At 48.9% G+C, this 69,244-nt stretch overlaps 4 protein-coding genes across 4 annotated transcripts; 2 read left to right on the top strand and 2 right to left on the bottom strand.

The window, feature by feature from the left end:
- Positions 1–3,510: 3,510 nt before the first annotated feature.
- On the bottom strand, positions 3,511–4,837 carry LOC142358871 (cygnin). Its single transcript, XM_075411215.1, has 2 exons — positions 4,780–4,837; positions 3,511–3,647 (listed from the first exon to the last, which is right to left on the bottom strand). Exons 1-2 carry the CDS (start codon positions 4,835–4,837, stop codon positions 3,511–3,513), a joined length of 195 nt encoding a protein of 64 aa, XP_075267330.1.
- A 4,448-nt stretch (positions 4,838–9,285) lies between these two features.
- Positions 9,286–9,957, top strand: LOC142358869 (small basic protein 1-like). Its single transcript, XM_075411203.1, has 2 exons — positions 9,286–9,343; positions 9,827–9,957. Exons 1-2 carry the CDS (start codon positions 9,286–9,288, stop codon positions 9,955–9,957), a joined length of 189 nt encoding a protein of 62 aa, XP_075267318.1.
- Positions 9,958–18,421: 8,464 nt separating this feature from the next.
- Positions 18,422–19,864, bottom strand: LOC142358868 (cygnin-like). The gene is made up of 2 exons (XM_075411194.1): positions 19,807–19,864; positions 18,422–18,555 (listed from the first exon to the last, which is right to left on the bottom strand). Exons 1-2 carry the CDS (start codon positions 19,862–19,864, stop codon positions 18,422–18,424), a joined length of 192 nt encoding a protein of 63 aa, XP_075267309.1.
- Positions 19,865–40,736: 20,872 nt separating this feature from the next.
- MTMR9 (myotubularin related protein 9) lies at positions 40,737–68,709 on the top strand. Its single transcript, XM_075415032.1, has 10 exons — positions 40,737–41,329; positions 44,614–44,722; positions 45,426–45,551; positions 52,373–52,546; positions 54,565–54,782; positions 57,824–57,985; positions 60,328–60,469; positions 61,623–61,843; positions 63,927–64,078; positions 64,785–68,709. The coding sequence occupies exons 1-10, from the start codon at positions 41,145–41,147 to the stop codon at positions 64,946–64,948; spliced, it is 1,653 nt and encodes a 550-aa protein (XP_075271147.1). The 5' UTR covers positions 40,737–41,144; the 3' UTR covers positions 64,949–68,709.
- The last annotated feature ends 535 nt before the right edge of the window (positions 68,710–69,244 follow it).

Raw genomic sequence — 69,244 nt, 5'->3', positions numbered from 1 at the left:
AGTCTCCTTCACCACAAGATGGGAAGAAGTCCTAGCATTGGTCAGGTTGCCCAGAGAGGTGATAGATGCCCCATCCCTGGAAATATTCAAAGCCAGGTTGCACAGGGCTCTGAGCAACCTGATCTGGTTGAAGATGTCCCTGCACATGGCAGGACTAGATGATCTTTAAAGGTCCCTTCCAACCCAAACCATTCTACGAGTCTATGGTTCTATGATTTACATTTATATCAGATTGTTATTGATGTGTTTCTTCCCTCATTTCCTTCTCTCTTGTGGAGAAACGAAAGAAATACCAGAGCTCCTCCAGTCCAAGAAGAGACCGAACGGAAGCAGACACACTGTAGGTCGTGTTCCCTGGCAATAAGTGAATGTTTGAGACTGAACAATATGTACATTTCATTACACCATTCCCCCAGAACTGCCTGAGAGCAGGCTGGGGCTACCTGCCCTGGAGAGTAAAAATTGAAGAAGCACTCACTCCAAGTCTCTCCACTTTGAGTAGGATTAATTCAGAGATGAATACACCTGTATTTTGATTTCTCATGTGGGTGTCTCCTTTCATTCTGGGTGTCTACACTCCTTTGATAGTCAATGCAGATCTACTCAATATAATCCATGGAGCTGCGGGAGTCTTTTGGTTTGCTGGCCCGGAGGTTTTAATCCAGGGTGAGTTGAACCATGCTCTGAACTCTCTCAACATGATTGACTGGACTGATGATTCCCAGTGACTCAGATATCTCAGGTGCGTATTTGAGATGCCCCACCTGGTCTCCAGCTATGTCTCTAGAGGGTAATGGTCTCCCATAGCTCTCATGTCATATCTGCCAGCCACATACAGATGTCCTAGGCACTCACTGGCACCTTAAATGACACTAGACATCTTCATGTAGGCGATTCAATCAACGACTAGCATATCTGTAAATCCTTCCATGTAAACACCTCAGTTTAGTTCTCCCTAATTTCCATTTTAATCTTACACAGAGAGTGCCAGGTGGACAAAGACACGAAAGGACTTGGACCAACGGGTCTTTCCCACTCTGTCCTTCCCGCCCAACTTGGACAGCACACTTCTAAAATGCTGAGCAGATCCCAGTCCCTGTGTTCCATTTGGAGTCGTTCTGCACCAAGTGTGTCCATTGCATTGCAAGGTAAGAAAGCAGGAGAGAAGCAGAGGAAAAGATAAGGCAGAAGAAGGATTAAACTGCCCCAGATTTTCCCAGTGCATCCCTTTAGCTGGCTTCTCTTTCGAGGGAAACTGATCACTGCAGCTCTTCGGGTCCTTGACTCTTCTACAAATAACAACAGCCACTGTGTCCATTAGATAGTTCAGTGATGCTTGCCATGTGCTCAGAACAAATTCCTTCTGGAAAAATACCACCCAGCAAACCTGCAAACGGCCATTGGTGATGGGTAATGTCATATAGAACCCCCCTCAGACAAGTGAGAGCAGAGCTGGTTGTAGCAGCTTTTCCTTGCAGAAGCTGTTTCACAGTTGGACTCCGTATTGGGTTTTGTTAGTGGAGGAGGCTACAGGGGCAGCTTCTATGAGGAGATGCCAGAAACTTCCCCTCTGTCCGAAAGAACGAATGCCAGCTGGCTCCAAGATGGACCTACTGCTGGCCAAGGCCAAGCGAATCAGCGACGGTAGTAGCACCTCTGTGATAACATATTTAAGAAGGGGAAAAAACTGCTACACGACAGCAGGTGGAGAGAGGAGCGAGACTATGTGAGAGAAACAACTCTGCAGAGCCCACGGTCAGTGCAGAAGGAGGGGGAGGAGGTGCTCCAGGTGCCAGAGCAGATGTTCCTCTGCAGCCCATGGAGCAGACCATGGTGAGGCAGGCTATCCCTCTGCAGTTCAAGGAGACACCATGTTGGAGCACGGGGATGCCCGAAGGAGGCTGTCACCCCGTGGGAAGCCCACGCTGGAGCAGGCTCCTGGCTGGACCTGGTGACCCGTGGAGAGAGGAGCACATGCTGGAGCAGGTTTGCTGGCAGGGCTTTTGACCCCATGAGAACCCACGCTGGAGCAGCCTGTTCCTGAAGGACTGCACCCCATGGGGGGGACCCAGGCTGGGGCAGTTCATGAAGAGCTGCGGCTGGTAGGAAGGACTCACATTGGAGCAGTTTGTGGAGAACTGTCTCCCATGGGAGGGACCCCACTCTGGAGCAGGGCAGAGTGTGAGGAGTCCTCCCCTGAGGAGGAAGGAGCGGCAGAGACAACATGTGATGAACTGACCATAACTCCCATTCCCCATCCCCTGTGCCACTCGGGGGGAGGAGGTGGAGAATTTGGGAGTAAAGTTAAGCCCAGGAAGAAGGAGGTGGGAGGGAGTCAGTTTAAGATTTGTTTTCTCACTATCCCACCCTGACTTTGATTTGCAATAAATTAAACTAATTTCCCCAAGTTGAGTCTGTTTTGCCCATGACAGTAGCTGCTGGGTGATCTCTCCCTGTCCTTATCTTGGCCCACGAGCCTTTCGTCGTATTTTCTCTGCTCTGCCAAGTTGAGGAGGGAGAGTGGCAGAGCGGCTTGGTGGGCACCTGGCATCCAGCCAGAGTCAACCCACCACAGACTCTCATCCCCTGCTTACATCCATATACCCATACTGTACCTGCACCTTCAGACCTATAGCTGTGTGCTAGGAAGAATTAAATTTCTTGCTGAGAAGCCTAAAAACTGTGTTGCCTCCTCTAGACTGCTGTAAAAGTGTGAGACCACCAGTCCAGTGGTGAGAGTCTCTAAACACTGTGTGTATGCAGAGTTGCATGACTACTCCTCCTACAGAGCTTCCACACACCTCTGATCGCCTTCGTGGCTCTCCTCCGTAGCTTTTTCTGCTCCAGCACACCCAGTTTGAGCTTGGGAGAGCAGAAACTAAACGCTAAGTACAATATTGATCTGCAGATAAGAGAGAAGCACTGACTGAGCTGTCTCGGGACTTTGGCACAAACGGGACATAAAATCCATTCCACCAGGTCTGTGATGGCCTGTTTGTTTCTCTGTTGCCCACCTCTGGGGGTCTGCTGAAATTTTCATGGAAAGAGGGCTGTCTTATGCTTAGAGGAGACATTGCTGAACTACCCACATTTTTAAAGACATCTGCAGATAACCTGTAGCCTGAAAAAGCAGTAAGGAACTGAAAGATTCTCTCTTGTCTCCAGAGGGCTGTGTTCAGGGCCGTAGAGAAGGCAAGAGGGAAAATCATACCTTCTTCGCAAATCCCTCCCCCAGAAGACCACTGGCAGCTCTGCAGCCGTGTCACAGTGGCTGTTCAGGATTTTTGGTGCTGATGAGCCTTTGGGCTGGGTTTGGAGAACCTGTCGTAATGCTTTATGTGGGATCATGGGGACACAAGTTACCACTCCACACACACCAGAGTTACATCTCCTTTTTTTTCTCTTTTTAATTGTTGAGAGGAGGGGATGACAAGTGGGTTAGACAGTTGAGAAGCCGCTCCCAAAGCCACCACGGTGCCTCCTCTTCCCCAGGTGCTTCCTCTTCTGCTCCTATTTCCCCTTCCAGCTGGGTGGGAGGCAGCAGTAGTACTTGCAGTCGGCGGAGAAGGACCACACATCTGCCTTGCTGCACTTGCTGGAGCAGTACCCCACCTTGGGGCAGTGCTTCCTTATCTTCTGCCCGTAGCCTGCAAGGGAGAAATAGAGGAGAGTGCTTGGGTCAGGACGGGTGCCCCTGTGCCCCTCTCTCATGCCCTCCCATCACCTCCAGGCAGAAGCATGGCAATGGCCACCAGGATGAGACCTTGCTTGTAGGGAGGTCCTGCTCCATCCTTCCACACATCCATGCTCCTGCTCAGTCCCAGCCCCAAAGCAGGAAGGGCCCCTGAAGGGCACAAGCCTAGGAAAGTCCTTGTGCATCCCTCTCCCCCCAGCTGGTGACTACGGGGCCAGCTGATGACACAGGTGCAGTTTGGGAAAGAGATGCTCCCACATTCATTCCCTTCATGAGAAACAGCCCAAAAGCGAAGTTCATAAAGATGTTATCTCTGTCTTGAACCTCTTCTTAAGGGGCAGGATCAGTGTTCTCAGAGCAAAACAGCAAAAGCCACATCCAGCTTATTTCAAAACTTAGCTGTCCACTCAGGTCTCTGTACATATATCATGCTTTTAAAAGTTGCCCTCTTACTCAGAAATGGCTGAGAGGATGCTGCAAATGTCTTGAAATTGGCCCCACAGCACCCTTGCACCAAATATTCACCGTGGTGGTTAAGGGTGGGCCAAGTGAAAGACTTGGCCCAGATGGATGGGAATTGATATCTGAAGGGGGTTTCTAATGCCTCTCTGGGAGACCTCAGCCCAGAATCCCCTTTTGACTCCTGTAGAGGGACCAGAAGCCTTAGAGTCTCAGAAGCAGGCATTAGCAGCAATAGCTACATCACATCAGTAAATCAAATGTACCCCGGACTGAGAGAGAAATTGAGGTGCACAGAAGAGTGCTCTCTGGTACTATGAAACTCTCTGAGTCCCCAAGAGAAGTGACCACATCCAGACTCTTGTCTGGCAATTGTCCGGCCTGGGCTCGCTCCCAGACTGGGTACTGAAGTTTTAACCTCAGTTATTGCTATACAAATCTCTCTGGGGTAGTCCTTATTTCAGTATCCCTTGAAAGAAGTCATTAAAGTACCTGGCCAGGTTATAGCAGTCACCTCAGTTGTTAATAACTATATTTTCAAGAGCTAAAGTTACTTTAAAATAATCCTGGGTAGTATCAGCTAGTATCAGTACAAGCTAGTATCAGTTCATCTCTCTCTGTCTTACCTGGGGTGGCCAGGGAGACCAGCAGGAAGACAGCAAATACAAGGTAGAGGAACCTCATGGCTGGAGATGCGCTGGGATCTCTGCAAGTCTGGAGAGGAGAGTCGAGAGAGCTCGAAGGGAGGAGGTGGTATACAGGGAGGCTGCGGCTGCCGGTTTTTATAGAGCGAAGGATGCTGGGGAGATGTGAATTCGTCCAAGTCGGGCTCTTTGTGTCTGAATGTGCAGCTGTGGCACTTCCCACGTGCGCCCAAGTGTGCCAGCAGCCACCTCCTTCTGCCAGGTCTGGTTACTCAATATCAGATATGATTTCAGCACACTGGTTTTGATGAGAGCACAAATGAATAGGGGCTGTCAATAGCAGAGTTGTTAGGACAGTGATGATGGGTCAGAGGGACCTGATGGAGATCTGCAGGTACAATGATGAGGGGAGAACAAGATCAGTATCATGGGGTTTCAGGCCTTTCCCAACCTCTGGCACAGATGTGACTGCATGCAATATGGCTGAGTTGTGGCCACGATGCACCGATAACTCTCCCTCCATTGTTCAGACTGGTCACCATGTGGGGCTGTTGGCTTGGAAAGCACCCATGTTCCCATCTCCACTTGTGAAGGGAACCATGTCTGCGAAATCTCTCTGATAAATTTAGCAAACATCACGTTCAATGTAGTCTCTTTTGTTGTCCCCTCTGATGGATGGGCTGAGAGCTCCAAGGAGCCTGATGGGCCAACTGCTTGCAGACACTTTGATCATCACCCCTTCTTCACAAACCCTCCAGACAGACGTGGGGTTTCAAACATGAGCAGAGCTCTGCAAAGGAACTGTTCCAACCTCAGTTCATTGGTCTGTTTAATAGCTTCACCAACAGCCAGAAAAAGAGGCGACTGGTGAAGGGACAGAAGCTGCTGCAGCTGCTAAATTACTGAATACCACCAAACCTAAATCTGCAAAGGGCGGCAGAAGGGTCTTGCAACGCTGAGTAACAGGGCAGCAAAATGTCAAATGCTGATTCAATGTCAGTTAAAGGTTGTGAAACTTGAAAAATATATAATCTCTGTACAAATGGGCCAAGCTCTTTTCAGTGGTGCCCAGTGGACAGGACAAGGGGCAACGGGCACAAACTGAAGCACAGGAAGTTCCGTCTGAACATGAGGAAGAACTTCTTCCCTCTGATGGTGATGGAGCACTGGAACAGGCTGCCCAGGGAGGTTGTGGAGTCTCCTTCTCTGGAGATATTCAAGACCCACCTGGACACAGTCCTGTGCAGCCTGCTGTAGGTGACCCTGCTTCAGCAGGGGGTTGGACTAGATGACCCACAGAGGTCCCTTCCAACCCCTACTATTCTGTGATTCTGTGATTCTGTGAAATGATGGGTCTAATTTACCTAAAGCCATTTAGGAAGGAGGGCTGGGAGCCCCTCAAGAAAGTGGTCTGAAAACAGCAGATAAGAACTAAAAAATGGAAAATTGCACATTAAGAAATGTTAAGAAAGCTATTAAGACGAAAGAAAATGTTGTCTCACTGCATCAATCTGTGGGTATCACGCTGTGGTGTGTGCACTGCTCATCTCCCCAGCCCTGGTGGGCTACAGCAGGGCAAGAAGAGGCTAAAAGAAAGGTGGCAGATCTAGGGACTTGCTTTCGTAAAATTAAACATACTGGCACTCATCAGCTCAGGGAAGAAACAGTTACTGAAGATGTATCACAAGGCTGTAAACATTTTAGAGGTCTAAGGAAGAGAGAACTGTGGTTCTCCAATTTTCATAACCCAAGAAACAGGTGAGATGAAATGATAAATCACGCATTTGTTGAAAAAGTGACAAAAAAAGTCCTCTTTCAAACTGAGCATAGAAGAAACCTGGAACTTGTTGCCTCAAGTTTTTCAAGGGGTCAAAATGACAAATGCATTGAAAAAGCAATTTATAAGCTAATGAAGCAAGTACAAAATAAAAGATTACATGTAAAACCTTCTTGAGGAAGTCAGCAAATTTCACGTTACTGGAGGGTGAGGAGTTTTACCGAATGAAAACACATGTTCTTGGACTCCTTCCCAGGCACTTGCTTCTGCCCGAACCACCCTCTGCGCTCCAACTTGCCTCAGCCTTAACGTTCCTCTCTGTGATCTTCTCTGAGTACAGAAACTGAGTAAAGTTAAGGGTGAGGGGACTGTGCACCTCGTCTGCATCATCACCGCTCTTTCTGAGTGTTGTTCTCATGAGTTTGTCCATTTTTTTGTTTAAGACCTCCAGCGATGGTGTTTCTCCACTCCCCCGTTCAATCCTTCCTGCTGCTGTACAATCCTGTCCTTTCAAAGGCTTTCCTAGATCTCAGGTGAGGACTTCTCATTGCAACCGGAGTCACTCAGTTCTCACCCTGGCCACCAAGAACAGACCTTTCCAATGCATTGTATTTTCTGTATTTTGGGACATTTGTCTTAGTCTCAGACTTAATTCCTGCATCAACATTATTCCACTTCCTTCAGTCTTCTCTTATAGGTCACGTGCTCTTGAGCTCCTGTCATTTTCTGAGCTCCCTCCAGCCCTGCCACTGCTTTCTCGAAGCACGGTGTACGAAACTGGATGGATGCACCTTTAAGGGGTGCACGGTGCCGTGGGTACGTCCTGTGTTTTACAAACTCAGCTTTTGTTTAAACTAGTAGGACAATTGGTGCTGGTTTCACAACACCGTGACACTGCTCATATGTGCCTACCTGTGATCTACTGCAACCCAGATTTTCCCTGCTGAACTGCATGCAGCCAGAAACACCTTGTTCTGCATTCTCCAGCTAATTTTTCTTGCTTGTATAGACAAGGTAGCTTTCCCTATTACTTAATTACTCTTTTTTCATTGTCTCTTTAGCATGAGAAGATCCACTGGAATACTAATCCTGACCTCTAAGGCTTTGCAGTCCCTTTAAACTTCTTATTTCTGAATTTAGTAAGCACACTTTTTAGACAGCCATGAAAATTATTAGCCAGGATAGCACTGGACTCACAACAGATCACATGTGGCATGGCAATTCATTACTTTACCTTAATTTGCATATTTGCCTACATCCCCTTTAATCAGCACCATAGTCCTTTTTGAAAGATTTCAGGCAAAATACTCAAATAGGTGTCGGGCCAAATGAATGTGATGAAAATCAGACCAAGTGCAAGGTCCTGCACCTGGGTCGTGGCAACCCCTGATATCAATACAGGCTGGAGATGAAGGGACGGAGAGCAGCCCCGAGGAGAAGGACTTGGGGGTACTGGGGGATGAGAAGCTGGACATGACCCAGCAGTGTGCACTCACAGACCAGAAAGTCAACCGTGCCCTGGGCTGCATCCCCAGCAGCGTGGGCACAGGGTGAGGGAGGGGATTCTGCCCCTCTACCCCACTCTGCTGAGACCCCCCCGGGAGTCCTGTGTCCAGCTCTGGCCCTCAGCACAGGACAGACCTGGACCTGGTGGAGCAGGTCCAGAGGAGGCCCCAGCAATAACCCGAGGGCTGGAACACTTCTGCTGGGAGGACAGGCTGGGAGAGCAGGGGCTGGTCAGCCTGGAGAAGAGAAGGTTGCGGGGAGACCTTAGAGCAGCCCCCCAGTACTTAAAGGGGACAGGATTTTCAGTAGGGCCTGTTGCGACAGGACAAGGGTTTTTAACTGAAAGTGGGTAGATTTAGAGTGGCTAGAAGGAAGACATATTTTACAGAGGGGGTGATGAAACCGTGGCCCAGATTGCCCATAGAGGTGGGAGATACCCCATCCCTGGGAACATTCAAGGTCAGATTGGATGGGACTCTGAGCAGCCTGATCTGGTTGAAGATGCTCACTGCAGGGTGGTTGGAGGAGATGACCTCTAAAAGTCCCTTCCAACCCAAAGCATTCTGTGATTCTATGATTATATGAAAATGTTGCAGAGTTTGCACATTTGAGGGAGAACCTTGATGAATCTCACTGCCAATGCATCGGTCGGGGATGGATGCACCCTGAAAACTGTCCCCCGTGATCGGTCTGATGCCCGAATGTTCTGCATTGCGTCCGTGCCATGCAGACAGTGTCCGGTGCTGGTGCCTCATCAGAAATGCACCCAGGCTTAATTCCTGCACCTCTGGGGAGCAGCTCTGCTGTTGGCAGCCTCAGCGGGCGCTGGGTCGAGCAGAGCTGTGCCCAGCAGCTCCGTGTGTGCTGGCAGCAGAGTCCTGGCAGCCGGATCTGGAGGAGGGGGAATTGTCCCCGCTTGTCCGGGTTGGTGAAAGTGGCCGGCAAGCAGTTAGGAGAATCCCACTGAAGCGTGGACCTGGCTGCCAGGTGCCTTTGTGAGTGGGACCAGCAGGTCGGGGTGACATTGCACACACCAGCAAACAAACAACTCGTCTTTGGAGATGGGTTTGCTCAAGTTTCTCCTCCCAAGGCTCGCTCATGGCTGAAGTCCCTCTATAAAACCCAGGGCCTCCAAAGTCCTCCACCGTGGCTATCTCAGACCCACTTTGCTCTTGGTGTGCTGAGATATCTGCTGGCCTCCAGGCATGAGGGTGCTCTGCGTGGTCTTTGCTGTGCTCCTGCTTTTCTCCTTGGCCACCCCAGGTAAGACGGAGGGGAGAAAGGGGGGCTGATCCCAGAGCCTGGGGGTAACGGGTGTCTGTGACCTCCCTGGCCTCTGTGCCTTGGGGTGGAGGGAGGTGGTTGGTCTCCCCCCACCTTGGCAGTGGAGCTCAGCTACCTGCAGCTGTCTCTGGCTGATGATTGACCCAACCTTGCTCACACAGCCGACTCGGGATGAGATGAACGCTACGCTGCAAATGCCTGTCTCTCATGCTCATGGAAAGGGATCTTCCCAGCAAGCTGCAGTACTGATACGTGTAGGGGATGACTTTTAAGAGTCCAGCCGTCCCTCAGCCCAATGGGGACAGAAGGCATGGGCCCTATCTTATATGTGTTTCAACCCAAAGTTACCCTGTGCATCAGTACCACCCTGGAGCCAGCGAGGAGATAACTTTTGTAGCTCTGCCCTCCTACAGTGTCTGATATTTTCTCTTATAACCCATCTCTCCCTCCCTCCGTTTGCAGGGTACGGTCAGTCTAAGGGCAGTTGTGACGGGTACTGTTCCTACATGTGTGCCAAGAGGGACGAGTGGACTTTCAGCCGGTCCTGTGGGAAGATGTACTGCTGCATCCCCCCACCCAAAAAGGGAAAATGATGGTGAAAGAGTCCAGCCGAGGAGGAAGAGCAGCACTTGCACCGGGGCTCCCAGCGCTGTATTCACTGTGTGACCGAGACCGTGTTCCTTGCTTTGAAGTAAAGATGGGCAGATATGATGTCTGTGTACCTTGTGGTTCATTCACCTCCCGAGAGGGCAGAGCCAGGAGAGGCTCTGCAGCCAGACCTCCCTCGGCTGTGATCACGACACACCTCTGACAGCCCCAGACATTTCTGACACCCCCAGACATGTGACACCAAAGTGACATATGGGAAGAGAAAAGGCTTTGGTATTTTCCCATTGCTTCAAAGCAGGGTGGTGGCAAAGGCTGGGAGAGGACTGACTGCCTAATATTGTACCTCCCTCCTCCACACATTAAATCCCAGTTTAATGTTAGAGAACACAGCAGCCCCCAATGCCCCATCAGTCCCGTTCAGCCTCTGCACTGGGAAACTCAGTCCCGTAATGGGGGTAGAGACCGGAGGCCGACAGCCACCACTTTCCCCTTGCACCCCTGAATTCCCCCTCCTGGGGTGCCTACAGAACATCCTCACCCCAGTGCAACCACTCAGGTTTCATGGTCCCGTGGCTGTCCTGGACATCCTTGCACAAAGCAGGTGACTTTTCAAAGGAGCCTGAGACCAGATTATTATATTAACTGTGACTCCTCGGGGATCACCATTAATGGCACGGAGGACAAGGAGAATTTCTTCAGTGTCCCCTTCCCTACCACCTCCACTGCGTGTTAAACCACCCACCCCAGGCTTTCTGCAGGGAGACAGGGAGAGATCTGGTGTTGGGTGGCTCAGAGCATCCTGGCAAAGGGCAGCCAGACAAGCCCCAGGAGCAATATCGGAGGGTGAGATGTCTGTGTCAAAAATGGTCAGCTCCCAGACCGGCTCGTGGGACAGAAAACAGCCCTGTTTCTCTGAAACCCTCCAGGAAAAAGAAGTTGTTTCCAACCATGGGGCCTTTCAAACCCAGAAAAAGGCTATTGCACTGGTATTTGTCAGACTGAAGGATGCTGCAAGAGAAGAGAGGAGATACAGACCTCTCCCTTACAAAGAGATTGCTTAATTTCTGCAAGGGGAAGGTTCATGTCTCCTCTCTTCTGCAGCATCCTCTGGGGTCAGCAGAGATCTTGGCACTACAACCAGTACACGGAGTTGGAAAAAGAGTAATTTCCTAGGGCTAATTTCAGTGTTTTTCCAAAAGTCCTCCGACTGACAGGGAAGTCTGAACACGCGGTGCCTGCAGACGTGTCTCTGCTGCCGACCGAGAGGTGAATCCAGCCTTCGTGTCTGTCTGTGCAACGCAAGATGCTCCAAAGGGCTCGCTGCCAGCCACGAGATCCAAACGACTGCGTGCCGGGCAATTTCGGGGCAAACAGAAATAACCTGGTTATCCTGTCCAGCCTTAGGATCATTTTTTAACCCTTAGACATACAACAAATATGAAATCTGGTAACTTTAAATCTTTATCAGTTTAAAGAGTGACCAGGGATACAGGAATCCTGATAAAGCCGTGGGATTTCTCATGATATTTTTCTTCATAAGTCTCTTTCCAAACTAGGTGCATACTGTGAGATACTGAGTGTGAGGGGTTAGAGTCTAGTCTACAGAGGCTGAGATCAAGGCAGGGATAATGCCCTGGTTTCAGCTGGGATAGAGTTAATTGTCCTCCCAGTAGCTGCTGTGTTTTGGATTTAGTACGAGAAGAAGTCATCTTTGAAGCAGTAATTTGTCAAGCTTCACCTGACCCCAGACAGCAGGATATGAAAGAAGGAAAATTCACCTAAACCAGCCATGTGCTGGTGAGAAGACTTCACAGACACATGAGGTTGAAAGTTTGACAAAATAATAAAAATTGCACAAGGAACCACTGAACAGTAAAAAACCCTCAAAACCTTTGCTGTTTCTTTCACTTTTTTCCCCAAGAAAAAAATAAGAATGGTGTGAGGAGAGTGAAAAGAAAAGCCACGTGAGAGTGAATGAACTGCAAAATGGATTTTTGAAGTCTTTTGATGTCTTTTGCTCCGCTGCATCTCCAGCTTTCAAAATGTTTTCTGCAACTAAAGAAAATTTCCGACACCAGTAGTTTATTTCGAATTTCTGCTGCTGGAGAATGACAGTTACCCGCTGTCACTGCCCCTATCACCTGCAGCTGTGTGACCTCCTGGGGCACCTCGTCACAGGCTCCCGGGGAGCAGAGGGACCCTCCAACCACACCGAATAACAGGACGGAAGGTGTGGGTCCTCTTCCCAGGGTTTCAGCCTGGAATTTGATGTGGGTGTAGTGCAAGGAGAGGGGGGAGACAGGCTTTCTTCATCTTCAGATCAGAGGGAGGTTCTCCTCCCCCTCTACACTGCCCTAGTGAGGCCCCATCTGCAGTACTGCATCCAGTGCTGGGCTCCCCAGTTCAAGAAAGATGAGGAGCTACTGGAGAGAGTCCGGCGGAGGGCTACGAGGATGAGGAGGGGACTGGAGCATCTCTCCTACGAGGAGAGGCTGAGGGAGCTGGGCTTGTTCAGCCTGGAGAAGAGAAGGCTACAAGGGGACCTTAGAAATGCCTATAAATGTCTCAAGGGTGGGTGTCAGGAGAATGGGGCCAGACTCTTTCCAGTGGTGCCCAGTGACAGGACAAGGGGCAATGGGCACAAACTGAAGCCTGGGAAGTTCCAGCTCAACACGAGGAAGAACTTCTTCCCTCTGAGGGTGATGGAGCCCTGGAACAGGCTGCCCAGAGGGGCTGTGGAGTCTCCTTCTCTGGAGATATTCCAGCCCCGCCTGGATGCGGTGCTGTGCAGCCTGCTCTGGGTGACCCTGCTTCGGCAGGGGGTTGGGCTGGATGACCCACAGAGATCCCTTCCAACCCCAAACATTCTGTGATTCTGTGATTCTGTGATCCCACCTCTGTTATTGGCAGAAGATTAGACCCGGGATCCCCCAGAGGAACCCAGCGCTCCCTGCAACAGAGAAGCCCTCAACACACAGAAATGTGGGGTTTTCCTGAAGAAGAGGCAGAAGGAAATGGCCTGGCCTCTTCTGCCTGGGTGCCCGGAATGGTAGCCCTGCATTTCCCAGCTGCAGAAGTTGCACATGTTGCAATTTAGGGGGTCACCCACTGCAGCTGGCTCTTCCCTCCACTGACCAGCGAAACAGGGACACACTTTGTGCTTATATTAAACATGTTTTCTTGCTTTTTCACCTCTTTTAAAACAGCAGTGCAGCCACCTAACTTTTCCCCAGTGAAAGACACTCGAAGGAAAAAGAAGCTGTGTTTGCCCTGTCCTGACAGCCAGGAAATGTCCAAAACCTCACTGGGTGACTCATCTCCTCTTGCGATGACAGAGGCCAAATGTATCCAGGTGTGAACAGACGTCCAAGAAAAACAGAAAACATATCTTCCCCAGTGTGGTCAGTCACCATTACTGCTAAAAATGTGGTCTCTTTTTCATTTGAGTCTGTTCACATTCTAAATTCTAGCTGCGCCAAGAAGCAGATTTACGTCCTGGAAAGCACCATTTATTGGAGAAGTAGCTGAATATTCATACTTTTGGAAGCCAGTACTGACAAATTACTGGATTACAGGGTTTTCCTGTGTTTACAGCGAGAAAACACCAGCTACGGGCTCACTGACCTAGCAGTAGGAGACAAAGACACAACAAGCGATTGCTCAGTGCTGCCTTTGGCACGCTAAATAACAGAGAAACAGCACTCAGCTCTGACTAACATACTGGGCTCGGTTTAAAGTTTTACCCTGGGAGAACCACTCTGCAGCACAGATCATACGGTACTTACACTCCACATCTTTGCAGGAGCAACAAGGGACGAAAGCCACTACTTTTGTGCTTAATTTCAATAAAAGAGATACATAAAAATGGGGAAATTGTTAAAAAGAAGACGAAAGGGACAGCTAAAAGAGTTAAATCCTTGCAAATAGATTTTTTGCGAGCACCGTGGGAGCTATTAAAGGCCTCTGTATCGGAGACTGAGAGAAAATGTATGACACCTATTAAAAAAAGCCCTGAGAAAGAGCAAAAAGGAAAAGGTCATAGCAGAACAGTGGGATGAAGAAGGTTGTTAGAAAGAAGAAGCTGAAATGGTGTCCAAATGCAGAAAACAGAATATATAATAAATTGTGCCTGACAAAGTGTAAAACACAATAAGGCAACTCAACAGAGAATCACAGGAAGAACTTGCAAAAGGCAAAGAATCCTTCTAACATAAACCCTTTTTTTCCCAAACACATCAGGAACAGGAAGCCTGATGAAGAGCGTGTAGGGCAGGAGATGGTCGGAGCAGTAAAGCTAATAAAAGCTCAGGCCACTCCATGGGAGATAAATGAAATATCTGCCGCCGCGTTCACCTCACAAGAAACAAGGGAGGTCTTCACGTTGAACTCTCCTTTGTGGAGACTCATCAAAGGACTTCTCTTAAATGTAAAGGACGTGGAAGAGAGGAAATAAGCAGCAACAAATCGCCAGCTTCCAGATCTTTTCCCCCCAAAATTCCTAAGGGAATTCAAGGATGAAATCGCTGCCCTCCCGACTGCAGCATGTGATCTATCTCTCAGTGAAGATTTACTGTGTGAAGGTGGGGTGATGCTAACGTTACGGGGGAAAAAAACCCCAAACCCTACTTAAAAGGTCCTAGAGGATTGCAAGCCAGGATTGTACCAGTTATAAATATAATAACATGGGAAAAAAATCAGGACAATCCTGTCCTACAAACTTGCTGGATCTCCCTGAAGGAGGCACTGGACTTGAGGACTAGAGAGACTGGGATGCAGGAGGCAGGGACTTTCGATACGGGGCTGAGCTGCAAGAGAGGGAGGTCATGGGCAGAGTTGAGGGGGCGTCACTGTTGGGGCTACCGTGGTGAATTTGATCATAAAAGATCTGAAAAAGGGGCTGAACAGAAAGGTGGAAAAATTTGCTCTTGGTGCTGCATTGTTCAGGGTAATCATCACAGGACAGAATCATGGAACGGTTTGGGTTGGAAGGGACCTTAAAGATCATCTGGTTCCAACCCCCCTGCCATGAGCAGGGACATCTTCCACCACACCAGGTTGCTCAGAGCTCCATCCAACCTGGCCTTGAACACTGCCAGGGAGGGAGCAGCCACAGCTTCTCTGGGCAACCCGTGCCAGGGTCTCACAACCCTCATGGTGAAGAATTTCTTCCTTGTATCTAATCTAAATCTGCCCTCTTTCAGCTTGAAGCCATCACCCCTTGTCCTGTCACTATATGCCCCTGCAAAAGGCCCCTCTCCAGCTTTCTTGCAGGCCCGTTTAAGTACTGGAAGGTCACGATAAGGTCTCCCTGGAGTCTGCTCTTCTCCAGGCTGCGCGAGGTGACGGCTGCGGAAGGACCCCGCTGGTCTGAGTGGCTGACTCGTAAACTGGATGATGAAATTCAGTGCAGATTTATGTAGAGTGATGCACACAGGAAAAATCAAATATTTTATATGTCAAATGAATGGCTCTATGCTGGTTATTTCATTGCCCAGTAGAGACCAGGAATGCGAGTAATTAGGAGAGGAAGAAAGATCAGGGAACAGCATCATTACACTGTATTGCTTGATAAATCTTGGGAATTTTAGCCAGAAATTTTGGCACCCTTTATTTGCTCTTTTTTTTGCTTTCCCTATTTCAGGGCGAAAGTTTTTACCTCCTTTAGATGACAGTTAATATCCTCGTGCGATAAGAGGGAAGAGTTGGAGGCACCGAGGTTTGTATGTGCCATTCAGAGAGCAAAATCTGAGATCTGGCGAACCTTCAGCCTCCCTCTTATTGGGGAGGCATCAACTAGAAAAAGCCCTGACGGGTCATCACTTTGCTATTTACACAAACCGCACTCAGCCAGGAAGGTCCACGTCCCAACGCAAAAAAGCCGGTGCAGACTCTGCCCCGATTGCTGCCTGCCACCATACGTAGGGACGAGTGACAGAGAAGCAGATGGGCGTATTAACACGAATCACTGGGCCAGACGTTTTCATTATGCCTGGCATTCCTCTTTCTTCCAGGGCAGATGTACTGACTGTCGCTACGAGAAATGAGAGATCTTTAAAATGTATAGCACCAGACAATATGGTAACTCCAGATTTGTGTGGAAAGTGTTTTTTGCTGCTTTATGCAGCTTGTTTCCTTTAAAATGTTTCTGCAGAAGTCATTATATTTCGTCGAAAATAAGATGTAGAGGAAAGCAGTGGGAAAAAATCCCATGTTACAACCAGGATCCAAGCTATTATCACTCTGCAGCTCCCAGAAGGAGGGCTCAGGAAAACACCCTGTCTTCTGGAGCTGCATTTTATGGTGCTCTTTTAATTGGCATTTACCATAATTTCTCAAGTTGCTCTAGCTGCCAGATATGAAAGACAAAGAGTTTTTTCCCAAAATACCTGTCCTTTCAAGACGTGGAACACCATGAAAGCTTCACATGAGAGGGGTGAATAAATGACTGCATTGAAGAGGTGTGGTTTTAGATGAAAGCCAGCAGCAATTCATGAGCAGTTCGTTATTCCACTTCTGCACATGTTCTGTTGTAGTCTATAAATATGAGGGTATCTCTGCTTTCTCACTGAACAATATGATTTCTTTTTCAGATTTGTCTGGACCCCCGTGAACCCCAAGTCTTAAGGCCCCTCACTTTTTTTGCTTTATTGTTAAATTCACTTGTCAAAGAAAACGTATTCGAAGGGAAATACAGATGATGACTGAAGAAGGATCCTCTGCTGAAATAGTGAGAATTTCCACAATGACTTCAAGCCACATGGGTGATTCAAGGCTTGTAAAATACTTGGGCTCACATACACCAAATCAAGTCCTGGATCAGTGGCACAGAGAACATCCTAGAAGGGATTATTAACAGTGGCCTAATTTTACAATATAGAGAACTATAGTTTCACCAGAGTTGGTGAGAAGGTATTTTGACAACACCAAAGTTCACTGGGAGGTCAGAGCTGATGCTGTCAGAGATGTCTTAGGCTACACAAACTGTTCATCTTCTGCGAATGACCGAGTGGGAAAACAAACCAGGCAGTTTGCAGCCCCTTTTCTGATCTGCTGCAGAGATTTTGCCTATGTGTTTCTCTTCACCTTTCCATTTATCCATTCCCTATCCAAGGTTCACAGAGGTCATCGGAAATGGTATTGGCTTTATTCAAGCTGGCTATGTATTTAATGGAAGAGAAGGAGGTGGAAGCTTGCCACAGGCCATTGTGGGTTTATCATGCTTGCAGGTAGCTCCATCAAGGCCTTCAGCAACTGCTGGTCATTACTGGCCCCCAGGACCCCAGTGAGCACCCCAGGACCCCAACAGAGCCCCCAGGATCCCAACAGAGCCCCCAGGACCCCAGCGAACCCCCCAGGACCGCAATGAAGCCTCCAGGACCCCAACAGAGCCCCCAGGACCCCAGCGAGTCTCTCAATGCTCACTTTTAGATCTCTCCATCTACATTTTTCATTTTCACCAATCCCTGCTTTGTTTCGTTGTGTTCCCTTGCAATGCTTGAGTTTCTCCAACCATGTGGCTCTTTCTCCCCACAGTCCAAGGACACCTTCAGATGCTACACGATTTCACTAGACCTGATCGTTACCAGCACTCGCAAAACCACAGCTGGGACACGGGAACATGAAATGGGACAGGATTGAAAAGACAATGACCCAGTTTTCTGTATGAAAGGTACCTATGGTGACTCCACAGGCTGAGATGGATGAGGATAGACACAGTCATCACAGCAGAAAAGGCTGCTGCAAATAGCCCCTGTACAGACCCTGCTAGGGCTGCTGTAGGCCCACAGCAGGCACCTGTGAATGACTCCAACAGATGCTCTTGTGGGTGGTCTCAGCAGAGAAGCCTTTGGGAACCAGGGGGAAGGAACGATGCTCTCCCAAAGATCCTTCTAGACAAGGTCTCTGGAAGTTGCCGAAGGGAGTGTGAAATACTGCACGCATCCTTTCCTGCTTGTTACCCAGCCATGGTAACAACATCTTGCCAGGATCTCAGATGGATGCTGACTTTTTCAGCTCCAGGACTAAACCAGGCTCCCTCAAGCACATGAGACCCACGAGTTTTGCTGTGAGGCTCAGTGAGGAAAGGGGCACCCAGGAGGGTATTCTTCCAAGCAGAACTTTTTCACCCACCGTTGACTGAATTCACTGTGGGAAACAGAGAGGAAAACTACGTATGTTTAGCACTTCTGTTACAAATTTTGTGAAAAATGACCAATGAGACAGGCTGCTAATGAGCCTTTTGAGCAGGGCCTGGACAACCTGTCCTAATGCTTTATGTGGGATCATGGGGATACAAGTTACCACTCCACATACACCAGAGTTACATCTCCTTTTTTTTCTCTTTTTAATTATTGAGAGGAGGGGATGACAAGTGGGTTAGACAGTTGAGAAGCCGCTCCCAAAGCCACCACGGTGCCTCCTCTTTCCCAGGTGCTTCCTCTTTTGCTCCTATTTCCCCTTCCAGCCGTGTGGGATGCAGCAGTAGAACTTGCAGTCAGCAGAGAAGGACCACAGGTCTGCCTTGCTGCACTTGCTGGAGCAGTACCCCACCTTGGGGCAGTTCTTCCTTATCTGCCCGTAGCCTGCAAGGGAAAGACAGAGGAGAGTGCTTGGGTCAGGATGGGTGCCTCTGTGCCCCGCTCTTATGCCCTCCCATCACCTCCAGGCAGAAGCATGGCAATGGTCAGCAGGATGAGACCTTGCTCGTAGGGAGGTCCTGCTCCATCCTCCCACATGTCCACGCTCCTGCTCAGTCCCAGCCCCAAAGCAGGAAGGGACCCTGAAGGGCACAAGCCTAGGAAAGTCCTTGTGCATCCCTCTCCACCCAGCTGGTGACTACGGGGCCAGCTGATGACACAGGTGCAGTTTGGGAAAGAGATGCTCCCCAGGAGAGCACATTCATTCCCTTCACGAGAGACAGCCCAAAAGCAAAGTTCATAAAGATGCTCATCTGTGCAAGACTGCAGAGACATCTTGCACCACTCTTAAAGGGGCAGGATCAGAGTGCTCAGAGCAAAACAGCAAAAGCAACACCAAAGTAGTTTTAAAAAAACTGAATTGCTGTTCCAAAAAATATGGAGAGTTTTTCATGTGGCAGTTCCTGTGATAACCTGAAATCTGACCTGAGCATGTTAAAAGAGGCTTAAGTGCAAAACCCTAGGCACCAGGGTGGGAGACTGTTGGCCTAAAATAGCTGGGAAGTGATGTCAAGTGTGAATAAATATTGGGCTGGGAACCCTTTTGAGCCCCAAATCTGCCTTTTGTTCACTGAAGAAGGTGCTGAGAACCAGAACTGGAGGGATATCTGTCAGCACTGCACATTAAAAATGTGAGGGAACTGGACCCTGAAGATGCACTCAGAACTGGTTTGACACAAAAGGTGGCACCATCTGAGCAAAGGAAACATCCAGGAGGCTGGTGTCTCTGAGAAAGACATCCAGCACTCACTTGGTGCTCCATGGCTAAAACAATTATACCAGGACCCAGCTTATCTTGAAGGCGTCAAAAACATCTAAAACGTCCTAAATGTGCCTCTTACTGTATTTTAAAGTGATTTTTTCTTTACAGACTCATTTTTCTGCACATGACTATAGAGTCCCATTTAAGATAACCTTGGTTAATGAAGTTATCTGTGCATTTGCAGGAGGCCAGCACCCATTTGTGTACTAAAATCACTAGACGCATTTATGTGGGCAACAAAATCACAGCCTTTAAAGCCAACAGAAACCATGTTTGCTCAAGCTGCCTATCAAGCATGGTCCACTCTGACCCTCATCCCTCTTGGTTCTCCCACCGTTGTCCAGCTCACCTTCCAACGCAATTCACCCTCTTACCTGGGGTGGCCAGGGAGACCAGCAGGAAGACAGCGAAGACAAGGTAGAGGAACCTCATGGCTGGAGTCGAGCTGGGATCTCAGCAAGGCTGGAGAGAGGAGGGTTGGAGAGAGCCTCAGCTGGACGCTGCTGAGTGGCAAGGCTGGGGATCCTCATATTTATAGTGCGTTTCTGAGCAGAGAGGAGGGTTGTGGGGGAGGTTCTGCTGCTCACGGGACCTCTCATGGTTCACCGCACAGCACAACCGCTGGCCCCTCCACCCTGCACCTGGGCATCTTGGCAAAACTCTGCTCTCCCCAGATCTGGTATCAATATCCAATTCAAATGAAAACCATTGAGTGTGACAGGAGCGAATGATAAGTAGATAGAACAGATCTGCTGGGGCAGAGGGACCTCATCGGAAGCGAGATCAATATCAAAGGGCTTCAGGCCTTTCTCAACCTTTGGCAGGGATGCAACTGCATGCAATAGGGCTGAGCCATGGCCACGATGCACTGATAACTCTCCCTCCATCATCTAGACCTGTCACCGTGAGGGGCTGGACAAGCTGAGAGGGGCCCTGGTGTGAGCAGCCTTGGGAAGGACCTGATGTCCATGTATCACCCTCTTGGGAACCACGATTGTAAAATCCCTCTGATGAAGTTATGAAGCACCATGTTCAGTGTAGCCTGTTCTATTGTCCCCTCTCAACCCCACTGATGGGGAGCAGCACTGGAGCTCCGAGCCTTTTCCCAGGAGCCTGGATGAGCCGACCACTTGCAGACACTTCAGTCAACACCTCTTCCTCACAAACCCTCCAGACAGCTCTGGGGTCTCAAGCGTGCTTGATTTCTGGGAGGGAGATTGCCTGATCCCTGCTGCCAGGGGAGCTCTGATGCAGACAGAAGGTTATTCAGAGCAGTGAAACAAAACCTGGCTGCGAGGACTCTGCAAGGCAGGAGGATCTCAGCACTGAGTGGCAGCGTAAGCAGATGGCAAACAAGACTCAGTGATGGCAAACTCACTTTCACCTTCCAGGAAAGAGGTGCTCCCAAAGAGCACTTCAGAAAAAAAACAGTCATCTCAGTGTCTGGAAGCATTCAGAAAGGAAAACTGAGTGTTAGGATTTGCTAGAATGGACACTGACAAAAATTGGTGTGTCCCTGTAACAGTTTCCAGGGTACTTCATGCTGCATACTGCGTATGTTGCTGCTGCATATGTAGAGTAGGACAAGAAGAGGTCCAAAGGAAGGTAGCAAGGATGGTGAAAGCTGGGGACTTATTTTCAGACAGTGAACTGTGAGATAGGAACTATACTTGGACTCTTCCACTCCAGGAGAAGACAAGTATGTAGGGATATGTGACAGCAGTGTCAAAACTGTAAGTGTCCTAACAAAGACAGAAATATGGTTATTTCTTACAACCAGAGAAGTATGAGATGACATGTAAAAGCATGATGCACTGAAGAAACTCTTCTTTCACACTGCATACAGAGGGATGCTGCCACTCATGGCCATGGATAATATGGGGGTAGAAACTGTAAATGTGTTCAGAAAGCAAGTAGGACAGTCAATCCAACTTTGAAGCTTGCTCTGCTCTGAACAGCTGGCTGGACCAGATGACCTCCAGAGCTCCCTTCCACCCTGCATTACTTCCATGAAATCCATAAAATCCATTGAGGGGCATTCAGCACAATGATATGGATCCATATCCAACTCAACCACCCTGAAACCTCGGACTGGTTGAATTGGATGGACTTACAAGCACATGCTACTGTGTGTCTGTCATCTTCTTCCACTCTTCTAAGCATCAGCTATTCGCCACTGTCAGGCGGAAGACACTTGGCTAGAGGGGTCCCTGCTGCACGGGGAGAAATGGAGCTTGAGAAGGGTCCAGAGCACAAGTCCTGTGAGGAGCGGCTGAGGGAAGTGGGGTTGTTTAGTCTAGAGAAAAGGGGGCTCAGGAGAGACCTCATCACTCTCTACAACTGTCTGAAAGGAGGTTGTAGTGAGGTGGGGGTCAGACTTGTGGGCTGCACAGGCAAAAGAAACAAAGTGATGCTGTTGCCCAGAAATAGCTTCTGCTTTTCAGCTAGAACATGGGGTGCCTCCCTTATGTAAGGAGTCCCAAGAGGTCATGCTCTGCAGGCGGTAGCATTGAAGCCCAGTGCTTCAGCTCATGGTGCTTCAAGGGCCAGGTGAGAGCAGATCACAGAATCACGGAATGGCTTGAATTGGAAGGGACCTTACAGATCATCTCATTCCAACCCCCCTGCCATGAGCAGGGACATCTTCCACCAGCCCAGGGTGCTCAGAGCCCCGTCCAACCTGGCCTTGAACACTGCCAGGGAGGGGGCAGTCACAGCTTCTCTGGGCAACCTGGGCCAGGGCCTCACCACCCTCACATCCTTAGATCTAATCTAAATCTCCCCTCTTTCAGCTCGAAGCCATCACCCCTTGTCCTATCTCTCCATGCCCTTGTAAAAAGCCCCTCTCCAGCTCTCTCGCAGCCCCTCCAGGCACTGGCAGCTGCTCTAACATCTCCCCGCAGCCTTCTCCTCCCCAGGCTGAGCAGCCCCAACTCTCCCAGCCTTTCCTCCCAGCAGAGGGGTTCCAGCCCTCGGATCATTGCTGGGGCCTCCTCTGGCCCCGCTCCCACAGCTCCAGCTCTGTCCTGTGCTGAGGGCTCCAGAGCTGGACGCAGGACTCCCGGGGGGGGTCTCAGCAGAGTGGGGCAGAGGGGCAGGATCCCCTCCCTCGCCCTGTGCCCACGCTGCTGGGGATGCAGCCCAGGGTACAGCTGGCCTTCTGGGCTGCCAGCGCACATTGGTGGGTCACACTGAGCTTCTAATCAGCGAGCATCCCCAAGTCCTTCTCCTCAGGGCTGCTTTCAAGATGACTGCGATGTGGTCATTCTGCTTTGAGTGAAAGAGTTCAATACTATGGATGTGGCCACGGTATGCCCACTGGGCTCAAGACCGTACAGTGGGCCCTGGCACTGTTCAGTTGACCAACAAAGATGCAATCATGATGATTTATTGTGTTTTGTTACCAACAATGCATGGAACTGCAGATGTCCTCAGAGCCACATTCCCCAGGCAGAGATCCTTACAACCCTAAATCATCCCTCTCAGAAAGGTGTCCAGCATCTTCGGGAGGGTGTGGAGTCTCCTTCTCTGGAGATATTCAAGACCTGCCTGGACAAGGTCCTGTGCAGCCTGCTCTGGGTGACCCTGCTTCGGCAGGAGGGTTGGACTAGATGACCCCCTTCCAACCCCTACCATTCTGTGATTCTGTGATTCTGTGAATGCCACCTATAGGCGAAATCTCCCTCATCTTTTCTCCCCCTTCAGGACACCATTCTCCATCCGACTAGAAATGCTGTCCTTCGTACAACACTGAACTGCCACCGCTGCAGTTTCAGCCCACTGTTTCTCATCTGGACCACTCTAGTCATGGGGAACATATTATTCCCTTCCCAGGTACTCTTTATTCGAGATTTGTGGGGCATCACGGCTCCCAATTTTTTTCTCCATCATCATGATCTGAATTTCGTTTTTTCTGTTATAAATCATACTTTCTTGGTCCCTGAGCCATCTCAGCTCTAGGCTGTCTCCCACTATTCCACCTCATCTTGGACCTGTTGGAACGGGTCCAGGGGAGGCCCCAGCAATGATCCGAGGGCTGGAGCACCTGCGCTATGAGGAAAGGCTGGGAGAGCTGGGGCTGTTCAGCCTGGAGAAGAGAAGGCTGCAGGGAGACCTCAGAGCAGCCTTCCAGTATTTAAAGGGGGCTTATAAGTAAGATGGGCACAGACTTTTTGCAAGGGCCTGTTGCAAGAGGACAAGGGGTAATGGCTTCAAGCTGAAAGAGGGGAGATTCAGATTAGATACAAGGAAGAAATTCACTGTGAGGGTGGTGAGGCCCTGGCCCAGGTTGCCCAGAGAAGCTGTGGCTGCCCCCTCCCTGGCAGTGTTCAAGGCCAGGTTGGATGGAGCTCTGTGCAACCTGGTTTAGTGGAAGATGTCCCTGCTCATGGCAGGGGGTTGGAACCAGATGATCTTCAAGGTCCCTTCCAACCCAAACCTTTCTGTGATTCTATGCTTGTGAACTGTGGTGCCCTAAGCTGTAAACAGCACACTACCTGAAAGTCTAGCAGTTTGGGGTGATAAATGGATTAATTCAAGTTCCTGACAAGTTATAACCCTGTTGTTTTTTTTTAAGAAAGAATGATTTTTGTCTATTCCGTAACAGTATGACTTTGTACTGTTATGTGCACCTTTTTGCCTGCTGCAGCCCCACACCGGCTCTGCAGAATTGCTGCATTGCCAGATATTGCTCATTCCACCTTCTCCACCAATTGTTCCTGTCTTCTGCAAAAAAAGTGTCAATCTCCAGCGTCCTCCAACATGCTGCAGTCCTTTTCAGCTTGCTATCTGCAAATTCAGTAAGCACAATCTTTATTCCGTTATGCAATTTGTTAATGAAGACCCTGGATAGTTCGAGACTCAGAACAGCCTTCTGAGATGTCCTCCTACCATCACCATGGTAACTGGAAATTTGTTAACTTCTGTTCATAAACCATTTTTCCTCCATTTCCTTTAGGCCATGATCAATATTGAAAAAAACCCCACAAACGTAAAATTGAGACAAAATACTCAGCCAAATGAATGTGATGAAAATGTTGTAGAGCACCATATTTAGAGGAGACTCTTGAGGAACCTCACTGCCGATGCACCGGTTGGGGATGAATGCACCCTGAAAACTATTCCCCATGATGGATCTGATGCCCCAGTATTGTCCATTGTGTCTGTGCCTTGCAGACAGTCTCCAGAGCTTATCAGAAAGGCACCCAGACTTAATTCTTGCACCTCTGGGGAGCATCTCTGCTGTTGGCGGCCTCAGCGGGCGCTGGGTTGAGCAGAGCTGTGCCCAGCAGCTCCGTGTGTGCTGGCGGCAGAGTCCTGGCAGCCGGATCTGGAGCAGGGGGAATTGCCCCCGCGTGTCCGGGTTGGTGAAAGCGGCTGGCGAGCAGCAAGAAGAACCCCACTGGAGCATGGACCTGGCTGCCAGGTGCCTTTGTGAGTGGGACCAGCAGGTCGGGGTGACATTGCACATGCCGGCAAGCAAATAACTCGTCTTTGGAGATGGGTTTGCTCAAGTTTCTCCTCTTGCTGCACCGTTCATGGCAAGAGTCCATCTCCAAGCACCAATGTCTCTATCTTTGTTTTTGGTGAGTATTGTTCTTTGCTCCCAGCACACCCAAATCTCCCCTGGCCTTGCTGTTGTCTTGTTTTTCTCCATGCCCACCCAGGTAACACAGCAGCTAGGAAGCTACAGAGGACAGAGAGAGCTGGAAGGTCAAAATTAGGAACTACCTCCCTCAGAGTCTTCTTGTCTGGGCAACCTGCAGTGGGACAATTTTGAGTACAGACTCCAATGACCATAACTTTTGTATGTTTACATTGCTGAAGAGCAAACTGCAGAAAGACTTCCCAGTCTCTCACCTGTCACTCATTTACCCCTATTACAGATTTCTCCATGCCTGCTCTTTTTTTCATGCCTCCCCCCAACTATTTCCCTGTACACGTTCATACCCTCCTTGCCCCCTCTTTCATTCTTTGTTTTTTCCCTTTTCTCTTCTCTTCTCTCTATGTTTTTCCTGTTTCCCATAGCCACTAGAGAGAAACAACTACACTAGTTTCTGCAGCTGCTCATTCATAACATTTTAAAATGAATAATTCCATTTACTGGAATTTTGAAGGAAAAGATATCATACTCTTATACTAAGCAGCTTCTGTTTTTCTTGACAAGCAACTGGGTTTTTTTCAGATGCAGGGTTTATTTTACAGATATTGAATGTGTTTGTTCCTATAAATGTTCAGCAGGGAATCCCTCATTCAAGCTATTCACATCTGAATTCAAACAAACACCACCACTCATTGCTAATGTTGGCTCAGCACGCAGAGCTGCAGCATTTGTGTGGATTCATCTTTTCTGGATGCAAAACCAACAGCTATAATTTCCTCCTTTGCGTTAAGGCATAAGGACCAGAAAGGATGAGTCTGGATGAGTCTACAAATACATGAAAGAAGCCACTGCTGGGGGATGCTGAAGTGGTCTGCACCACAGGAGAAACAGCAGAGCTGGAGAAAGACCAGCAGAGGAGGGGAAGTATCCTTTACATTTCTTCACAAAACATGTATTTCACTGTATTTTTGAATTGGATATGATCTAGCCTTGATGTAATTCATTTTTTTTTCCCCAGAAATTCTAGAACCGATTGTCCCCAGGCAGATCTGTCACCTTGCACAGAGATTTTCATGGGGCTTATTTGTTTCCTACTTTTTTACTGGTAAGAGTAGTGACCTCTGTGATCCTTGTGCTGTTTACACAGGCTGCCTCTGTACCAGTAAATTAAATATTTTCCAGAGTGGTAGCAAGAAATGCATAGTCCATCATCATGATATAAATCTGGGCTTATTTTCCCTTTCTTCGTTACCTTGCAATTACCAGTTTTTGCAAATCTTTCCCAAAATGCTTAGCAGTGAATATAGACTTGGTCTAGTCTGCTTCAGAGTATTAAGTACTGAAGATTTTCACTGTGCAGCAGAGGTAATTGCCAGGTTAATTAGACCCATATGATACTGCTGATTAAATGTTCCTGGAAAGGCAGGTGCAATGGATGCAGTTGAAGGAAGTGGGTACCTTCACAGCTCTTTAAAATTAGAGATGAACTGCCCAGAAAATTAAATAATGATGGTCTTTGCTGGTTTTAAGCTAGACCCCTTGTTTTTCACCTATAAACAAACTACTTTGGGCACATTTTCCAGGAGGACGTAAGGCAGTAAGAAAACTGCACTGCCCTATCGCATCCCATCCTGTTGTATCCTATCACCTTTCAAGGGTGTCAGACACATTGAAGCTATCTGTGAAATCCTTCCATTGTAAATTTTCATACAAGCAGATAGAAATCCGCACCTAGTTCTTCCAACAAGATCTAGTTGGTTTCTGTGGCTCATGGTGTCCAGCGGACCTCCCTTTTCCACGGCTCTCTGTTCATTTAATCCAGAAAAGGGAAAGATGAGGGGGTGAATGGCTCAGATAGTGAGACAGCAAAGGGACCTGGGGCCTCTTGACTCCTCTGTCTCTTTACAGTTGGAAATTTGAAGCTAAGTCCTTGGCATGTCTAAGCTGAACCTTCTGCTGTGTAGCAAGCAGATGTCAAAAGGATAACTCAGCTCAGCTGTAGAGGCAAGGATGTTTGCAGCCTTGGTTCATCTTGCCGCCTGCTTTTCTGATGAGCTGCTCAAACATTTTGATTTATTGCAAATGAAACGGCATCAGGGCCTGTCTCCTGATCCATAGACCAGCTGGCCTTGTTTGGCTATCACCATGATATTAAACCCTATCAGCTTCCAAAACAGTGTGATTCTGCCCAAAGTGTCTATTGGGCATGGTCCTTGGTCCATGGTAACTCCTGAACTTGCACTTGGGACTTGGTGAAACTGGCACTTGTTGTTCTGGGACACATCAGCACCTAGGATTGTGCCAACCATTTAGGAGTACAGCACTATTTAAATTAGAGTATGGGCGCAGCCTAGGGTAGCTCAAGATCACAACATTTCTAAGTATTAGAGATGTCCTTCTTAGCACGAGTAATATATTCAGATCTTCTGGATTTCACAAGCTATGGAGTTGCACTCTTGGTGAAAATTTTCCCTGGTGAAGAGTACCCAGTTGTGAGTTGAAGATCTCCGGGAAATGAAGACATCATCGCTTCTATTACTAATTACTCTCACTCTTAAGAACTAAGCTTTCTTTCTAAGTTTAGTTTGTCTGAATAAGAAGAGTCATCAGGAGGTTGTGCCTTCCTCTGGTCAGTTAAACAGCTGTATTTATTTTTTTGTGTATTCTCCCTGTGAAGATACTTGTACCCTGAAACTGAGTCACTCCCCAGCGCAAAGCTTTGATAAGTCACACTGCTTCGCCTGTTTCCTCAATGTGACATTTCCTCCATTTCCCTATATAAATCCACATCCTTTTTCCAAAACATGTTCTTTCCAGCAGTGTCACCAACGACAAACATTCAGTTCGATGTGATTCAGCAGGGTATCCTTGAGCAGTGAAGGCCACCCGTGTACTGGACTGTATCAGCAAAAGCATGGCCAGAAGGTCAAGGCAGGTGATTATTTCCCTCTGCTTGGCACTTATGGGACTGCATCTGGAGTCCCATGCCCAGTTTCGGGCTCCTCAGTATGAGAAAGATATCAGTAAAGGCATGAGTTCTGCTCTGTTTCTATCCAGAGTTCGATGCCTCTGTTGCATTTGCCTTCTCCACAGCTACATTAAATTATTGGCCCAGCGCTCTGCTCTGAGCAGACTAATACAGCTCTTCTTTTTACCTGTGGCAAGGTATTTGCAACAACAGAGTCTTGGTTTTAGTCTTCTGGCACATGAGCAACAACTTCACACTGTGAACAACCTTACACTATGAATCTCGTGGTTTTTTACACTGTGAATCTCATTTCTATAACTCCAGTCTTCATGACAACCCAGTTCTTCCTGTGTGTTACCTTTGCCTTTTCCTGTATCGATGGCACACGCCAGCTTTGGGCCCAGCATGTTACTTTTTCACGCTTGAATTTTTGTTCTAAGAATGACCCTGGAGAAAATTTCTCAGTCACCTCCCTCCTGCCTGACACTTTTCCCTTTCAAGTTTATACTTCAGCCGATTTACAGTGCCTTTATTAATCCCTTCCACTTCACCTAAAGTAGTTTTTCATGGACATTTTACTAATGCTCTTCACTAAAGCACATTTGATGAGGTCTGATGCCTTCTCTTTACTCACAAACCCTATTTCATCAGGTCGGACTGTTGAAATCTATCCAGCAGCGAACTCACGATGCATTTTCTTTTGTTCTCAAAGCCTTGCCAAATACTGAGATCAGATCACGCTCACCTGGATGTTTTTTTTAATTCTCGCTCTGAACTGTAACTCTGTGTTTGCTGTTCTCAAATTCTACAGTGGAGTCACAGACTGAAAAGACTCCTGAGGAGTTCTTGTTGCTTCACCCTGGTTTCATGAGCCACTTTTCTGAATTTGGGGAAGGACAGCATTGAACAAGGCTCTCGCCTTCTGTGGGACTGGCTTCCACTGAGGCCATGCCTAATTATTTTTTGATTTTCTGTCCCCAGTTCTTCCTGAACACCACAGCAAAACACTCATCTGTCGGCAGTGCCGATGCTCTCCGCAAATCCATCGTGCTACAACAGCAGCTCCGCTTTGTCTCTGATTTTACAGCTAAGAGACTTCTACTCTGCTTCAGCACTGTAGGCGAGTTACAACACAGCTTGACTTTTCTCCAGTGCTCACTTTCTCTGTGCCCTTTCTGATTTCCAAAATGACAAGTCATTGCTCTAAATTTATCCTGCTCCCTACAACAGGGAGTGGAACAAAAAGGCATTTCAGCTTATAGGAGCATGCCTGACCCTACTGGGTTACCCTATCTCTAATCTCTTTGTCACATATAAGCGTGGGTACTCTGGACATTAGTTCTTTATTAACTGGAACCGTTAATTGGATTCTGAAGGAAAAGGTTTTCACTTCTGAACATCCACTAGAGAGAACATTTTCACCCACGCTGAGCACCCTTTTTTCCCTGACGAGCGATGCTTCAAACATAGCTTCAAGCTACTCTAGACACTCAGCCTAACAAACCCTAATTCAGCCTATTCATGTTTGATCTTAAAAACTCAGCACAATCTAAGCAGTTAGTGCTGAACTGACAACACCGGCGTGTGGTTCAAGCTCTCAACATTTAAAACCGTTTTCCCGGGTTGTGAAGTTCGTGGGACCTGTAGACCCACAGTGAAATGCGCAGAGGTGCCTACCATAACCCAATATGCACAAATCTAAGGCTATCTGTAGGAAAATGCAGCCATGGGAAGGATGGCTGCTGCTTAGAGCTGTTGCCTCAGGCTGACTTGGTGACCAAGGAGGGGTCTGTAGAGGAAGAAGGTGGTCAGCTCCTGCTGCTGCTCCTGTGCTGTTTTCCAAAACAGGTTGTTCACTGCTCTTTCTGCATGAGACATGAGCTGACTTCGCTGTCCTGTGTCCTCTCTTTGGGGAGGCTCATACTTGGTCTATGAATCCTGTATCTCCTCAAGTCCCCCTGCCTACTCAAGCAGAAATTTCTAAGCCTTTGAATCAACTTCCACGCTGGTGGGTTTGAGCATCAAAAGGGCACCCTGGAGTTGATTAAATGGTTCCTCAGGTCCGACTGGTGTTGCCTGTTTAACCTGCTGTGAAACGTGGCCTTCAGAAAATACTTCAGCTGGAGGCTTTCCTCCCTGTGCATCAGGGCTGTGATGAAGGACCACAGCTGTATCAGATCTATTTGTGGCATAACCACAGTGTTTGGACACACAGAGAATATACAGGGGGGAGAAATTAATCCTGAAGTCCCTTAACATAACCATCACAAGCCTGTTCACTTCGCAGGGATGAACTAACAGTTAAACAGGCTGCAGTTTCTTATGGGGCAACTTGGCAGGTTTCACCAGTTCTGACCTTCCTGCACAAAACCCTTTGGTTTTTTTCAAGCAGAAGCCCTCATCAAGTCTCCATACAGTCCAGGAGGGTTTGGTTTTGAAGATATATTTATTTATACTCTTCAAATTGCAATTCATGATTCAGCTTTCTCACGAATTATCTGGTAATTTCGTAGATTTGGTCAGACCCCAAGAACCCATCTTTGAAGACATGAAGAATTACCCCAGCATATGCAACTCCTGTGAAATAGAGAACCAGACCCATATCCTAGGGAAAAGCACCCAGAAATAAGTTTTCAAAGCACTACAGCCTTTAAATAGTAATAAAAAAATCAGTTCATAGACAATTTGTTTTATCATCTGTTGTTATCCTCATTTGCCCTTTCAGAAACAGGTGGAAGAAGAGCTCTGTTCACTTGAATGAAAAAATGCTTTCTTGTGGGCTCCGGAGAAACTATAGTTGTCTCTACTACAAACTGTAATCACTGCATAAATGTCTGTTTAATTATCTTTCCACTTAAAACCATGTGCAGGTCACGATCGTTTCATTAATGCTCCTTTTTTTTCATGCTGCTGCCTAATGGAAAACCTTTACAACCGCAGGGGTTTCTCTTCCCTGCCACCAAATTCTCCTTCTCTCTGTTTCTCTCCCTCCACACTGAGAGATTTCGGCATCCCGCAAATGTTAAATCGCATCCAGAGCTAATCTCTCAAAAACATCCACCTCATGAATCAGGCCATGGCACATCAACACATGAGATATTTCTCAGACCCCAATGCAGTGGCCTAAGTCAATGTTTTCTTCAGAATGCAATATGTTGGAGAGGTGGGCCTGCGTGAACCACATGAAGTTCAACAAGGCCAACAAGGTCCTGCAAGTCGGTCGGGGTAATCCCAAACACAAGTACAGGCTGGGCAGAGAGTGCCTCGAGAGCAGCCCTGAGGAGAAGGACTTGGGGGTACTGGTGGATGAGAAGCTCAACATGAGCTGGCAATGTGCGCTTGCAGCCCAGAAAGCCGACCGTGTCCTGGGCTGCATCAAGAGAAGCGTGGCCAGCAGGGCGAGGGAGGGGATTCTGCCCCTTTACTGCGCTCTCGTCAGACCCCACCTGGAGTCCTGTGTCCAGCTCTGGAGTCCCCAACATAGGAAGGACATGGATGTGTTGGAGTCGGGCCAGAGGAGGCCACGAAGATGATCCAAGGGCTGGAGCACCTCTCCTCCGAGGACAGGCTGAGGGAGTTGGGGCTGTTCAGCCTGGGGAAGAGAAGGCTCCGGGGTGACCATAGAGCAGCCTGCCAGTGCCTGGAGGGGCTACAGGAAGGATGGAGAGGGGCTTTTCACAAGGGTGTGTAGTGATAGGACAAGGGGGAACGGCTCTAAACTAAAAGAGGGCAGATTGAGATCAGATATTTGGAAGAAACTCTTCCCCATGAGGGTGGTGAGGCTCTGGGCCAGGTTGCCCAGAGAAGCTGTGGCTGCCCCCTCCCTGGCAGTGTTCAAGGCCAGGTTGGATGGATCTCTGAGCAACCTGGTCTGGTGGAAGATGTCACTGCTGATGGCAGGGGGGTTGGAACTAGATGATCTTTAAGATCCCTTCCAACACTTGTCATTCTATGATTCTATGTTTTGAGTCTATGAAAAAGGTTGGGGTTTTCCCCCCTACAATTTCTGAAAAAGCCAAATGCAGATGATATCAGATATCCTACCCTTCCCACATGGGTAGTAACGAGCACTGGGGAATGTTTTTGGGACAATTTGTACCCGAGCAATTGTTCTCACTCACTCAGAATAATTGCATGCAACTTTGGCATCGAGCTGTCCGTGTGTTTCGGATGGTCAGCCCTAAAGATACTGCAGGAGCGTAGAGACCTGTAGGTTTGTCCTTGGTGAGTGCCTGGCTAACTCCATGAGAAGAAAGGATTCTCCCAAAGTGAGGAGAAAAAAACCCCAGAGTTCCCTTGCCATTGCCCAGACACTTCCTAGGCTGACAGAGGAAAACTAAAAGAAATCTTGAGATGGAAAAGACAGAAAGCTTTGCAAAAAATGTTAAATTTCTGGACATCATGCAGTGTCCCAGGATTCTTTATGACAAAATGGGAGAGCTTCACCAGAAACTGAAAAAAAAAAAAAAAAGTATTATATTCTGCTAGAAATGATGTATTATGGGAACTGAGACCTGAGGAACACTCGTGTCTGTGGTGTCGGGTACATATGTCTGCTCTGTCGCCTCCTGCCAGCCTCCTTCCTCCTGTGGTTTGACTTCAGACTTGCCCACTCACTGTCTGGTTGCCAAATCCCCAGTTTGATGCTGTTGTGGTTTCAGCAGAGCTACCTGGGAAGCTCTCCCACACCTGCATGCTCCCCTACGCCCAGCTGTCAAGAGGATGGACCCACTTCGTGGGAAACCATATATTTCAGACAGGGTTTACTGAAGAAGTGTGGACAGGAGCTCTTGAGAAGTGCTGTGCAGACGTACTGATGGATATTAAGTGTCTCCCATAACATCCTCCTAGGGAAGCTCAGGAAGTGTGGGCTGGATGAGTGGTCGGTGAGGTGGATTGAGAACTGGTTGAATGGCAGAACTCAGAGGGTTGTCATCAGCGGCGCTGAGTCTAGTTGGAGGCTGGTAACTAGTGGTGTCCCTCAGGGGTCAGTACTGGGCCCAGCCTTGTTTAACTTCTTCATCAACAACCTGGATGAAGAGTTAGAATGTACCCTCAGGAAGTTTGCTGATGACACCAAACTGGGAGGTGTGGTAGACACACCAGAAGGCTGTGCTGCCATTCAGAGAGACCTGGACAGGCTGGAAAGTTGGGCAGAGAGGAACCTGATGAGGTTCAACAAAGGCACATGCAGGGTCCTGCACCTGGGGAGGAACAACCCCATGCATCAGTACAGGTTTGGGGTGGACCTGCTGGAGAGCAGCTCTGCGGAGAGGGACCTGGGTGTCCTGGTGGACGACAGGTTAACCATGAGCCAGCAGTGTGCCCTGGCTGCCAAGAAAGCCAATGGGATCCTGGGGTGCATCAAGAAGAGTGTGGGCAGCAGGACGAGGGAGGTTCTCCTTCCCCTTTACACTGCCCTGGTGAGGCCTCATCTGGAGTACTCTGTCCAGTTCTGGACTCCCCAGTTCAAGAAAGATGAGTAGCTACTGGAGAGAGTCCAGCGGAGGGCTACAAGGATGGTGAGGGGAGTGGAGCATCTCTCCTATGAGGAAAGGCTGAGGGAGCTGGGCTTGTTCAGCCTGAAGAAGAGAAGGCTGAGAGGGCACCTTAGAAATGCCTCTAAATATCTGCAGGGTGGGTGTCAGGAGGATGGGGCCAGACTCTTTTCAGTGGTGTCCAGTGACAGGACAAGGGGCAATGGGCACAAACTGAGGCACAGGAAGTTCCGTCTGAACATGAGGAAGAACTTCTTCCCTCTGAGGGTGACGGAGCACTGGAACAGGCTGCCCAGGGAGGTTGTGGAGTCTCCTTCTCTGGAGATATTCAAGACCCGCCTGGACAAGGTCCTGTGCAGCCTGCTGTAGGTGACCCTGCTTCGGCAGGGGGGTTGGACTAGATGACCCACAGAGGTCCCTTCCAACCCCGACCATTCTGTGATTCTGTGAAAACCACATATAAATCAGCTTCAGCCAACTCTCTCACTATCGCAGCAAATTTTGTATAAATAGAATAATTTATCTACTTCTTTATGGCAGGGTTTTGCTCCCCACCTCTTTCTTTTCCAGACCCCCTCACTACATCCACAGTAGTACACGAAGCAGTGCCAGGACCAGGCGAAGACATGAAATTTAGCACAGCCCCTGGCACGCTTCTGGTCTGGGCAAACTGGCTGCTAGGCAGAGCTCAAGAGTTAGCACAGGGACAAATATCCAGCAAACCGCCCACTGCAGATCGCTTCTTGGGAAGCCAGGAGGCCTTAATACCTTGCATCTGGCTTGGCCGTGCCAGCTGGCCTCACGGCTGCCTTGGATTTACCGCTGTGGATGCGGTCACGGCAATCACAGATGATTTTCGGCCACAAACATCCTTTACTTTGTGCTTGCTGCTCTTTCACTCCCCTTCCTTGGAAAATATCAGAGGGTGAAGCGGCTTGGTTTGGGGATAATAAGATCACAATCTATTTCAGGAATGAAAACAAGCAAATAGAGAGCCCTAAAAAATACTAGTGCTCATCCAAGTGGCAAATGGTCATGGGACTGCAGCATATGGAGGGTGATTCTCTGCTGTTCTGCAGCCAATTACTTCTTGGATTTCACAGGCAAAACCCTGCTGGTGTGAGTGCACGTAGTGGAGGAGAGCTCGCTCACCGAAAAGCCTAAAAATCACGATAATTGCCTCTGATTTGGGAGATGTGGTCTCACTGGTGAATCCAGACCAACTGCGTGCAACCAGGGAGAGGAATCTCGGCTCCCTGGGGTCTGCCCCATGCACTGGGCTTTGTTGGGGAGATGCAGGAAGAGCGGCCGGAGACCTGGACCGTTCCTTCTCCTGCTCTCCAGCTGGGAAAGGAAGACGTAGGAAAAGCCCCTTCTACTGCCGAGGCCAGAGAAGCCTCTTGGGGAACCTCTTCAAGACATGTTATGGGGCAGAAGGGAGCAGATGGCTGGGTGTTTATGGGCTCTGGCAGAAGGAATCTCGGGGCATTTGGCAAAAAGTTCTGATTTAGCTGCATTTCCTTCTGCTCTGACACTTTCTAGATGTGCCTGCTACTGCTGCTTGATAGGGATGCTGTTTCTCAAGAGGCTTTATCAGAGCTTACGGTGCGTGGCAGCTGGTGAGCCCTGATTAACCCATCGCCTCTTATTATGAACCAAATGCCTCCTCACAAATACCTGTACAAGTTCTCTCCCTCATGCAGGGAAGGCTGTACCTGCTTGCCATGAGGTTGTGTTCAAAATGTCGGTGCGCAGAGCCCAGCCCGTGGGTTGGGTTATTTCTCCTCGAGCGAGGAGCAGCAGCTATGTGGATCGGGGAAGGCAGGACAGGATAATTTGTGCAGGACCAACAGAAAAAGTTGTCAGGCCGGTGGGGTTTTATTGCATAAGAGACATGTTGTACTCTTCATGATGTCCCGTACGTCTTCCATTCTTCAGGAGATTGCAGTAACGTTTGCTGACCGGTATCAGGGCTGCATCGCGCCAAGCAGTGTCGAAATACTGGAAAGGAAGGAGCCTGCTCCAAACGTTACTGATCCTTATTTCACAGGAGGAAAAATGAGTCCAAAAGAGCAGGATGACTCTCACCGCGATATTCACATGTTCCTCTGAAAGAGATGAGGTTTGGGACAATTTTTTTTGAGTACAACTCTTTCAGCTTTGCCACACAGCATATGGCAAAAAGACAGAAGGCGGCAGGAAGCGAAACCCGTCGGAGTGCCAGTCGCTCCTCTTCTTAGGCGCGTTTCTAAAGCACCTCTTGGTCCTTTCTGTCAGTGTAATATCTGATATGCCCTCAATTTAGGGACTATACTTCATGTGGGTTTTTTTTTTCTCTGAGCTGGGAGAGAAGCGATCCACTTCCACGCATCACCTGGGGATTGCGGGGTCGTCAGGAGCAACGTGGGGGAAGCGCTGGGTTTATAATTAGTCCCAGGGTGTGCAGCCACTGCCCAAATTTTCCTTTTCTTCAGTGGGGTGACAGCGCTGTTCCCTTGCTGCCCGTGGGGCTGAAGCCTTTGCTTTCCTTTGTGGCCACTCATCTGCAGAGTATGCCCCATCCCTGGAAGCACTCCAGGTCAGGTTGGACAGGGCTCTGAGCACCCTGATCTGGTTGAAGATGTCCCTGCTCATGACATGGGGGTCAGACTAGATGGCTTTTAAAGGTCCCTTCCCACTCAAACCATTCCATGATTCTATGGTTCTGTTGAGGATGCTATTAATAAATACAACTCCCCACAAAACCTTCAGTATATGGAGGCCACCCCATCGAGAAAGCAGCTGTGCCTTGGTCTGTGGGGTCTGGTGGTGCTTCGTGAGGATGGGGGCCATGGGGACAGATGGGGTGAGCATGTGAGAGCCCAGGCAGCGTCTCCTAGGAGGTCCCGGATGGTTAATCATAAAATCATAGAACAGAATCATAGAATGCTTTGGGTTGGAAGGGACCTTTAGAGGTCATCTAGTCCAACCCCTCTGCAGTGAGCAGGGACATCTTCAACCAGACCAGGTTGCTCAGAGCCCCGTCCAACCTGGCCTGCAAGGTTTCCAGGGATGGGGCCTCCACTACCTCTCTGGGCAATCTGCTCCAGTGTTTTACCACCCTCATTGTAAAAAATTTCTTCCTTATATCCAGTCTAAATCTACCCTCCCTTAGTTTAAAACCATTACTCCTTGTCCTGTCACAACAGGCCTTGCTAAAAAGATTTTCCCCATCTTTCCTATAGCCCCTCTTTCAGGTACTGGAAGGCTGCTCTAAGGTCTCCCCGGTGCCTTCTCTTCTCCAGGCTGAACAACCCCATAATTAATAACCGTGAGCTAATTGCAAGGGAGATGTATGGAGACCCCACGCCCCTCTCCTGAAGCTGAGGATACCCCCAGAACACCAACCCTCCCCATGCAATGGCAGGGGGGTCTCCAGCACCACTGTGCACGGCGAGGGCCAGCAAAAAACTTTTCATCTTCAGCCAGGACAAACCGCACAGGGGAGCAGCACTGTAAGAGTCCTGCTCATGCCCGAAGGTGGGAGTTTGTGTTGAGCTCTGGATTTATACCAAAGGCTTCCCAGTCTGCCCAGTAAAACGTGGAGAGGACTAGTCCTGTGCTGCTTCCAGGTCATCTCAGCACTGGGCTGAAAGCAGCAGTGTAGATGTGTTTTTATTTTAAGTTACACGTGGGACTCCAGACCTAGGAGAGACCCCTCTTCTCTTTCGGAGGGGTTGATGGTGTGGATCAGTGCCAACCGCCGTAAAGGCAGAATTAATCTTCCTTATTGTGAATCTTCGCATATACCTATGAGAAGAAAATGCCATTAATTAGACTTTCAAATCATTCTCAGACATTGAAATCACCTAAACTGCCAGCATTAATAAGACGTGCAAGTAGCAGCCAGGACAAACTCAGAATGAACTCGCCACCAGAGGTGAGTAGAAAAAATGCAGGTCACGGTATCCAAACACCTATGCAATCCTTCTCATGTGCGATTGCCTAGAACAGGCTGTCATCAAACGCTGCCTGTTTGCATCTGCACAGATAGTTCCAGGCTGTTTCCATCATGCAGGGACTGAACAACCTTGAACTTGGCACCGCCGCAGTGATCACGGGCAGAATGGGACCAAACAGCTATTCAGCCCCTCCAAAGAGAGCCCCAGAAACATCCGATGACCTGATTTTCAGGCTTTGTTCTTCTTCAGAGATAAAGCAGGTGGAGGCCAAGGAACTGGGAGTTTCTCCAGGTGAGCGAGACCCGTGGTTCTGCATCAGAGCCCGCATCCAGCCGCCCGGTCCAGCGTCCCCTTTCAGGGAGCAGCTATGGCCAACGCAGAGCCCCTCTTTGGGAGATGGCTGGTGTTTGCTGTCAGCATGAAGAGTCTTTCACCTTCTTACCAATGCTTAGAAGTTCGCTTTTGCGTGGTGGCACAAGGCTTTGTAGACAGCCCTTCTCTGTCTCACAAATACTCTCAGGGTAAATGCTGGATTTCAGTGTTACCAAGATTTTATTTGGGCTTGAACCTTGCTAACTTACTGGGTTTGGTGAAACCCCCTTGCTAGTGAACCACCCCGTGCCAGGACCTCTCCTCTGGACCTCCTCTGGCCACATCAATGTTAAGGCTTTCTTGGCCTCCAAAATAGTCAGAATAGTGGGAATAGTCACAGAATCACAGACTCACAGCATGGTAGGGGTTGGAAGCGACCTCTGGGGATCATCTCGTCCAACCCCTCTACCAAAGCAGGGTCACCCAGAGCAGGCTGCACAGGACCTTGTCCAGGGGGTGTTTGAATATCTCCAGAGAAGGAGACTCCACAGCCCCTCTGGGCAGCCTGGGCCAGTGCTCCGTCACCCTCAGAGGGAAGAAGTTCTTCCTCGTGTTCAGATGGAACTTCCTCTGCTTCAGTTTGTGCCCGTTGCCCAAAAGTTTTGGGATGATGCAAAGGATGATATAACGGGAGGGGTCTGCCCTGTCCAGAGTGTAGGCGTAAGGACATGACCCAGCAATGTGCGCTGGCAGCCCAGGCGGCCAGCCGTGCCCTGGGCTGCATCCCCAGCAGCGTGGGCACAGGGCAACGGAGGGGATTCTGCCCTGCTCTGCTCAGACCCCCCCAGGAGTCCTGTGTCCAGCTCTGGAGCCCTCAGCTCAGGACAGAGCTGGAGCTGTGGGAACGGGGCCAGAGGAGGCCCCAGCAATGATCCGAGGGCTGGAACCCCTCTGCTGGGAGGAAAGGCTGGGAGAGCTGGGGCTGCTCAGCTGGGGGAAGAGAAGGCTCCGGGGAGACCTTAGAGCAGCTGCCAGTACTTAAAGGGGGCTTCTAAGAAAGCTGGAGGGGGACTTTTGACAAGGGCCTGTAGTAATAGCACAAGGGGTAATGGCTTTAAACCGGAAGAGGGCAGATTTGACTGGGTAGAAGGAAAATACTTTTTATGATGAGGGTGGTGAATCCATGGCCCAGGTTGCCCTGAGAGGTGGGAGATGCCCCATCCCTGGAAACATTCAAGGCCAGGTTGGACGGGGCTCTGAGCAACCTGGGCTGGTTGAAGATGTCCCTGCTCATTGCAGGGGGGTTGGACTGGATGGCCTTGAAAGGTCCCTTCCCACCCAAACCATTCCATGATTCTTTGATTCTCAGGAAAGGTGAGATTGCAGCACAGGTTGGGGCTCATGCTTGGAAGAAAAAACGGATATAGCCCAAACCAGCGTCTTTGCTTCTGCCCTCTCCTCCGTGCAGCAGCGGAGCCTGGAAATCAGGAGCCCGAATTATCCCAGAGGTGCAGACAAAGCACCGGGGAACCGGAGAGCGGGAATAGTAAATCAGCAGATGACAGAGGAGGTGTCAGTTGTGGGGGGGCTGTCGGAGGGCTGGAGGGGCTGTGAAACCTCCCTCCCGCGCTGGGTAACGGGGACGTGCAGCCTCGGAAACGTCCAAACCTGCCACGTAACGGCGCATGACGCAACCCAACATCGATGCCGCTAGAGGTGGGGATGTGAGCTGGTGAGGAGATGGGGCTGGAGATCCTGAGAGGTGTGGGGAAGGTGCTGACCTCAAGACTGGACCTGACGGAAGGGACACGGAGCTGCTCCGGTGCAGAGAAAGGGCAATTCGGCTCCCCGGTGTGGGGCTGAGCCCCCTCGGGTCCGGGCTGCCTGCCTGCACCCACCGCTCTCTGGCAAAGCAAAACCACTGAGTGCTGACCCAGCACAGAGGAGAACCTGTGGAGTGGGCAGCTCGAGGGGGACCACCAGTGCCCTTGGCATCCCCTGAGCTCCTGCCTGCTCCAGCCTGGGGATCTGAGCTCCTGCCTGCTCCCTGCCCCCCCCGCTGCCTGCTCCCTGCCCACTCCTGAGCTCTTGCCTGCTCCAGCCTGGGGCTCTGAGCTCCTGCCTGCTCCCTGCCTGCCCTTCTACCTGTTCCCTGACCACCCCAGGGCTCCTGCCCGCTCCCTGCCTGCCCCAGGGCGCCTGCCTGCCCCAGCCTGGGACTCTGAGCTCGTGCCTGCCCTGCTGCCTGCTCCCTGCCCATCCCTGAGCTCCTGCCTGCTCCCTGCCTGCCCTGCTGCCTGTTCCCTGCCTGCCCTGGGGCTCCTGCCTGCTCCCTGCCTGCCCCAGGGCTCCTACCTGCTCCAGCATGGGGCTCTGAGCTCCTGCCTGCTACCTGCCTGCCCTTCTGCCTGCTCCTTGCCCATCCCTAAGCTCCTGCTTGCTCCAGCCTGGGGCTCTAAGTTCCTGCCCGCTCCCTGCCTGCCCCGCTGCCTGCTCCCTGCCCATCCCCGAGCGCCTGCCTGCTCCCTGCCTGCTCCATCCTGGGGCTCTCAGGTCCTGCCTGCTCGCTGCCAGCACTGCTGGCTGCCAGCACTGCTGCCTGCCCGCCCCGTGGCTCCGCCCCCCCGCCTGCTCCAGCCTGAGGCTCCGCCCTCTTGCCCGCTCCCTGCCCGCTCTAAGGCCCGCCCCATCGCCCCGCCCCTTCGCCAAACCCCGCCCCCTCCCTCAAGCTGCCCCCACGCCGTCCCCGCCCCCTCGCCGTTTCCCTTCCCTATTGGCTCCCCTTCGGCAAGGCCCCGCCCCTTTCGGCACCGCCCTTCCTCTGACCCCGCCCAACTCCCTTAAAAATCCCCGTGAGGCGGCGGAACCGTTGTCGTAGGTCCGCGGGGCGAGCCGGAGTCCCTTGCGGCGTCACCGTTTCCGGTAAGGGAAAGCGCGGGAGGGGATTGGAGGGGGAGCCTAGCAGATCACGTGAGCGCCCAACATCCGGGGCAGGGCCCTCCAGCTTCCGGCCGGTCCCGCTCCGCCGGGCGCCCGCAGGCAGCGCCGGGGCCAGGGGGTCTCTGCCCCTCCACCCTCCCCCCCCTCCGCCGCCCGGGGTCCCCTCCCCGGCCTCCTCCGGACCCCTTCCCGCCGGGCCCTCCGTCAGCCGCCCCCTCGGCCGGGCACCGGGCTGGGACTCGGGGCGGGGGGGCGGCCCTGTGAGGGCTGCGGCCTTATCTGAGCAGGCGCCCCTCCGCCTCCCCGGCCTGTGGGCCCCGGCCTGTGGGCCCCGTCCCCGGCCTGTGGGGCCCCCTCCCCGCTGGTGCCACCGAGGTTTGACCCCTCTTTTCCCCAGAGGACCGTCTTTGGCGAAGGCCTCCCCGGGCCCGTTGCCTCTCCACGAGCGATCATGGAGTTCGCGGAGCTGATCAAGACCCCTCGGGCGGACAACGTGGCCCTGCACCGGCCGTTCTACCCGGCGGTGGAGGGGACGCTCTGCCTGACCGGCCATCACCTCATTTTTTCTTCGCGGCGGCAAGATAACGCCGAGGAGCTGTGGCTGCTGCACTCCAACATCGACTCCATCGAGAAAAGGTACGCCCGCGGGCTTCACTGCCTGTGCCTCATGGCTTGGGTCTCGCTGCGGGTTGAGGAGTGGTTGTCGAGACGCCTCAGCTGCCTCGGAGAGAGGAGAAAGGACGGTCAGAACACGGGGCAGAGTATTGGCACAAGCGGGTTGATTCTCACTCTGTTTGGAAATTTGACTGTTGCATCTTAAGGTTGGTTGTTATTTTTTTTCCTGTGCATAGAGTTGGAATTTGTATGTTTAAGCGCCTTTGTCAGCAGTGCCCTGTGTTAATTGCTCACTGGATTTCATCAGTAGCTCTGGAAACACTTGATAAAGGATGGATCTGTACCGCCGTTCCACGGAGGTGGAAGCTGAGGCACTGATGAAGTGGTTTGTCTTGAATCAGCCAGCGAACCTGGTGCCACGAGTGGGCTCCGGGCTTTCTCGGCCCCAGATCAGTCTCCTGCCGCTCGGCGGTGTCGACCCCTTCCTCCTCCCACTGCTTGTGGAAATCGGTAACGCTTTGGCAGCGTGCTCCTTGTGGGAGAGACATGGTAGAGCTGAATTGTAACTGCAGCGCTCCATTTTATTCTTACCCATGCTCCTTTGTTGCAAGGACTTCAGAGATTGATCTTTTTAACCATCATTTCTGGCTGCTCTACATCTGCCGTTGCCACGTCATGCTTCCTTCTGAGCAGCGGTCCCATCTCATCTGGTCGTTGCCTTCTGCTCCCTCACCTCAGTCCTTTTTTTCAGTTTGCTCATAATATTTCATTTTTTTTGTTAGTTATGAAGTCCATCCCCTGTTTTCCTTGCCTTTTAAGGAAATCTGGAAGAATGGATTTCCCTTCTGCCAGCAAGACTGGAAAAAAAAAAATCAAGCAGCATCAATTAAAAATATCAGGTTGCCTCAGAATCCGAGAACGGGTGAAGTTCTGGGCGCTGATTAGGTTTGTTCCCGCATCCCTGGCTTCTCTGAGCATTTCTGAGAAATGCTGCGGCTTGGCCTGAGGAAATCTGTTCCTGTCCAGCACCGCTCAGTCATCGGGGCAGCTGGGCCTTGTCCTCCTTGCTGCTTGCACTAAACCAGCTGTAGCTCTGGTTTAAAAATTATTACAGACATGCTTTTTTTTTTTTTGTCTTTTTATGAGCTTAGTTGCAGTTACAATGTAAGTTAAAGCATTCCTTGCTTATTTGGTATTAAGTTACGGCAAGGGAGTAGTGTGCTGCCAGCTCAGTCTGTGACTTACAGCAGAGGTAGCTACGTCTGCAGATACTTGCAGCCTTTACTGCCAGCCCCAGTTGCTACAAGGTCTCCAGAGTGGACATTTCCCTCCCTGGGAGTGGCTTTGCGTGAAGGTAACTGCCCTGAGACTCTGCTGTACCGAAGGATAACGGTGTGTTCCTCTCAGCACTGGAGAGAATGGAATAACACAGCCTTTAAACCACTAAAGGTTGTAGAAAGGCCTGTTTTGGAGCTACTTCAGGTCATTACGAGGAAAGGATGAGGGAGCTGGGTTGGTTTAGCCTGGAGAAGAGAAGGCTGAGAGGGGACCTCAGAAATGCCTCTAAATATCTGCAGGGTGGGGGTCAGGAGGATGGGGCCAGACTCTTTTCAGTGGTGCCCAGAGACAGGACAAGGGGCAATGGGCACAAACTGAAGCCTGGGAAGTTCCGTCTGAACACGAGGAAGAACTTCTTCCCTCTGAGGTTGACGGAGCACTGGAACAGGCTGCCCAGGGAGGCTGTGGAGTCTCCTTCTCTGGAGATATTCCAGACCCGCCTGGACAAGGTCCTGTGCAGCCTGCTCTGGGTGACCCTGCTTCAACAGGGGGTTGGACTGGGTGACCCACCGAGGTCCCTTCCAACCCCGACCATGCTGTGATTCTGAGATTAGTGCGTGACAGCTGTGATGCTGTACCAGGTTCATAAGATCTGCTCTCCCACTTTCATGACATGAGAGTCTTTTGTACAAAACAGTGTTTTCCCTAATTATCGGATGGTCATCAAACTGCTGCTGAAATTTTTGTGGCTTTTTAAGCGACGTCAGTATGCCCCGTAGGGTTTGTCGAGGAGCAGAACTGTCTCCAGTGATCTCCTGTGGTGCTTTTGCTCGGGAGAAGCGTGGAGAGGGAGCGTGGCCCTGGAGATGTCGTCGCCACGCTGTGTTACTGAGCTGGGAAGCAAACGATGCCGGAGCTGCAGAACTGTTCTGTCGAAACGCCTGTGGTTCTTCCTTCGGCGCTACCCAAGCTGGAGTTGGTTCTGCGTGTTGACCTCTGTCTGTATGGAAGAAATAGATAACGACCTTTCAGCTGTAATAATAACTCTAAAAAATCCCAGGCACCTTCTGGAACGCGGGTGAAGCAACCCAGAGCTCGGCGAGTGGTCTCCTCTTGGAGCGTGTGCAGCTCTGCCCTTGGGCATGTGTGGTCTCGCTGAGGGTTGGGCCACGAGGGACCAAAACTTGGTCCTTCAGGTCGTGCCTGCTGCTGCTTCTTGCGTCGCCCGTGGCTGCTGCAAGCGCTGCTGTGGTGTTTGAGGAGACTCGGCTGCTTTTCACTAGTTCGCTGCGTTGTGGGTTAAAATCTGCAGCGTTTCTGTGAACGGTAGCGGCTAGCTAACGTGAAGCAAACACTGGGTTTTGGCTCAGGCGTCCTCCTCCTCCTCTCAGGTGGGTGAGGAGGACTGGAGAGGGCGTCTGTGTGCCGTGTTGGAATGCAGAGGGATTTTCCGAGTCGTACGGTAAGAAGTGATCAGGCCTTAACTTCTCTGAGGTCTGCAGGGCAAATGTCTCCCTGGGACTGCAGGTATCGGAAACCAAACTTTCTTGTTGAAAACAAAGGAGTGTAATGTAGCCAGACTGAAAAGTTGTTTTGTTAATTAAAGTCAACTCGAATGTCTTCAGCAATCCTCGAAGTTTCAACACATTACCATAATGAAACTGGAACCTTGCAGTGGAAGCTTCTGGTACTATCAGAAAATAAGTGAGCATACCTTTTCTTTCATGTTTTAAAGCAAAGCTGGGAGGAAAACCTCTTCTTTATCTTGTAATACTTCTACTCACTGCTGGATGAATGGATGGAATGGATTCACAAGGATGGAATTCAAAGAAAAGGAGCACAATTTGCAAGCACCAAATAGAGAGGTTGCTTTGTTAGTTTATTTTTTTTGAAAGATGATATTGCAGACAAATTATTACTGAAGGAATTCTATCTTTTAGGCATGTGTTGTGGGAAGAGCTGTAATACCTCATCCTACCTTGGAAGATCCGGTTCCTAAGAGACTTTTTCTTCATGTCTTGGTGTAGGTTTGTGGGCTCATTGGGTACCATCGTTATAAAATGCAAAGATCTGCGAATCATTCAGCTGGATATACCTGGAATGGAGGAGTGTTTAAACATTGCTAGCTCTATCGAGGTGAGAATTCATAATGATATGTAACACTTATGTTCTTGGGTCTTGATTTGACTTCAACCTTCACAGCTTTTTTTCTTTTCCCCAGTTATAAAGGTTTTCATTGCTGTTCTGGAAGGCAAATGAGAATTTTCACGTTTCAGTTGTTGTGTGTTGCTTGTAGGTGTTTTTAAATAAAACAAATAACCCCTCTACATCTTATCTTGATCAAATACCTTGCAGTAGCGTCTGGGAAACGAAGCTCAGCTTTGTTATGCTGGAGCATGAGGAGGCGAAACAAACTCAGTCACTTAATGTCATTTGAGACACGTGAAACTCGGTCTGATTTGAAGCTCTGTTGTTAGTAATCTGGTAAATGTCATGTAGGATGTGTCCTGTCAGTCATACCTGTTCAGTGTGTGTCCTTCTCGTTCTTTGGTGCACTGTTACCCGGTGTAGCCTGCAGAAACGATGCTGGGTGTACAGATCCCCAGCTGGGGTTAGACTGTCATCAGTTAGCATCTGCTTCTGTTTGTGCTGCTGCTTGTCACGATGTTAAACTATCCTGCAGTAACTCAGCATTTCAAGCTTAATGGCTGTTTACTTCCGGGTGGCTTAAGTCTGCATCACCAATATTAGAGGAAAACACTATTTGCTGTATACTTTTTCGGAATAAAATAGCAGTTTGGATGAATTCAGTAGCTGTTTATTTCTCTCGCCCACACAGGCGCTTTCCACTTTGGATTCTGTCACTCTCATGTATCCCTTCTTCTACCGGCCCATGTTTGAAGTCGTTGAAGACGGCTGGCGCGCTTTTCTGCCCGACCAAGAGTTTGAGCTCCTCAGCTCCGTGGTGAGTTGGATCTCAAGGATTTGCACAGGCACTCGGATGTGTTTGTGCAAGTAGTTTGTCGAGTACTTCGCCCAGTAGCGTCTGGAGCGGAAATCCTGTTCCATGCCTGGGTGGAAATTGAGCGTTGTTCAAATATTCACTCTGCAAACATCAGGCTTTTTGGTTTATGTGCTAAATATTCCTATTTAGTGCTTCCATTTTACCTTCTACAAATTGGGTGTTGAGGCCTGTTTGGAAGTTACCTGGGAGGACATGAAGGTAGGAAATGTTTTAGTCCTCTGGGGATGGCTCTTCTTATTGTAAGAACAAATTTGAAACTGCTAAGGATTTCTTAGCTCTCTGGGAAGATGAAAATAGATAAAAATACCCAATCTGAAATGCTCTTCACTCTAGTCCATGCTGGGGAGATACTGGAGTGTTCAGACAGCAGGGCATTTCCAGTTGTATTCTTCCAGGTGCAATGAGCACGTGTTGGTATTTTGGTACCTGTAGGGTAGGAATTGTTCTTGTGGCATTGCCTGTTTGTATCTTTTACCAAATTCAGCATTCTGAAATGAAGTTTGAATATAGTGGGAACTGGCTGAGTTGCCGGAGCCTACCTGTTTTGTTAGTGCCTTGGTTAGTGTCTCTGTGTCCATGTCTTTGTTTGATGTCAGAAACATCATCTTGGGTTTCTGAGACCACATCCATTAGTACAGCATCAGAGAACATTGATTTTTTTTTTTTTTTAATTTTATCTGCAACCCAGCTTGTCTGCAGCATTTATCACTTTCTGTCTATGACTAATAACTGAAGAATATTATTAGCTCGACCAGATTCATATGACGAAATCACTAGAAAATTAAAGGAGTTCAGGGATCTTGCTATTTTTGTCTTGTAATTGGAGTACTTTCTCATGTCCCATCTTCATCTCCTGTCAAAAGACCTGTGAGCTGACCTGTTACAATAACTAGCACCACAGCTTTGGTCTTATTTTCAGCCGGGGAAGTCAAACACGTGGTCAGAGTGTTCTCCTGTTTGGAGGCAAAGCAGCAGATGCTTTCCCAGCTCAGCAGGGGAAGCTTGCGGGCGTTTCAATGAGAATCAAAAGGCCAGAAGCTGAAGTGCTGTCTGGTGAGAAGGGAGGATGTGTGAGAGCAGGATTGAAGGCAGCAGAAGGAAATCCCTCATTGCTCAGTGAAAGATTGCAGGAGGTGGTGCTGCTTCTGCTCATGATTTGCTTTCGACGTGTAGCTGAAATCCTTCTCAGACTTTGGAAATCAAATCACTTCTGCTGGTTGTGTTTGCCGGCGCGCAGGTGCTAACATGGATCCATTAATATGCTGCTTTTTTTTCTTTCAGAAGTGTTAAAAATGCATTGATGGCTTTTTTTTGTGGCTCTCGGCTTTCTGAACATATGCTCCTTACATTTAAAAACCTAATTATTTTATAGCATTGCATTTCAAGGGCAATAATTCATTTCTTGAAAATATGCATGTCTAACAGTGTTAATTCTTGGCTTTTAACCCAAAACTTCGGTTTTAACTCCCGTTAATAGAAATGGTGACAAAAGCTGTGTTCAAATGGCTTACTTCTCCTGAAGGACAGATAAAAATATTGTTGACCAAATATTTCTTGTTCTGTAATTAAACTTTCTTGTATGACAGGCTAGAACAAGTAAATGCCTGGTTCATTTTTTTTTTTTCTCCCACAAATCAAATGAGTGGAATTCAGAAGGTTACCTCCCTCTCTGGTAAATCATCCATCTGGATCTGTTCTGCCTCACCTTTGCCAGTACGGTAACGGCTTGTCAAAAACTGCCTTTCGCCCACACTGCGGCTCTAGTAATCTATTAATTCCACATTTGTCTGCTACAGCAGAGTTGTTTTAAAGCTCTGACACATTCTAAAATGGCAAAGTAAAGCTATGAAAGTTAAGATCAGAAAAAGTTTAATATGGTATATACCGTAGAATAATAACGTATCTGAGGAGGCTGCTGTACAGTCATGACGTTCTTGCATTTAGTCGGTGAAGGTGTTAAGGGAAAAACAGTTAAGGCAGATTATTTCATTTGCTCTAAAGAAGATGGAGCTGTTAACAGCCGTTAACATTTTGCTGGGCTGTCATTTGCTGATGGCCGCTGTTGTGTGCGCTGTTTATTTTCTCGGGACTGGTCAGCAGGGCTTTTGTCGAATGTGTGTTTTGTGAACTGTTGTTGTGATAAACCCCACAGGGCAACAGAGTGGTTCAGCTGAGAATTCAGTCGTGTGAAGCAATCAGCTCAAGTTTTCACTAAGCTTCACTGCAAAAAGTCCACAGTACCTATAGGCTCCAAATTACTGTACTGTGGGATGAGACTTTAGTGATAGTATAGACAAATATATGGATGGGGTACAAGATGCACAGGGCGGTTAATGTTTGCTCATCCAGCTTTTGGTTATGGGGACTGGGGTTTTGCTCGAAGCACTGGGTAGTACATGACATCTGGATTGGTTGTAGGCATGTCAGGTGAAAGGTGTAAAATAATTTGTGTTCTTTGCTGTATTACTGCCTAAGTCGTGAGTGGCTGAATGGAATTGGAGTCTGCACCAGGGGGTTGGTATTTTTCTGAGGAGTCAGAGTGGAGCAGTTTCTCTTTTGCCAGCTTCTACAACTGCAGGATACTGCAAGCTGTAACTTTGGAAAATCAGTTTCTTAAAAGTGAAGTTTATACAATAACAGTATAATTAACATGTAGGTATTTCATTGCCACCAAATTCACTTTCTTTGTTCCCTCTTTTTTTTCCTTTCCATTTTCTTGTAGGAAAGAGCTCGGAGCTCTGGACAGCTCAGCTGGCTGTGCTTTGTCTGCTGTCTAGGAGTTGCTTAAAACCCTGAATTATCTGGTTTGGGGCTCAGTTTGCAATGGTGTGGATAGCCTATGCTTTTCTCTTACCAGACAAGCATCAATCTTTGCTTGCATCTGTTGTTACGCTTTTTGTCCACGCACAATCTGTTACTAAGAAGACTTGCTGCCTTCTGCCTGTTCCTTGGGAATGGCCTCTGTCACTGCTGCTTTGCAGGATCCTTCAGGCTCTCTGGTGGTTTCTTGACTTTCTTTTTAAGGCTTATTAGTAGAGCTTGGATTGTTTCATGCTATTTTGTGGAAAATGACCTTTCCTAGCAATTACAAGTTTTAGGAGGAAGGATAACTGTTGTTTTGGCCTTTCAGTAACACTTGAAGATCAGTATCTCTAAGCAAGTACTAGGACAAGAAAAGTAGAAATATCAGAGTTAATCCTGTACTGTGTTTAGAAAAGTACTTCTGATGACTTTCCCCCCCCCCCCCCACTTTGGAGTCCTCTCTCTTTTCTGCTCAGCCCCCAGTCCTTTGCTGCTTCTGGCTTCCACCCGAACTCATCTTTTTCCGATTCCCTAAAGTACAGCTCTCGTGCTGGGAGAAGTAAATGTTAACTTTGTACCCTCTCTGAGTTTCATGCAGCATGCTTAGTTGGTGGTGTCTGAAGATGAAGTCCAGCTCTCCTCTTTCATTGCAGTCCTTAAGGCTTCCTGTATCAGCATCTACTGCTGCACGTAGTTGAATTGCCCTTCCCTCGCTCTTCCAGACATACCCCAAGCAAAATCCAAGAAGAGACTTGGTCTGTTGGGTTTCCCTGTCATCTGGTCCATGTTGTAGTGTATTTTAGCAGTCTGAAGTTGGCATTGCAGAGGTTTACCAGCTCTCTGCAGAAGTAGCCGTGCTACAGAGGACAAAGGGTGCTGATTGCTGCCACTTGCTTCCTCCTTCCCATGTAACAGCAAATTGTAACTGGGTGACATAACAGTATCATCTGTCCCGGGTTCTAAATGGTGAGGAGAGGAGCTAATCACAGAATCACAGAATAGTAGGGGTTGGAAGGGACCTCTGTGGGTCATCTAGTCCAATGGGCAGAGTTAAATTACCAAAGCGGGAGATAAATTCCTTTTCACACTGGTGATATTGGTGACAGCCAGTCTCTCAAAAAGCATACCACAGCGTTCTGGTTTTGCCTTCTCCACATCCTGTGTGGCAGTAAGGCATTTATCAGTTCTCTTCTATATCCATCCATATTTTTTCATTGTAAATGAATCGCACACCATCATATGAAATCTGCAGTAATTTGACATAAACACCCCAAAAAGTTATAAACAATATAATTGTTGGTGCGTTAAAAGCATGAGCTGCGACCTTACGTGATCCAGAACTTCCTTCATCTCTGCCTGTGACGTGCTTGCCAGAGGCAGTGCAACTTCTCATCTGGGAGAACCTCTGCTTTTTATAAAGTGTAGAAGTTCAGAGAAGCTGTTTTGATAATGAATAATGAAGTAAGCTCACAACAGGGATGGCGTGAGGCTGTCAGCGTAGGCTGCCGAACGCAGGTCACAATTGCTGTTCTTGATGATCATAATGCACACAGCGTGCGCCTTTCCCAGCATCTTTTTCATAGGCTGCCACCAAAAGGGACAATTTTGCTCTCTCCTGTGCCAGACATCCTATGCCTTGGATCTGCCAGTGATGAAATACCATTGTGAATCAGTTCAGCTTGTTCATCTGATGGAAAGGCTTCAGTGCCAGAAAAAAATCTGTCTGAATCAATCCTTGTTTTCCGTTGGTCCAGTGAGCCAGATTGAGGTGTATAACCAGGTACCAGTCAGGAGGTGCAAGGCAAGAGGGAGTAAGCCTCTTGAGGAAAAGGAGGAGGAAGAGACACCTACTTCTGATCAGAGCTGTGTAATTAATGTACGCTAAACCAACCTTCCTGAATTGACGTGGGGTTTTGTGTATTCCATTACTGTATAATTTAACTGTCATGCTCTTCTTTTACTTTCTGTGATACCTGCTGTAGCCTCCTACTTATTGTCTAGCTGAAACTTTTTGAGCACTAATGAGCAGAGGTTTTTATGGCACCTGTGTGAGGTCTCTGCCTGCTGTAGTGGCACGCAAATGCTTCCCAGTCTGTACCGAAAACACCTCAGCTGGGGAGTTACTTAGGGTCTTCTTTTGCTGGCTCATACCCATGTTGCATCAGTGCACTGGAACTGGGAAAAAAAAAGAAAAAAAAATACCTTGATAGTAGCTGCCTGTTCTCTTCAAAAGGTTTTTATATTTCGTTTTAATTTCCTTGCGTCTGGAGCTCTTGGAGCAAATTTGACTGCCATTCTTCTGCTACTTCTAAAAATTTAATGCTGCTGTTCAAATCAAAACATGTTGTAGAGGCTTTTCAGTTGTTTTGCCCACCAAGGCTTGCAAGCTTTTAATTTTAAGGATGCACCGACTGAAGAGGCAGCCCAGCCAAGCCACCGTCCTGCTGTCAAGGACCATGAGAACCAAGGAGATCCCTTCCAAACTTCAGACAAGGTTCTGCTCTGTGCCCTTGGGGAAAATATATGCCTCATGGCCATTTGCTGTGTTAAGGACACCATCCAGGTACATCAGAGTGGTGTGGTTCTGGCCCAGAAGCAGCAAGCCCTCCATGAAGGCTGGGCTTCTCTGAGGCTGCGGTTAGGGTGGTGTTGGCTCTTCCAGCCTGGACTTCAGTAAGTGAGGACTCCTCGTCAGTGAGGCCACTTGTTGGCCTTTGGTTTTGCCCTGGGTATCTGCTAGCCTGCGTTCTCATGCCAAGTGCCTGCAAGGGTGCAGGGTGCCAATATTCAACACTTCTTTCACAAGTGTTTGGCTGTTGGAAGCTGAATAATTATACAGAGGAGTTCACGATGAGATCTTTGTATTTAGGTGCTGTGCTGGGTCCAGGAGGTGCTTTTGGAGGAACAGCTGTGGTGGTTTTTGTAAAGCAGAGCCCCTAAAAAGATCCAAGCAGGAAATATTAAATTGCAATTTTAACCTCAAAGCGGCTTCACTGTGTGTAGCTGGTGGATGTTCTTGGCTGCCTTTGTCGTGCAGACAGTGTTACAAACTCTGCTCTTAGCACAGATAGAGGTTTGAGCCCATGTTACATGCATCTAAATCAACATTTTTTTTTTTTTTTCTTCCAAGTCTGCTGATGTAGGAATACATTTCTGTTCTGGGGTCTCCCAGAGAGAGCAACATGTCATGCTTGCTCTTCCTGTAAGATCGAAGCTGTCTGCAAATGCAGTAAGCTGTGTTGTAGTGGGTACTGCAGACATGCAGTCTGCTGTGCCTGCAAAATAATTAAAAGCCACGATCACCCACGTCTGTCCACGTGGGCTTATTTTGTGCTGTTGTTTGAGGATTTGGATAAACCAGACAGGGAACCATTGTTCAGCGAGCCCTGCACCTCAAGAACCAGAGTCATCTGATAATTTCTTCTGTTGCCTGTGAGCGTTAGCTGCACGCTGGGTAATGAGCTGCTGGGAGCTGCTGCAACAAGACATTATGATTGCAGGCAGCGTCAAGGGGTGTTGGGGGGAAAAATGATCAGTCAACAGACCTGTAAATGGATACGAAAAGGGATAGGCAGGGATATACCTGCTGATATTTGTAAAACAACGTCTGAGAGGTAGGGGATGAGCAGTGCGCCGCAGAGAGCGGCCAGGCTTGTTTATTCTTGAATAGCGTCTCTTTTGCTGTGTTTTTGCTGGAGCCAAGATGCGGTGCTGTGTTTGATCTGACCAGTTAGTGTAGCTGTGCTGTTACCGGGGAACAAGATGCCCGGATGGACAAAAGTAATTATGCTGATAATGACAACTGAGCTTTCATCTGTGCTGCAAATGGAATAGATCACAAATATTACTCTGTGCGCGCTTTATCCTGAATATGGACGTTCCTCTTCCCTACTATGTTATACTGTACCAGTAGAAATCTGTTTTCTGACCCACAGCCTGTATGTTCTGATCTTTTTCAGACAGATGAATGGCGTCTAAGCTGCATCAACAAGGAATTCTCTGTCTGTCCCTCTTACCCGCCGGTTGTCATTGTCCCCAAATCCATCGACGACGATGCACTTCGGAAAGTTGCCATGTTTCGCCATGGCAGTCGCTTCCCAGTCCTCAGCTATTATCATAAGAAGAATGGGATGGTAAGCTGCACTGGAGTAATGGTTGCACCTGAAGGAAGCGTGTGAATCTGTTCATTTAGTGAAAAAGCAACTTGTGCTCTATGCTTAATACAGTTCATGAGACATTTGCTCTTTTTATTTTCCCACTTACTAAGTGTATGTGATGAAACTATTTCTGGGTGATGGAATGAGTAATCTCCTTCCTAGAAATAGCCATTAATCCGCTTGTTTGGGAGCGTATGTGCCACGGGCTTGCTCACAGCGCTAAGAGCAAGAGGAGGCTTGTAAAGCCACCGCTGGCACCCTTACTTGCTTTGTCTGCCAAGAGGCTTCATGCTGAAAGGATGGCAGAAACCAGGTTGTCCCATCTCTGGGTGGCGGGCTGTCGCCTTCGTAATGGAGCCATGATGACAGCAAGCGTGCCCAGAGCCAGCACAGCTTCTGCTGTGTAACTGTCGAAGGAGCGATCGGAACAATCTGTTCTCTGAGCCTGGCAGTGGAACATGTTTCAGGAGTAGCGAATTCGTGGTGTTGCACAGACATTACCGCCTCTCCACGAGCCAAAAGCTGATGGAGTGACTGATACGCTATAATTAAGAAACACGCTTTATGAAATAGTTGAGTAATTCTGTGTATCTCTTGCTGATGTAACCAGTTCTGAGGATGTTGGGACGTCCAACCTGCAGCTTGTAAACCTGATCCAGGCTTCTGAGTCAAAAGCTCTAATGTGTTCTCACCTCCCATTGCCAAGATTTGTGAGCTGTGAGTTGGAGGATGTCTAATCTGACTTTGTAGTACCTCTGTGTATTTTTGCCTTGCTTTAGAATCAGCCATCCACCAACTTCATAGCAGTCGTGCTTTCTGCTTTTTCTCAGCTTGACTGAAAACCGTTGAAGGAAGATTTGTTCAATTCTCTCTGAATTGTGCGTGTTTCAAGTGTGAGGACTGTAGCATTTGGCTCGGAGTGCTTGAACTGGTGACAGTAATGCTGTCTGTCACGCTGCTCCCCTGACTCCGAGTTCTCGAGTGTGGCTGGGGTGGCTGACTGGCTGCCCTCGCACTTCAGTTATCGTTTGAGCTGCTGGGATGCTTTCTGAATTGAAAGGCATTTACTAAAGAGAAGTCTCAGCTAATAAACCTGTGGACCTAAGGTTTATCAGTCTAGCCACTGGGTAAAACTGTACCTAATAGGCATCTTTAACACATGAATGATTTTAATGTTTAAAAAACAGAGTTTGCAAGAGACCTTAGAGATGACAATCCTGAAAATGTTGTTTTATAAAGGAGCCATCAGCAGGAAGCCAGTTCAATGGCTCACAAAGATGGTACTACAGGAATAATTGAAAGGATAAAGCCTCTGAGAAGACATCTCTAATTTAGAAAGCCACCTCCAAAATTGATTGCTCAGTTGAAGGATTTCTAGTTTGTTTTTTAAAAAAGTTCAGTCCCTGCAAGGGATTGCACTGAGAACTGAAGGATTCAGGGCGAGGGAGAGCAGCGGTTGTAGGAGGAACTGGAGAGACGTTTCTGTGCATCAGGCAGTGCAGATCAGGGCATTTGCTTTTCCGTGTCCAGGTGTGGTGGGTTGAACTGGAGGCAGATGGAAGTGGAAAGTGCGGTGGGGTGAGAGCTGCATTTGCTGGTGTAACTCCACAGAGCAGAGCTGGAGGTCCAGGAGGGCCGCACTCGAATTTGACCCCTGAACTGATAGAGGAAGCTTTTTTGAGGTTGAGCTCTCGCTCCTATAAGCATTGTTACAATGACCCGAGTTGTAAAGGAGAACAGGAGGATCTTGTGTGAATTTCAGCAGCACGCTCCTCGGGAGAGCTGTTCGCCGTGCCTGGCATTGAGACCCAGCAATCTGATGCATCAAGCTGGCAGTCTTCCGTTTACAGACCCCTAAGAAATCCCCAAGTCAAGGGATCTCCTTTGCTTAGTGAGTTTAACCCTCCATTCTCGGCTTGGAGCAGTCGGTGGCTTTCAGTATTAAGTTTCTCTGTTTCCAGCACCTTAATTCATGGTTCTTCTTGTCTCTGCAGGTCATGATGAGAAGTAGCCAGCCTCTTACAGGTACGAATGGAAGACGGTGTAAAGAAGACGAGAAGCTTATTAACGCCACACTACGGCCTGGCAAGCGTGGCTACATCATTGACACGAGGTCCTTGAATGTTGCCCAGCAGGCCAGGGCCAAAGGAGGGGGCTTTGAACAAGAAGCGCACTATCCCCAGTGGAGGAGGATTCACAAATGTATCGAGAGGTGGGTGAAATCACACAGGCTCTTCTCCATGCTTGGCTTTCTAGGGTTGCGTTGGCGGAGCCGTGCTAGCTCCATAAAGTACTTGCTTCTGTAAGAAGTAGCTGTGTATCCTGGTTTCTGTCAACAGGCTTGTGTTCATTTTTTGGCAAAATTGGGCTATGTGGATGACAAAGGTATTTGGCTTTGGAGAGCTGTGTTTGGTTCCTTCTTCTGAACAACCTGCTGCAGGTTTCAGGCGATCTCCCTGTGCCATCTCTTTGTCTGACCATCTATAGCTGCGCTCCAGCCCTCGTGTGTTCCCCTTTGCAGTGATGCACGGGAATGAGCAACTGCCTTGCCAGAAAATTTCTGCAGGCGAGGATTTGTTCTGTGGCAGTCACATTCCTCTTATCCAGAACTTTTCTCTGGACATCTAATACTGTTTGGTCATTTGGAGTTGCTGAGTTAAACAGACTGTTAGTCGACCTTGTTCAACTGCTCTTAAGCCTTAGTTTTGGGGAATTCTTCTACGTAGGCATGCAGTGATGTCACTGAAGCCACTGGAAAGCAGTCATGCCTGTCATTACTGTATATAGGCCAGCTCTTGAGGAGCTGATATAAGGAATTTCCTGGCTGTTCCTTTTGAAGTATTTGGTTTTCCTTCTAAAAATTTTATGTGGACTTAAATTTGATGCCGATTATTTTATAGGTGGGCATAAGCATCAGATGGAGAGGAATGAATAAACCACAATATGTGAAGACTAAATATCTCATGCTATTATTATTTGGCTTTGTAAGCTTTTCTGAGGTCTAGTCTGCGAGCTGCATCCTCTGCTAGACCTGAGCACACGCTGGAATCAGCATCGTGGCGTTTGATCCATCAGTAGTTTGATGCCCATGGAATCATAGAATGGTTTGGGTTGGAAGGAACCTTACAGACCATCTCGTTCCAACCCCCCTGAGTGGGCAAGGACAGCTTCCACCAGACCAGGGTGCTCAAAGCCCTGTCCAACCTGGCCTTGAATGCTGCCAGGGAGAGGGCAGCCACAGCTTCTCTGGGCAACCTGGGCCAGGGCCTCACCACCCTCACAGTACAGAATTTATTGCTTGTATCTGATCTAAATCTCCCCTCTTTCAGCTTGAAGCCATCACCCCTTGTCCTGTCACTCCATGCCCTTGTTAAAGGTCTTCTCCAGCTTTCTTGGAGGCCCCTTCAGGTACTGGCAGGCTGCTCTAAGGTCTCCCTGCAGCCTTCTCTTCCCCAAGCTGAGCAGCCCCAGCTCTTCCAGCCTTTCCTCCCAGCAGAGGGGTTCCAGCCCTCGGATCATTGCTGGTGCCTCCTCTGGCCCCGCTCCCACAGCTCCAGGTCTGCCCTGTGTCTTTTTCCTGTCCTGGAAGGCACAGTGTGAAACAAGACCAGAGAAGCATCTGCTGCAGGCTGAACACCAGCTTACCAGGGCTTGAGCGCATAATGCAACAAATGCAGGAGCGATACAAAATGTGTTCCCTGCCTCCTTTTTCTGAAGAATGTAGGAAATTAGCCAAACGAATCTTAGCGTGGTTCTACGTTGGGAAGTTGAGTCTAGTTGAAAATTTGTGTGTTGCAGTGGAGTTGTGTCCTTGTGATGGATGGCTTTCAGGTTACTGTTGCAGCTCTGCAGGTTAAAACTACCCCAAAACTTCTGGCGTAGCGCAGAGGATGGAGGCGCGGCGCCTGAAGCTTGGCTGACGCCGATGCCCGTGCTGGGTTGCAGTCAGGCTTGTGCGTGGTGGTGGCAGTGAGACTGCTGCAACTCGCTTTACGTCAAAAGTGTGGGGTATGGCTGAACGCACACAGAGTTCGAGTAAGATAAGGAGAAGTCCATGCTGTTGTAGTGCCTGATGAAGCATTTGTTTTGAAAGGTCAGTGACCTGGATGAAGAGTTAGAATGTACCCTCAGCAAGTTTGCTGATGACACCAAGCTGGGAGGTGTGGTAGACACACCAGAAGGCTGTGCTGCCATTCAGCGTGACCTGGATAGGCTGGAAAGTTGGGCAGAGAGGAACCTGATGAGGTTCAACAAAGGCAAATGCAGGGTCCTGCACCTGGGGAGGAACAACCCCATGTATCAGTACAGGCTTGGGGTGGACCTGCTGGAGAGCAGCTCTGCGGAGAGGAACCTGGGTGTCCTGGTGGACGACAGGTTGACCATGAGCCAGCAGTGTGCTCTGGCTGCCAAGAATGCCAATGGCATCCTGGGGTGCATCAAGAGGAGTGTGGCCAGCAGGTCGAGGGAGGTTCTCCTTCCCCTCTACACTGCCCTAGTGAGGCCCCATCTGCAGTACTGTGTCCAGTTCTGGGCTCCCCAGTTCAAGAAAGATGAGGAGCTACTGGAGAGAGTCCAGCGGAGGGCTACGAGGATGATGAGGGGACTGGAACATCTCTCCTACGAGGAGAGGCTGAGGGAGCTGGGCTTGTTCAGCCTGGAGAAGAGGAGGCTGAGAGGGGACCTAATAAATGCTTACAAATATCTGAAGGGTGGGTGTCAGGAGGATGGGGCCAAGCTCTTTTCAGTGGTGCCCAGCGACAGGACAAGGGGCAATGGGCACAAACTGAAGCAGAGGAAGTTCTGTCTGAACATGAGGAAGAACTTCTTCCCTCTGAGGGTGACGGAGCACTGGAACAGGCTGCCCAGGCAGGTTGTGGAGTCTCCTTCTCTGGAGATATTCAAGACCCGCCTGGACAAGGTCCTGTGCAGCCTGCTCTGGGTGACCCTGCTTCAGCAGGAGGGTTGGACTAGATGACCCATAGAGGTCCCTTCCAACCCCTACCATTCTGTGATTCTGTAAGCGACTACTTATATCCAAAGAGTGGTATTCTGCTGGCAGTTAGCCGTGGCTTGGCTTTCTTGGTGTAATCAGGTTTGCCGAATGAGATGTGACTTCTGTAGGGTCACGTTTCTTGACATAACGGCATATACATCGGCGCGCTTTATTTTGAGATCTGTGTATTTCTGTAAGCATGTTGTCCTGGTTGCTGTGCTACTGCTTATATTTTCAATAATATTTTTCTTTTCCCAAAGGTTTAATATTCTCCAGGAAAGCCTCATCAAACTTGTGGAAGCTTGTAATGACCAGTCGCACAATATGGACCGCTGGCTCAGTAAACTGGAAGCTTCCAACTGGCTGACTCACATCAAGGAGATACTAACTGCAGCTTGTCTGGCTGCTCAGTGCATTGATAGGTAAATCTTTTTCAGAAAGCCTGGAGTTTCTCATTCACTCGTTACAGATTGTGTGTTAAATACCTCTGTTTCCACGTTAAGTATTAATAACTTGGCCACTGGCTTGCTTGTACCCATGCAAGATACTGTTTCATCCTGGTTAAGGAATGTTCCTTCAGTAAATCATGCTTGCATTTTTAGAAGTATGAGCCTGAGGAAGGAAATCTTGGCTAAGAATAGGTATTGGATCATCCAGTTAAGGTATAGTCCTGTGTCTGATGCAACCAATCTAGTTTAGTTTTATTGAAGGTTTAGGTTAGAATGTGCCTGTGTGAAATGCTGTTTGTTAGCCTAGTAAAGTGGGAACATAATGGGATTTTTTTTAAAAAAACAAAAGGGTTGGTTTTTTTTTCAGCTGAAAGTTTGCAATACCCCACCCCATTCCAGAGATTAAAACAATGGCATTTCCTCGTTTTCCCCAGGAATTGGTCCAGTGCTTATTCCCCTTGAAATTTTTATCCCCGTAGTCTTATCTAAGCACTCCTGTTCATCCCTTATAAGTGCTTGTGACCTCCTTTAACCTGACATTTCTTTAATAAATGCTGCTGACTTGGCTAACTTGTTTTCAGACCTCAGGCTGGAGAGCAAAAGCCAGCTGTCAGGTGCCAGGGTGTGTAAGACCAAATGCGGGGGTCTAAATGTGATTTGCTTGTGGGTCTGGAAGGGGAAGGCCCTTCTCAAAACTCAGGGAAAATCTGGCTTTTCACACCAGCTAGGGAATGTGTTGTGCAGATGCACAAGTAGGCTGAAATGCAGTCTTATTGGTAAAACAGCATTACTGCTTTAAAATACGAGCTGCTGTCCTTTTTAAAAGCACTGACAGTGCCTGTTTAGTTATTGACTGTGCCAGAAAAGGATTGCTCTTGATCGATGGTTTTGTCTGTAATTATTTCCCGCGTGCATGTAGTGAGAAAGATCAGTGATGAAACTCTTCTGGCTTCTTGGCATAGTGGACAATTTCACCATTTTTTAACCTCAGCTTTGCTTTTTCTGTTTACCTGAAGCTATGGCAGGCCAGCTCAGCCTTGGTGCCTGGTCAGAGCCTGGAGATCAGAGCTGAGCCAGCGAGGATGGTTCAGTTATATCAGCCGTGGGGAGGGAATGCTTGGGACAGGTCTTGCAGCATTTTTAAGGTCTTGGGCCTGAAGGATGACGAGGAAAATAGAGTTATCCTGGCGTACCCCACTTTGAGGAGTGCATAGGCTTGCTACTAGCCTTTGTAATTGTGCAAGGTTACTTGCTTGGTTCTTACCAACGCTGTGCTGCTTAGGTTGGGTCTCTGCACAGAAAGAAATACAACCTGCAGTTCATTTCCTTTCTGGGTGTGAGGATGTTGGGAGAAGTGAGATGATGGGTCAAGGTTTGGGAAGAGTAAGGGGAATAAATGCGACTTAATACCATCCAGTCCTTCCTTCAGGAGCACATGGATGAGATTCTGGTATTGTATCCAAACACAGCCCAGAGTGGAGGAATTGAGGAGGGAACTGGCTCTCCTGGACAGTCCCCACTGGCATGTGGGGAGTGACAGCCCGTGGGCCCCTAGCAGTCTGCAAAACCTTCCTGCCCCAGCCTCCGAGCTCCCTCTGCTCCTCACGCTGTTCTGCTGATTCACTTGTGCTGGCTGCTGAGTGAGAAGCCTTCGTGCTTGGCTCTGTGACAAGCTTCCTTGCTCAGCACAGTAACTCTTCTGCCTTTGTGGAGGCCAAGCTCTGCCGTTCGTTCTTTCTTTCTCCTGAACTGGCTTATTGGGTTACTTTTCTCGCAGTAAACCCCAGTTGAGGCCCAACTACAATTAAGCCCAGGTTTCAGCAAGACTCTTGCAGTATTGTTTTGCAGAGCATCTGGGAGGGATGATGTATCTTCACTGCAGTGCTTATGGAAAGATCTCAGAGTGCTTAGTAGAACAATGACACAAGCAAATTCTGAGATGCATTTCCATGCCATAATCAAAGGAGTACCCATTCCAAATAGTGAGAACCACCAAAGACATTTCGCTGCACGTCTTCTGTCACCACGGCAAAGGTTCTGGGTTTCCAGAATGCTTAGCAAGAAACAGCCTGTAGTGATGTGGAGCTCTAGTTAGTGGTGGTGAGGATCCAGGTGGAGAAGGTGCTATGCTTCTGTGCGGGGTGGGGAGTAAGCTTATGGGAGGCAAGAAGGTGTAAAGAGCCAACACAACCTCAGCATTGTCAGGGTGGCAACACAGGTGTCTGTGGGATGCGTTGTCATCTGCTGGGATGCATACGTCCTTGGGATGTCCTGCTCATTCACACTCTTATTCCTTTCCACCTTTTCCTTCGCAGGGAAGGTGCATCGGTGTTAGTCCATGGGACTGAAGGAACCGATTCCACTCTCCAGGTAACCTCTCTGGCACAGATTATCTTGGATCCAAGGTGCAGGACCATACGTGGCTTTGAATCCCTTGTTGTGAGGGAGTGGCTGCAGGTAAGAGGTGCCCGTGGACAGAACGACAATCTGTTCCGGTGACAGCTGTGTGGAGGAACAGCCTGAGAGGCAGCGAACAGCCTGGGCCTTGTTGCAGCCCTGCGTAGCGTGAATGGCCTTTGTCCTAAGAGCAGTGTCGTTAACCAAGACGTTTGTACCTCTGACGCTCCACGGGGCCTCTGCCTCTCGTGGTAGCCCTTTGGTTTTGGGGAACTGCCTGTTTCGTGTGCTCAGGGTGAACATTGCTTTGGAAAACACTGTCCAGGCTAGAAGACAGAACCGTAGTTCCAGTCTTTGTACTCTTGCAGCTAATATCCTCAGCCTGGTTCTTCAGTGCACCTACGCCAGCTTGTTTGGGGTAAAATTCTCTGATCCAGTACAGGGCTATTTACAGAATCACACAGAATCAGAGAATGGTAGGGGTTGGAAGGGACCTCTGTGGGTCACCCAGTCCAACCCTCCTGCTGAAGCAGGGTCACCCAGAGCAGGCTGCACAGGACCGCGTCCAGGCGGGTCTTGAATATCTCCAGAGAAGGAGACTCCACAGCCTCCCTGGGCAGCCTGTTCAGGGCTCCGTCACCCTCAGATGGGAAGAAGTTCTTCCTTATGTTCAGATGGGAAGAAGTTCTTCCTCATGTTCAGACGGAACTTCCTGTGCTTCAGTTTGTGCCCATTGCCACTTGTCCTGTCGCTGGGCACCACTGAAAAGAGTTTGGCCCCATTCTCCTGACACGCACCCTTGAGATATTTGTAAGTATATATTAGGTCCCCTCTCAGCCTTCTCTTCTCCAGGCTGAACAAGCCCAGCTCCTTCAGCCTCACCTCATAAGAGAGATGCTCCAGTCCCCTCATCATCCTCATAGCCCTCCGCTGGACTCTCTCCAGTAGCTCCTCATCTTTCTTGAACTGGGGAGCCCTGCACTGGACACAGTACTCCAGATGGGGCCTCACTAGGGCAGTTTACACAGCCTGAAAAAGGCAGCAAAGTTGGTCGTGGTTACTAGCAATTTGTTGTTGGATGCTTGACAAAATTACCATTGTAGAAAAGAGTAGTAAAAGCACAGTTGCATGGACAGAACTAGCTCTGAAGTCTTTGCTACGTGTACTCACACCCCTTACTCTGTGCGTGATGCTCTCTGTTTCTCATCTATAGGCTGGTCACCCTTTCCAGCAGCGCTGTGCCCAATCGGCCTATTCAAATAGCAAGCAGAAATGGGAGGCCCCAGTGTTTCTCCTCTTTTTGGACTGTGTGTGGCAAATCCTTCGTCAGTTCCCTTGCTCATTTGAATTCAACGAACAGTTCCTCATCATGCTCTTCGAACACGCTTACGCTTCACAGTTTGGGACTTTCCTGGGAAACAATGAAAACGAAAGGTTGGTGAGGATGCTTGCTTTTAAACCCTTTAAATACCAGGCTGTGTCTGACAAAAAAAAAAAGTCTTTTGTTTGAAAAAGGGTGAGGGTGCTTGTGTGGTCTCCCCTGGCACAGATGAGCTTCTCTTGTTGCAGTTCTGTCATCTGCTGCAATGTTAGGGAGCTTGTCCCTCTCAGAAGTGGGACATTGTGACAAAGGCAATTTGTGGCTTGGGCAGGGAGTTGAATTAGTCTTCTCCAAGCCCAAGCAAATACCTTAGGCTGTCTTTTCTGTTTCCTGGTGTGGCCTTGAAAAATCTCCACCCATCACTGGTTTATATAGTCTCTTGCATAGAAACTCTTTCCATAACAGAATAAACAGCTAGAGATCAGCGATGATGTGAGTCATGGCTGTGGGAAGCAAGCTTCTCCAGACAGGCCTAGAGGAGAAGGTGAGGGCAGTCGGAGGCCAAAGCTGGAGAGTCTGGTTCTTACCCTAACTGTCAGGGAGGAACATGACTCTGTAGCCTGGTGGTTCTGACTCCCCCAGGAAAGGAGGGCTTTGGTTTTTGCATCATCCACTAACTGTTGAAAGTGGAAACCGTGGAAGATGTTCTGTCAGAAGGATCTGCCTCACAGTTACACCTTGGCTAAAGCTTTACTTGTTTGACTCTGAGCGTTACAACTAGGTTTGAGGCCTTTTGGCCGTGGAGTAGTACAACTTCGACAGAAGGACCAAGTGTGATTGGCAGTCTGCACTGGCTGATGTTCTGAACAAATGCTATGAACTCTCAGATGGATGCTCGTGCCACTTTGAAAGGAAGCAGCCAGGACTGCATCCTGCTGGAGTGGACCTTGCCGGGTAACGATAAGCCTGTGCTAAGCTTGCTTGCAAGCTTGTGGCATTGAAGTTACTGAGCAGACCAACACCTAGCTTCTGAATCCTCGCCTGGGTTAGGTGCAGTGCTGTACCAGTGGGGCAGCTCTAGGCATGCCCTGAGTAGGGCAGCTTGGAGGAGTAAACAGGGTGGAGGCCAGGAGCTTCCCACGGCAGCTGCCAGAGAGGGCTGGATCCCTGTTTTGAACTTGGCAGTTCTGTTCCCAGGACTCCTGACTCCAGTACGGTCGTGTCCGATGGTCTCCTGGTTAACTGAAGACCACTGAATGAGTGGAAAGGAAAAACAGAGCTGATAGTACAGATAAGGAAAGCAATTTAAAACTCCCTATAAACCTCTCTGCCCTTAACGTAATCTTTGCTTAGAAGAGACTCTTCTGTCTTCCCTAGGGCTGCTGAACTGGTCATCTGCAAAACCAAGTTAGACTTGAAACCAATAAGATGACATTTGAAAGAGTATTGAATGTTACATGTAATAACCTGCCTGTCACATCGCAACATGTCAGCCTGCGAGCACAGAAAATGTTTGAAGTCTGATGTTAAGCTTGTGCTGTCTGAAGCAGTCACAGGGGTGGTGGATCTCCTGCCTGGGTGGCAGTTCCATTTGCTAGTGCATGCAGGATGAGGTTTGCCAGGAGCTAAGGAATGGAGACCCCCGTGTCACTCCTGGAGGTGGGTTTGACCAAGGAAACCAGCACCGATTTTTCTCTCTGTGTTTGGATGCTTCCTGCCACCAGAGGGACCTAATCAGACGTGCCTACTGCACAACTCCAGGGATAACACTGCGTGAATGCCCTCTGAGGACTGCACTGCGATCCGGGATCCGGCCTCGCTGCAGCCCTACCACACCTCCCAGCTCTGTCTTCACACAGGAGCTCGGCCCCTTTCCAGACCTGGCAGTCGAACCGCCTTGGGAAGGTGACTGATTCTTCATCTGGACAGAAGGCAGCTAACTTCCACCCAACTTATAAATGTTATTTCCTCATCTTTTCTTCAAAACTAATTGTAATTGGCCAGGTTGAGTGAATTGCTTTAGGTTTACACCCGGTGCCATGTTGGTGAGAGATGTATTGAAGGGATCAGCCTGAATTGTCTTGGCTAGTCGGACATGGGAAAGCTTGTGGCATTCTAGTCTGCAGGTTCTGACAAAACAAAGTTAGTCTTTACAGTGTAAAAGTGAAAGCTAACCGGTTCCTATGGCCTTCTTAGGTCTAAACTGAAGCTGCCACAAAAGACTATGTCCCTGTGGTCCTGGGTGAACAGGTCTGAAGAGCTGAGCAAATTCCAGAATCCTCTTTTTGAGGCCAACAGCCTTGTCATCTGGCCCTCCGTTGCCCCACAGAGCCTGCAGCTCTGGGAAGGTAAGCCGGGCTTGCTTTTTCTGTTACTGGCAATACGTATTTTGTGGCTACTCATAGAGCTTTGTAAGTGTTCACTTGTGTTCTCTGCTCCGTGCTTAGGCCATCTCAGGTGATGGCGACCTCGCTCCCTTTGAAATCTGTTTCAAAGTATTTTTGGCATGTACCGGCCCCAGAGGCATAACGCTTTCTCCTTCTGAGGTCTGGTGATACGCTGCTCTTTGCCAGGGAGCCTTTCTGGTACCACTTAATTTCTCAGCACAGTATTCTGCCGTGATATGGGCGAATCTATGACATTCTGCAGGCCTAAGGTTTTTGTTCTATATCAACCAAAGCTTCCCTTTCTCCATTACCAACTGTGCTGGCCAGGATAATCTGTGTGCAGAAACTTCCTCCATCCCATGTGTGCTGAAGAGTTAATTACAGAGAAACAAGCAGGCTGTGGTGGCAGGGTGGAGACTGAATATGGATTGGTCTGATCAGCATATGAGAAAAAAGGAATGAAAACCCCTCACTTCTTCTTTATTAACCTTGTTTAATAGAATGGTGAACTTGGAGAGTCGGTATTTCTGAATGCTACTTAGCAGGGAGGATAAGGAAAAAATGTGTAAACTGCATGCACGCTACTTGAGAGCGGATGGAATATGAATTAACGCTTCCTCCTTGTAACAAGAAACCCTTCTGACTTGTGCTGCCTCTGGGCTTGCAGGTGTCTTCCTTCGGTGGAACAGGCCTTCCAAGTTCTTGGATGAAGCCCATGAAGAAATGATCAACATTATAAAATACAACAAGGAACTTCAAGCAAAGGTTAATGCATTGAGGAGGCAGCTAGCAGAGATGGAAACAGATGATAGGATGCAGGGGAACCTGTGAGCTGGCAGGGCTTTGCCTCAGGTTTTTCCATTCCGGTCCCTTTTACATTAAAAAAACTACACAGGGGAAGTGCATGTGTTGCAGAGCGCTCTGGGTGCAGCTGGCCCTCAGTCCTCCCACTGCTGAACCTTCACTTCACACTATGTACCCCCCTGCTTTTAGGGGAAGGAGTTTTGTTTTGTTTACAGAAGACACATACAACTGGGCATAGTGTCCTCTCTTGGCAGCTTTGTTGTCTCGAAATTGTGTACAGTGTCAGCAGAAGCTGGAACTCTTACCTCCACCTGACCATATGGATGACCAGGATGAGCCAAGAGACAGGGTGTTTTGAATTTCTTTTGGACTTTTTCTGGTTTTGTTGAACTCTTTAAACACTTGGCAGGATTAAAATACAAAGTTATGTATAGTTAGGTAAAGGCGTTTTGTCGGAAAGCACCTTTTCTCTCCACAATTAAGTAAGGCAGCTTAGTTCTTTAGTTTCCTGGAAAATGATATAATCCAATGCCAGGTTCTACCAGTCTATACGATACTCTCAGTAGCCTTCACATCTAACACTTGGGGTTTTGGCTGGGGAACAGTAAGTTGAATACCAACCAGAACAAGAAATTTCAGTGCAATACGGAACCAAGGTCGGGCTTCTGCTGCTAATATTTAAGCCATGACCTTCAGGTGGACTTGTCCCTCACGGACAAATACCTCCTAAGGAATAACAAACTTTTTTATTTTGCCTGGAAAACAAAAAGGTGACGTAGTTGGCGGAGGTGTTCACTTGCAAAACCGTGGCTCAGAGCTGTCCTTTTAATGAGAGTCAAGCTGCCCTCTTGAAGCTTCGGCCTGCGCTGGCTGGCTTTGTACGCTTGAACAGGCTCACAGCATTGCTCGGGTGCAAGAGCAGCCCTTAACCTACAGCTCAGCAAAACACTTCTGCTCCCCCTGGTGCGCTTTTTCCTCTCATGCTCTTACTATCCCTTTCGTGGAACATCAGAAGCTGGGAGCTGAGGTGATCTAACGTAGCAGGTAGCTGCTGCAGGCTGAGGCCGTCACACTACGAAAAAGCGAATAGTTTAGATCATTTGTAGGTACTACAACTGCTTAAAGACTTTAGGGGTAAGCTTTTTTCAAAGTAACTTTGTATTTTGTAGCTGATCTCTGTTTCTGTGGCTGCAATCTGCTCTTTGTATAAAATTGGAGGTTTTGCTAGAAATTTTTTTCTCCTTTAAAAAGGCAGATAAGAGCGCATCTGAAATAATAACTCACCTAGACACTTGTCCAGCTTGATTCCATTAGTAGCTCTACATGACTGAGAGCTTAACCCCAGCCACACGTGCTGCTGTTAAATTATCTTAAGACCCTTGCTGTTAGCCTGTTCCTACTGAAAGGAGAGGAGCTGCGTTAGGTCAGCGTTGATCTCCTCGGAAACTGCTGAGCTGCCGTGACACTTGATGCTGTTTTGGAATGAAGCTGTCTTTATTTAAAAGCCACTTCACATAAAGATAGGTAGATGTGGCAACGGAGGGTCTTTAGTTGTTGTAGAACTATCTGGATAGTAATCTGCTGCAAAAATTGTGATAGAATATATTCTAAAACAATGTTCTATAACAAAGGAAAAAGCATAAAATTATGTGATAGGATTAAGTGTGACCTTAATGCCTTTTGCTTCACTCCTTATTTCCTTAATTATTTTCTTCTTAAATTTAGGACTAAGTTTAGGTTAGTCATCTGGTTTAAAAAATAAAAAAGATCCCTTCTAAACCGTTACTCAAGTAAGGGAGAAGAATAATTCCCCCTACTTGTAACAGCAGTTTCTTTTTAGGTTTGGAGAGCGACAGTCTTGTTCACTAAATCAAGTCTGACGTAGGGAACACTTCTTAGGGTGGCTGGTGGTCTGTTCTGCGTAACAGGCACGAGCTGGCCATGCCTTCCTCCCCCCTCCAAACGCTGGCTTCTGGAGCTACCTTCTGGGCATCCTGCGAATGTAAGCCCTTAAAATTAATGCTCACCCCTTTTAAATGATGCCTGTGGGATCTGCACCTGCCTGGATGTTGTATCCCTATCCAATTCAGAATTTCTGCTGTTCCTGTACATCTGAAATACATTAGCACTATCCAGATGGGAAGGATTCAGAAGGCGCTATTTTCCCTGTAATAGGCTATACATAAAACACACTTAAAGGTTATGTAATTTCCTAACATAGTAATTATATATTGAGCTAAATAATAGAGAAGCAAAGAGGGTTTTTTTGATCTAATTGCCTGGCTGCTCCAGTCTCGCATGCAAACTGCAGGCGTCTGAGGAAATTGGGCAACCAGCTGCGACAGCTAACAAAAGGCAGAAAATTCTCTCCGAGCTGGCACTCCATCCTCGGCTTGCGTTTCGGGACTGAATCCACACCCCGGCGCGGCGTGCTCGCCTTGCTTGGTGGTAGCGTGGATCACAGCCTTCACCTGAACACGCCGGTGCCGTTCCCAGCATCCACGGCAGTTTCTCCCCCCGGTTCCTCTGCCGTGCATCGCCCCGTGTTCGCCGCAGACAGCAGGAGCGGGAGGCTGAGGTCACCCTGCGAATAATCACCTTCCCGAGACGTTACCTGGAGCGGTCCTGTGAGGTCCTACATGTGATGGAGTTGGGACAAGATACGCGGATGATCCCAGGTGCTCCTGGCAGAAGGCAGCTCACAGACCTCTTGTGTCAGGCTCCTTGCACCTTCTCTCTTAACCTTTTCATTCCCAGAGCTTCCCAGGCTCCAGTCTGGTGGCTGCTGCTGTGATACACACCGGAGCACTCCAGTCCTTCGCTCACCTGCGGCTCCGCTGTATTTATTCACCTATTGAATACTTAGCGGGGGGTACCTGCTGGAGACTGCCCCAGGGAGTCCCTGCCACCCGCTCTGTGGGTTACCGCTGTCTTTCGGAGCTGTGGCAGCGCCCGGCTCCGGCTCTTCAGGCTGATGCTGCCTGCGCTCTTGCTGACGCCCCTGCTGCTGCGCTTTTGCACATAGCTGGTTGTGTGATAAGCTGGACACCCAGGTCCCCCCCCTTCCCCAGACTCTGGGGGCAATCAGTGCAGACACTCTGCCATTTACCAAAAAAAAAAGAAAAGAAAAGGGAACAGGAACTAACTTGCACAGTTTTCATAAGGGAATATGTACCTTCACTATCTTGATTGTATTGATCCAACTCTTGAATGTGGCGACCGGTTGAAGTGCGCTGTTGTCCATGTTGCAGATGACGTAACTTAAATTGCACTGTACAGCGTATTGGCGTCTAAGTGTGCTTTGCTAAAGCCGTGGAAAGTGCTGCTGTGTGCGGGGTCCTGTACGAGGGGAAAATGTCTGTACTAGCACTCCCTTTTTTGTAACTGTGTGGCATTGACTAGCACCGTGCGATGGGCGCTGTGTGTCTGTTAACCAGTACGCGTTCCAGGGACGAGCACACGTCTGTCCAGATGGCTGGAACTGCTGATTGGACTTGGCTGCTGCATCAATCTTGATTTTTTTTTTTTTAAAAATGAAATAAGTAACAGGGCTGGGAGTTATATGCTATTGTTAGATGTATGCTGTATGGGTACAGAACCCCAGCCGCTGTGCTGTTAAATATATTGAGAAAAAAAAAAAGTAACAAATCTGAGAAAAACTATCATGGCTCAAATTGCTCAGCCATTGGGGGGAGAACAGATACAAAGTGGCTGCAAACTTTGCTGTAGATACCTTGAGAACACAGTAGAAACGTCTGTTCAAATTAAAACCTTGAAGACTCTAAAAAGTTCTTTAATTACGGTGCCGAATCTTCATTATTCGCATTGCCTTCGCTTTCCCGTGGAGGGAGGTGTGTGTGGCGTGGATGTGTGCTCTTGCCAGAGACTTTGGTTCTTCTCAGCTCACGCGTGTTTTCTTTTACAGCTGAACAGGGGCTGTGGTGGGAGAAGGGGGGTTTGTGCTGCGGGGCCAGGAGCGGGCTGAGACCCCGCGTCTGCAGCGCTGGGAGAGCTCCGCTCCTGCGGTTTTGGTCCTGTGACACCAGCTCTGCACGTGGTGGATAAAAACTCAGTTAATGAAGACTTTATGCTGGTGTCGAGCTCTCTAAAGGCAGGCAGACGTCTTCAAAGGGAAAGGGGTTAGGACTGAAGGAAAACCTTGCAGAGAGCCCATCAGCAGGCCTGGGGGTTGCGGTTACCTGTTGTTCTTACGGGAGGTGGGTGCTTCCACGTGCTTGCCAGGGGAAGGAGCGAGAAAAGGACAAGCAGCTGTTGGGAGACCAAGGCTGTGAACCGTGGAAACTGCCGGGTCTGTCCCGGCTG

This window comes from Opisthocomus hoazin, chromosome 2 (assembly GCF_030867145.1).
Source record: "Opisthocomus hoazin isolate bOpiHoa1 chromosome 2, bOpiHoa1.hap1, whole genome shotgun sequence".
Taxonomy (NCBI): domain Eukaryota; kingdom Metazoa; phylum Chordata; class Aves; order Opisthocomiformes; family Opisthocomidae; genus Opisthocomus; species Opisthocomus hoazin.
Note: the sequence above shows the minus strand (reverse complement) of the source record. Positions and strands in the feature narration are given on the sequence as shown.

What these genes read in the sequence shown, in the direction of transcription:
- LOC142358871 (XM_075411215.1), bottom strand. Translation starts at nt 4,837, where the DNA reads ATGAGGTTCCTCTACCTTGTATTTGCTGTCTTCCTGCTGGTCTCCCTG. An exon ending in GGTCTCCCTGGCCACCCCAG is followed by an intron (nt 3,648 to 4,779) that starts GTAAGACAGAGA and finishes TCTCCCTTGCAG; the next exon opens with GCTACGGGCAGAAGATAAGG.
- LOC142358868 (XM_075411194.1), bottom strand. Translation starts at nt 19,864, where the DNA reads ATGAGGTTCCTCTACCTTGTCTTCGCTGTCTTCCTGCTGGTCTCCCTG. An exon ending in GGTCTCCCTGGCCACCCCAG is followed by an intron (nt 18,556 to 19,806) that starts GTAAGAGGGTGA and finishes TTTCCCTTGCAG; the next exon opens with GCTACGGGCAGATAAGGAAG.
- LOC142358869 (XM_075411203.1), top strand. Translation starts at nt 9,286, where the DNA reads ATGAGGGTGCTCTGCGTGGTCTTTGCTGTGCTCCTGCTTTTCTCCTTG. An exon ending in TTTCTCCTTGGCCACCCCAG is followed by an intron (nt 9,344 to 9,826) that starts GTAAGACGGAGG and finishes CTCCGTTTGCAG; the next exon opens with GGTACGGTCAGTCTAAGGGC.
- MTMR9 (XM_075415032.1), top strand. Translation starts at nt 41,145, where the DNA reads ATGGAGTTCGCGGAGCTGATCAAGACCCCTCGGGCGGACAACGTGGCC. An exon ending in ATCGACTCCATCGAGAAAAG is followed by an intron (nt 41,330 to 44,613) that starts GTACGCCCGCGG and finishes GTCTTGGTGTAG; the next exon opens with GTTTGTGGGCTCATTGGGTA. An exon ending in TTGAGCTCCTCAGCTCCGTG is followed by an intron (nt 45,552 to 52,372) that starts GTGAGTTGGATC and finishes GATCTTTTTCAG; the next exon opens with ACAGATGAATGGCGTCTAAG.